General features: G+C 46.4%; 1 long non-coding RNA gene across 1 annotated transcript; it reads left to right on the top strand.

The window, feature by feature from the left end:
* Positions 1-651: 651 nt before the first annotated feature.
* On the top strand, positions 652-42,567 carry LOC144165273 (uncharacterized). The gene is made up of 3 exons (XR_013321431.1): positions 652-974; positions 19,215-19,269; positions 42,354-42,567. It is a non-coding gene; the product is annotated as an uncharacterized LOC144165273 (long non-coding RNA).
* Positions 42,568-72,089: the final 29,522 nt, after the last annotated feature.

Below are 72,089 nucleotides of genomic sequence, written 5' to 3' on the forward strand. Positions count from 1 at the left end.
AACACCGCACACGCACACACACGCAGCACACACACCTACAATTACACGCACACACAAACGCGCGCACACACACAGACACACACACTCACACGCGCACACACACACGCACACGCACACACACTCTCTCTCTTACACACGCACGCCCACACACGCACACGCACAAGCGCACACACACGCACGCACACGCGCACGCGCACGCGCACGCGCACGCACGCACACACGCGCGCGCACACACACAGACACACACACGCACGCGCGCACAGACACACCCACACGCACACACACTCTCTCTCTCTCACACACACGCACACGCGCACGCGCACACACGCACACGCACACGCTTGTGCGGGCGCAGGCAAAACTGCAATGGTATATTCCTGGGTAACAAATTAGAAGGTGTTTTAAAATGCCCTCCTATAGGCTGTCATAGAGCCGACTCGTTGAAGCCATGCTAGGAAGGATAATAAAAACTTTTTTAACACTAAAATGCACTTGCGACCATTTGACAACCGCCGCTTTCTATGCTTTGAAAGGATGACCAATCGTGCTGCGAACTGAATTGTTGGCAAAGGGCAGAATGTTTTATACCACCCAAAAAGCAGTATAAAGAGGTTTTCGACACTTCATCTTCCTTCCCTTCTGAAAGTTATTACAATAGACTGGGTTATACAAATGTGGCTCTACAAAGCATTCGCAGGTGGAATGCTTTTAGGATACAGCGGATTTAACCTTTGATTCTGAATACGACTAGTATCTGTGCCCATCATTTTATTTCTAGAGTTGTCTGGCACGGACGTACGCTCTTGTATTAGGTCACTCATACTGCCCATCAGTTTGTCCTCGGTACGTCCCCATATAATCTAACAGGGTCTTGTAGCGTGCAACATACAGCCAGTGCCACTGCTTTCACTTGCTTGCCCTGTGATGAACGGCCTAATCGTGGTTCTAATTATCGGTATGATCGGTGTCGTTAGGTGAGTAATTTTTGTTGTTCTAAATCGTGTGATCTGTTTTATACGGTTTTATTTTATGGTGGACCCCAGGTGTTACGGAATATTTTTTTAGTGGCATTTACCATGTGTCGGAAAAAAAAACGTCACAGCTGTTATACACGTATGGACCGCGAAATGGCGACGCGAAAGTTTTAGAACACCGCTTACAGAGCAATTTAGAACGAATTTGCTTTATTTGCGATTTGCGGTTTCTAAGCAATGAAATTCAATGAATACAGCAAGACTAGCCGAAGCTGTTTTAATTCGACACGGCACACGATGCTATCTATGCTTAGGGGCTTAGACGCGTCCTCGAAAGGCCTCGCTGTTGAGAACTTGTTTTTTTTTAAAGAAGAAAATGTAGTATCAGGTGTTTGTCCTCAATTAGGTCGGCAGGACCAAACGTTTTCGGGTTTTTTGCTGAAAGAGGTATCATACAGATTAATTTTGACCCGTTTATTGTAATGACGGCGATAGTTTAAAGCAAATCTACTTTGTGTACTTTTACAGAACCTTTGTGGTTCTGGTCTCAGTTGGGACTTTGATTCGCAGACAGATTAAACTTAGACGGATTCGACTCGTTGAGAGAGGAGCTCGACTGCAATGGGGCTATGTACTTTTCATTGTAGGAGATTTGACTTGCCCCTTCACTATTGGACTCCGCAAACAGTGCGCTCCGCGTTCAGCTGTAGTCGTCGTTACATGAAGGGGGAATTATTGTTCTGCATGATATACCACGTCCATTCACCGCTTTCCAAATTCAAAGTTTGTTCACCTTTCGACATCTCGGAATTGTAAGACGTCGGCTGCATAACAAAAAAGACCCAGGGTGGATTGAGACCTCGGCAAGCGATTTGTTTTGCCTTCTACCACTATCATCGTCATTCAGATTGTTGGCTTTCCAGGAGTGTGTTTTCCACTGTACAAGAACTTGTCCTTGTCTACTGTGTCCCTGTTTTTTTCTGCGCTTAAGATGAACGTTATCGAAGCGCTCGTGCTTTGCGCCGGGAGCTTTGGGTTTGTTTGTTTCCGCAGAGTTATTTTCCCCAACTTCTTCTGTTGAACCTCCCGTTCAATCTATGTTGCCGGGCATCCGTTTCTCAATTGAATGTGCCGGCGTCCGTGCTAAAGTGCCTGGTTATTCGCTACCCCGTCCACTGAAGCAGAGGAGGTACGGCGGAGTTGTGCTCTCGATAAAAAACCTTTAACTCTACGATGTCGACTCTGCCAGTGCTACCGCAGCAACAAGAAATATGGCACTAAATCTGCACGCGTCTATCACCACTTGCTGGGACAGCTCTACCACAAAATGTAAGTCTCTGTCCGCTCTTTCGTTTGCAACCAGCTGTTCATGAGATTACTGCCTTGGCACTTATCACTTATGTCTTCCTGTTATCTTGTCCTGCGCCTCAGGACTTGCTTTTTCCAGCCTGTGCCGCGCCAGGCAGTCTTCTTTAATAGGGCAGGGGTGTCACAACGTCTTCACTATCCTAGAGTGTTGTTCGCTGATCATGAATGTTCTCCGTATATTTCGTATTTCGTTAAATACTGGAAGGAAGAACGTTCCGAGTTAAATGCATGCTTCGGCTTTGTGTGCTACAGGAAACAGTAAATTCCTTGAACGCGCTGGGGCCTCTGGTAACACCCGTCATTTTTTCTACTTCTTGCTTCGTAAACCCGTGTCCATAATGACGAGACAAAAAGGCCTGTAATTACCCGTTTCGTCCCCAAAATAGCCGTCCATAGTCCGCACTGCGGATTTCTATATTAACGGGGCAGAATAGCAAGGTGAGAGGCGTGTCGCCGATAATTTCGTCCTTATTGCGGGGTGTCCATATTATGGAGTTCATATTAACGAGACATGACTATATATGCTATACCAATCCGAATCTAGTCGCTACCACTACAACACATCGTGGAGAGGCGGGCGGATAGGGCCCCTCCCGCGCGCAGTATGCGCTCAAGTAACGAAATGATGCTGCATGTTTTTGATGACAATGCAAGTACATGTAAAGGCCTGCATTGAGGGAGATCGTGAGAAAAATTGCTAAGGTCTTTTTTCATATTCCCTCCGTAAATTTGCTGTTAAGTCGTTTCTTCCAACTTGCGTGCTTGCTGCATCTTAACCCTATAATATCGAATTATATAATTCGGTGTGTTTGTGTAGAACTATAAGACGCATACGTGAGTAAAATGAACTTAGGTACTTTTTGTGATAATTATCCACGAAGGTTGATCAAAGGTGCACATTGACCCGAATTTGACATTTTCTTGCAAAAACGTATTTTTTGACAACATCAAACTTTTTAGAATAAATATACACTTGGCGGAAATTGTGCATTACATTTCCGAATTTCCCCTTGTAAACAATTTCTTAGCTAAACGTTGCTAAATTTGCCTCTGGCGCACAAGCATGTAGCAGCGGGGGTCCAACTTGTCGCATGCAAAAAACGTTGACTGATAGACCAAAATTTTTTCATAAAAAATGTTGCCGAATCCTGATATTGGAATAATTAGAAAATGATACGAAACATTTTCGGGGAAAGTTAAGGGGAAGACCAGCCATACTTTGTTCGATCTCATCTAAAATCACACCATTCTTTGTTTCTGCAAAGCCAAATTCCCTTCTGCGGCGACATGATCAACAAATGTACTAAGAGTACTCAAGAGGTTGTATTTGATTACAGGTGTAATACACGACTAACGTTTCTATGTACTGTTGGACAAGCGGCCCTCCCCCCTTCAGCTCTATTGATTTGATTCTTCATCCTTAAAAGTGTACAGCATTTGCTTATACTATTAGCTACACTATAGATAAAAACCAGTTCGCTTCAGCTTAGAAACAAACAGCCACAAGTGATGCCTTTCGCTACCCGTATTTACGTCTAAACAAAAAAAGCGTAAAAAACCGCGTCACGTTTTCGCGCTCTATGTTTATGTTCTGAGGTATACACCGCATCGGAATGTTAGTTCGTATGACCATTGTGAGTAGAACCTAATCTGAACCGTGTCGCAATTTATAGTCGCATGTCGGCTGGCATCCACGCGATGAATAAGAATATTGCAAGCAGTTTCTGGCTGTTGTCAAACAACATAGCGTTCCAAGCTGTGATCATTATACGAACCATAGAGAATCTAACAGATAGTTCTTATGGAAACGCTTAGAATCGATGCGTCACCCATAAAAACGGAAATTTTTTTCAATAAAAGCCCAAGTTTCATTTTCAGAGTAAATTAGCGGATGAAATTCGTCATACGTATACAGTAGGGCCCCGCTGATACGTTCCCTGTTCATACTACTTTGCGGTTACTACGCTCTCAATTGTGAACAGTAAAAATTCCCCATAGCGTTAGGGCGTTTTTTTCCTGGCTACTACGTTCCTGGATAGTACGATGACCCTGTAAGCACGTTGAAAATTTTAAGATTTTAGTGAACTACGACGGGATGATACAGTTAACGGTGAGAAAAAAAACGTGTTGACGTGTGTGCGGACCGAGCCTCAACGGGAGCGGCATCATAAGCCGGCACCGAGCGACGGTCGCTCCGCCTGGTTCAGACTGTAGGCTTTGTTTCAGTGCCAGGCTTGCCACAATTACTTGGTAACGCGCTGCACTGAGCCGACTTCCCCTGCCTAACGACGTCCCAACGCACGAAACCCTCACCTTGGGGTAAATAGTTGCGGAATCACGCCATAAAGAAGCGTCAGGGTTGAACAAAGCCTCCGAGAAAGATTGCGGCGAAGACGGAGAGGGAGAGATGGCGTCTCCGGCGGGCACAAATGCTCAGGCCGTAGTCGGCTCGGAAGCGGTGCGGAGTTACTTTCGCGCGAAGGACAATCCAAGAGCGTTCAAAAGTCTGAAATGTTTAGAAATAGCTCTTGCTCTCAAAGGGCCGCACCATTTGCCAGCAGATGTTTAAAGACATGTACAAAAAAATACCAATAAATGCTCATGCTCCTCTGTCGATTTCTTTTTGGAGCGCTCTCTACACTAGGCGACCTCGAGCAGGCTTCGCGGGGTGCACAGCTTTCGCCTTGAGCGTTAGAGGTCGAACCACACCCCCTTCCGCAAGCGCCGGCACGAAGCAGCGGCCACATGCCGGAGACACATAGTCGGCCGGGGAGAGATAGGCGAAGAAGGAAAGAAGACGTGCAAGAAATCCTTGCGGGGGACGTGGCGGAGGAAGTCGAGGAGGCCACCGTCACAGCGATAAGCGCGTGCCGCGAAGGAAGACCACGAGGCCACGTGCAGCGCAGAACCGTCTGCGGTAGTGGAAGACGAATATCCAGCTGCTCCCTCCTACAGCGGCGAGTCTTAGACAATGCCATGAGGCAAAAAAAGAGAGAAAACGCCCGTACTGTTGCATGCAACTTCGCTGCTTTCAAGTCTTTCGATTTTTTTGAGCTTCCTTTATTTTTTAAAATACGGAGCCTTTTTTAGTCTCGTGATGTCACTCGTCGAAGTAGTCGGCGCCGTCCACACGCTCACTGCGCATGCGCGTCGCGTCGAGGCGCAGGTGCGCGTCTCTCCTCCGTACTCGCTCTCAACAACAGGTGCGGCGGTGCGGAAGGAGCGCGTCTGTGCGCGCATGCGTCGTAGCTACCCGTGCGCTGCCTCGTGCTCAACAGTAACAGCGGCAGGGCGTGTACACGTTATAACGGCGTGGTGGGTGCTTGGAAAGTTCGCACGCTTCTGTACGGAAGTTTGCGCATGCGCGTCTCTCCCCCGTACTCCTCTCTCTCGAACGCGGGCGGAGTGTATATAAGCGGCGGAGCGCGCGTTCGGAATTCAGTCAAGGGCGTCTTTGCTTGGCTTTCGGTTGACTTGACGCTTTGCTTGACGGCACAAAGCAATAAAGACCGACTTAAACTTTACACTCCTTGCCTTCGCTTCTCCTTCATTCAATAAATAAGAATAATAAAGACGAAATAACAATTAAGCATTCCTAAACCATACCCAATTACGCAACATTCACGCGATACCCCCACCACTCTCCGACGCATTTACTCGAGTTCCCTCCGTGGGAACATGCGGGCGGGTTGTTTTTTTTTAGTCTGGCGGATCATACGTTTTCCCGGATAGTAGGTGTCCCTTTCGCGTTTTTAAACGTATCAACGAGGTTTTACTGTCCTCTATTATTGGCAAGTAAACTAATCGTTCACATAGGCTTAGTCATGCTCGTGTTCAGTGGAGTGTTAGATGGTTTTATCTGTACGTTCATCATCATCATCATCATCATCATCATCATCATCATCACCATCATCATCATCAGCCTATCTACGCCCACTGCAGGACGAAGGCCTCTCGCATTATTCTCCAATTACCTCGGTCCTGGGGCAACTGTGACAAATTTATCCCCAAGAACTTTTTAATCGCATCTGCCCATTAAACTTTCGGCCGCCATTAGCAACGCTTGCCTTCTCTAGGGATCCAGTCTGTTACCCTTAATGACCAGCGGTTATCTTGCCTTCGCATTACATGCCCTGCCCACGTCCATTTCTTCTTCTTAATTTCTACTAATATGTCCTTAACACGTGTTTTTTTCCCTGACCCACTCCGCTCTCTGCTTGTCCCTTAATGTTGCACCTATCATTTTACGCTCCATTGCCCGCTCAGTCGTTCTCAATTTAAGTTGAACCCTCTTAGTGAGCCTCCAAGTTTCTGCATCGTAGGTGAGTACTGGTAATGTGCAGCTGTCATACACCTTCTTCTTCATCGATAATGGTAGGCTGCTATTCATTATCTGAGAATGCCTGCGATATGCACCCCACCCCATTCTGATCCTTCGAATTATCTCTGCCTCATGGTTGGGATCTGGGGTCACAACTTGGCCTAAGTAGATATATTCGCTAACCACTTCCACTGCCTTGCCACCTATCTCAAACTGCTGTGCTGTCCCGAGGTTATTGATCATAACTTAAGTTTTCTGCATAATAATTTTCAGGCCCACGGTTCTACTCTGTCCGCCCAGTGCGGAAAGCATGCTTTGCAATTCGTCCCCCGAGTAATTTAGCAAGGCAATGTCATCCGCAAATCTGAGGTTACTGAGGTATTCACCAGTAACCCTTACTCCCACATGTTCCCGATCCAACGTTCTGAATACTTCTTGTAAACATGCTGTGAATAACATTGGAGAGATTGTGTCTCCTTGTCTGACACCCTTTTTTATAAGTATTTTACTGCTCTTCTCATGGAGGATGATGGTAGCTGTAGACCCATTGTAGATATCCTCTAGTATTCTTACATAATGCTTATCTACCCCCTGGTTCCGTAATGCCTGAATGACTGCTAGGGTTTCGACCGAGTCAAATGCTTTCTCATAATCTATGAAGGCTATATACAGGGGTTCAGTATACTCAGCGCACTTCTCTATCACCTGATTGATCGTGTGAATATGGTTCATTGTTGAATAACCTTTACGGAACCCTGCGTGTTCTTTAGGTTGACTGTTAACGATTACCTTGGTAAGTACCTTCTAGACGACTGACTGTAAGCTGATCGGCCTGTAATTTTTCAAGTGCTTCATGTCGCCTTTCTTATGGATTAAGATGATGTTCGCGTTCTTCCAAGATTCCGGTACCATTTCGGTGATTCGGCATTGTGTATAAAGGTTTGCCAGTTTTTCAAGTAAAATTTCTCTGCCATCCTTCAAGAGGTCTGCTGTTATCTGATCCTCACCAGGTGCTTTGCCCCCTTTCATTTCCTTCAAAGCCTTCCTTACTTCTTCGGTCGTTACTGGTCGGATGTCTCTCTCCTCTGAGTTACTGTCTCGTTCGGCATTATCCTGGATGTCCCGGCTACTGTAGAGATCCCTGTAGAACTCCTCGGCCACTGTAACTCTTTTATCCGTATTTGTGATGACATTGCCTTGCTTATCTTTAGGTGCATACATCTGATTTTTCCCCAGGCCAAGACACCTCTTCACAGCTTTCAGGCTACCTCCGTTCTTTACAGCGTATTAGATCCTCTCCATAATTTACTTCCGTATGTCAGCTGTCTTACGCCTATTGATCAACTTCGAAAGCTTTGCTAGTTCTATTCTGTTAGCTGCGGTAGAGATTGCGATGGTTTCCCGTTTCCTAATTAAATCTTTCATCTCCTGGGAAAGTTTGCCAGTATCCTGTCTAGCTGGAGTGCCCCCGACTTCTACTACCCACTCCGTGATAATACGAGTAATATTGTCGCTGGCTTCCTGTGTCGTAAGCACGGCTTCCTCGTTAAGAGCTGAATATCGGTTCTGCAGCGCAATCCTGAATTCTTCTACTTTACGTCTTACTGTTAGCTCGTTTGTCGGCTTCTTTCGTACTAGATTGTGGCGGTCCCTCCTCAAATCTAGCCTAATTCGAGATCTTACCATACGGTGGTCACTGCACCTTACCCTTCCTAAAACTTCCACACAGTGAACGACGGCAGGGTTATCGCATAATATGAAGTCTATTTAATTTTTATGCTCCCCATTCGGGCTCCTCCAGGTCCACTTCCGACTCTCCCATTTACAGAAGGTATTCATAATGCGTTGGTTATTCCGTTCGGCAAACTCAACTAGTAGGTCCCCCCTGCTATTTCTACAGCCCAGACCATAGTTTCCAACTGCCTTGTCTCCAGCCTGATTCTTGCCTAATTTAGCATTGAAGTCCCCCATAACTACGGTATACTGTGTTTTTACTTTAGCCATTGCTGAGTCCACATCTTCATAGAAGCATTCCACTACTTGGTCGTCGTGGCTGGATGTGGGCGCGTAGACCTGCATCACCTTGAGCTTGTACCTCTCATTGAGCCTTATTACAATACCTGCTGCCCTTTCGTTAATGCCATGGTATTCTTCTTCTACATAAGTGGGGGGGGAGAGGAAGATCAGTAAGGAGGTTCGCAAAACATGGTTATAAAACAACCGATTGACACACAAAGCAAAAAAGGCACATTGTCTACATTTTAGGCGATATTGGACATAAAACACACGTGATTGACACACAGAAATACAAAAGGCACAAAAGGCACAAAAGACACGTAAACGTACAAAGGACCTGTTTTCGCTTGTTAAGCGGTAATTGCTATACAAAGAAAGTTTGAAGATAAGCATTGCAGTGAATTAGGTACATAGTGTTGGTTCTATAAGCGATTGCACAACGAAGAAAAGAGAATAAGTCTGATTAAGTGCGGAAATTGATTGCGGAAAGTGATTGTCCCTAAGATAGCGTTTATGGTTTTTTCTTTGGTGTGGGTAAGTTAGTGTTACGGCTAACTGTGCGGTATCCGGCCTATAATCAGTGTCTGCTAGTGTCCAACGCTCCTTTTGCGCATTGGGGATATTCCCCTTTACGCGTTTTGTAATGTCCCTGTTGGTTGGAGATGATCTCTACTCGGCCATAGCGAGAAAGGATCTCCCGCTTTTAAGTGTGGTCATGAGAAGGGTTCTTGCATAAGCATTCTTTTAAATGGCAGCGTCACCTATTTTAACGTGTTTTTAACTTAATCGCGTGGCGCCACGGTGGTAATAGAGCCTCAAAAAATCCGAAAAGTTTTTAAATTTTTTTTAAAGAACGCTTTATACTGGTTTTATATCATCGTAAACAATTGTGTAGTTCTTTTCTGCTAACATTCTATTCCTATTTTGCTTTTACAGACACACGCAATATTTTTCGTTTCTTTTTTCTTGAGGTTAAGCAATGTTGATACAGCCAACAGTTCCTGTAAGTGAGCCGCTTTAGTATAATGGTGTAAATTGCGAGAAGGGTTGCGACTGTCTGCCGGGAATTATAAAGCCGACGGAGCGGGCAAATACCTCTTTCTCGAAGGCTTAGCGAATGCTGGATTCTCGTATCTCTGACACAGGAGCGACGGTGCGATTATTTTCCTAGTCTACACTTAACTTGCTGCTGCGGGTATGTCAATACGAGGTGAGCTGTCGCATGCACCTACCGCAGTCGCAGATTGGCTTGGCACCGATGGCGCATTCCCACAGACGCTTTATTAGCTAGGCTTATGAGAGACAAATAGCGGCCATGGTAGAACCTAAAACACGCCCACTAACGCTACTGTCTAAAAATGTGGCCGAGAATGGTTCAAAGTGTCGGTTAGCGATTTGCTCGTTTCAACACAGGGGGATAATCTTTTTCAAAGTGGGCCCTCTTTGAGGAGGTGAAGAAGATGAGACAGAGCTAAGGGATTTTCCTGGTGCAATAATAATCGTTGTATCTGCATTCGTCCACTGTGCGGGAATGTGCGGGTCCTACAAGAGTCGCGTAAAATGCAGTAGCTTCTTCATTCCGTGGCGTCCACCTCTTTATCAGTATTTGGTATATACCTGTCGCCGCCCGTGCCACTTCGCTTGAGAATACAGACCGCGAATTTTATTTTATGGGCATATCCTGGTGGGGCTACAGGCATTTTTTTAATTGCGACCGTATGCCCTTTGGCATACGGTCCTACAGGCTGTTTGCCCCTGTTTGCCCCTGTTTCTCAGAGGCAGTCCAGAAGACAGCGATGGTGCGGCCACCACAGCCATTGCTGAAGATCGGGGGGTCTCTCCGGATGCAGGCCTGTGCCGTGAAGGTGTCGGGATCTCGCTGCACTCAGGGAAGGACATGTCCATAGCAAATGGTTGGTGTCGGCGTTTTCGGCAGAAGCCATACAGAAAGGGCAGGTCGTGGAAAACGGGGCATAATATAGCGGTGGCCACGCCCCAGTTACCGCCGAGAGAGGGCCATGCCAACTCGTAGTCTACGCAGCAGGACATCCTCCCAGCGAGTGAGCCCACTGGGAAGGTCTGTTCCACACGGTGGGATGAGAGCACGTGTGACGGGACGCAAATCATTCGTTATTTGGAGAAATTGGTCATGTGGGTCAGTTGTCAGCCAAAGCAGGGGCCGTGGAATCGACGTAACGTTACAGGAACTATCCGCCGAAATATGAGTGGTAATAGTATAACGCCGTATCCTCGACAGTCGAAGCGTGCAGGGGCACGTGTCCAGCGGGTCATGAATGTCTCTTGAGACAGACGAGTTGGAAGGCTACACGTCAAAAATCACGTATGCCCGCCGCTGAGTCCGTGTAAATTTGTGCCGTAAAACTTCCAGGAGCTTGAAGAACTGCTGATAGTAGAGCTTGCAGTCCGTCCCGGATGGTAAGCTCAGCCAGCATAGAAGGCCAGGTGCGGAGTGTTTCATAAGCACAGTTTTGGTTTGCTTCTGAATTAGAAGGGCAGATGATCGCTGTAGTTAAAACGCCGTCTTTGGCCCCAGCGTCCACAAATGCCTCTGCAACCAGGGGCAGATTTGCAGTCGCTAGTATTGGCACGCCCGCGGATTGGTCGTCTGCGTTTCCCATCGACCGACTGTGGAGTCGAAGGAGAGGCCGGTTGTCGGTCACTTGATGGTACACTTTGGGCGGCGTAGCTACAGGGTGGGCTGGTAAGGTGGGCAGCGAACGGCCCATGTTGATCGCCAATCCCGCTGCCTCCGAAACAAAGTTTAGTTTGTTCTGGCGTGCGGAGCGGCGTTCGAGCTCATCTAGTGTGCTAAGTTGAGCTTCGGCCTGAAGAGTTGGTATAGGCGTTATTTGAGGTAGGCAGGTGATCGTTCGCATTGCAGCTCTACTAATTGCTTCAAGTCGGGCCCACCCCGCTTGGGTCACCTGCAGGAATGGAGCCTGATATACAAATCGAAGCTGAAGTATTGACTGACGAAACTGAAGTCGGGCCATTTTGAAGCAGGAGCCTCCAGACTATTAAGAAATGCGTCGGATAAGGTGTAGCATTTGACCTGCTTGTTGGTGGGCAGATCGTAGCCACAAGGCAGCTGACCCTGATGATGTGGAAGAGAGGTGGCAGTGCGCACAGGCTGGCCGGAGAGTTGTAGCGAGATCGTTGACATCTCCAGTCTACGCCGACCCCAAGCATTGGCCACGGACAGAATGGCTGTCGTTTCGACTGAAAGCAAGAGACCACCGTATTCCCACCATTTCTGTGTGTGCGTTAAAGCTTGTTGCACGCTGGCGGCTTGCCGAGACAGGTCTGGGTCGACAGTCCATACCGTAATATCGTCCGCGTACACCAAAAGTTGCAGGTCTGATATGGAGCCATTATGCCAGGTAAGCGGCAGCATAACTACATTAAAGAGGAAGGGTAAAATCACCGACCGCTGAGGCGCTCTACGGACGGCCGTAAAATGGTCATAACTAGTTCCACCAATCCCTACGGAAAACGATCTTTGAGTGAAGAAGGTCTGGATAAAAAAGCGGACGTTTTCCGGAACAAGTAGGCTTTGGAGAACTTCCAGGATAGCGCTGTAGCTGACGTTGTCATATGCCTTTTCAATGTCCATCAACCTCCGAGTAGCATCCTTGATGATAATTGCTCAAGTCCATCCTCCGTCCCCAGACGAGGTCTGAACTCAATCTGTGCCGGGTGGTACCAATGGTAAGTGCCCATCTACCCCTGAAATCGCGTAGCCAGCATTTGCTTCAACAATTTCCACAAGGTGCACATTAATTTGATTGGGCGCAAATTGCGAGGTTGCTCGGGTGGTTTGCCTGGATTGGTATAGGGACGATATCTGCCCGGAGCCGTGACACTGGTATTTGGCCCGAGAGCCAGACCACATTGATGGAGTCGTCGAGGAGATGGCACAGGGCCGGGTCGTCGAGGTTTTAAATGCAGAGCATTTAAGGAACTCACGATGTCACCCGCGTTGGCGTCCGTAGTCCGCGTCCGCATCGCTCCCCCTACACTATATAAAATAAATAAAGTCTTATCTCTCTCAGGTGAGGGCCAGACGTAACCTAACGTGGCCTAACGTAACGAATCCTAACCAAACCGAGCTTCCCGAATCTAACGTAACCTAACCTATCAGTAAGATTTGGTTAGTTTGTTGAAGTTGGTGGTGTCGTCGTGGAGGGGGTGAAGGACCCGAGGACGAGACGAGGTAAGTAGATGATGAAGAAAAAAACATCCCCCTCGCGAGGGGCACGATCAAATGCAGAGCATTTCTGCTGGGGGGGCGCGCCTGCAAGTCGTATGGATGACGTATTGGTTGTTTTTGTTGTAATTGTTGTCTTCCAGCGTAGACATTGTCGATGAAGTCGATGGTGAAACGTGCCGTGAACCCCCTGTCGCGGATATGACGCAACGTGGTACGGCTATGACGCAACACAATCCAACACAATCCACTTTAATCCAATCCAATCCCAATCCAAGCCAATCCAAGCCAATCCAATCGCATCCAATCTAATGCCCCTCGCGAGAGAGTGTTATAGCGCCTAAATAGCCACCACGCGAACGCGTGATTCTGACGTCACGGGCACGCCACAGATGTTAGCGACCGAAGCGCGCTTAAACGACATATGTGGTTTAAGCGCGAACCGACCGCGGCGAGAGAGCGCGATGCGAGCGCCCCACCTGTTCTTGCGCGAGAACCTAACGCGGCGAGAGAGGGTGTTGCGCACGTCTCCACCTGTTGTGCGCCCGAACCGAACGCGGCGAGAGAGGGCGTTGCGAGCGGAGAGAAGGCGAGGAGGACGCGGGGGAAAGGGCGCACCTCTGGCCGACGGTTGAATGAGTCGAGGATATACGGCACGTTCGTAACCTTCCGTTCTGTGTCGGCTTTGTGGCTCAGTTGGTAGGGTACCGTGCACCTTGCGTTCCGCCCGCAGAGTCGAGGATCGAAACCTGGCGCCGGCAAGTATTTATATAGTGTAGGGGGAGCGATGCGGACGCGCACTATGGACGCCAACGCGGGTGACATCGTGAGTTACTGAAATGCTCTGCATTTAAAAGTAATACTTGCCGGCGCCAGGTTTCGATCCTACGACTCTGCAGGCGGAACGCAAGGTGCACGGTACTCTACCAACTGAGCCACAAAGCCGACACAGAACGGAATGTTACTAACGCGCCTTATATCCTTGACTCATTCAACCTTCGGCCAGAGGTGCGCCCTCTCCCCCGCGTCCTCCTCGCCTTCTCTCCGCTCGCAACACACTCTCTCGCCGCGTTTGGTTCGGGCGCACAACAGGTGGGGACGTGCGCAACACCCTCTCTCGCCGCGTTACGTTCGCGCGCAAGAACAGGTGGGGCGCTCGCATCGCGCTCTCTCGCCGCGGTCGGTTCGCGCTTAAACCACATATGTCGTTTAAGCGCGCTGCGGTCGCTAACATCTGTGGCGTGATCATGACGTCAGCATCACGCGTTCGCGTGGTGGCGATTTCGGCGCTATAACACTCTCTCGCGAGGGGCATTGGATTGAATTCGATTGGATTGGCTTGGATTGGCTTGGATTTGGGTTGGATTGGACTAAAGTGGATTGTGTTGGATTGTGTTGCGTCATAGCCGCGCCACGTTGCGTCATAGCCGCTCCACGTTGCGTCATAGCCGCGGCAGGGGGTTCACGGCACGTTTCACCAACGACTTCATCGACAATGTCTACGCTGGAAGACAACAATTTCAACAACAACAACCAATACGTAATCCATACGACTTGCCGGCGCGCCCCCCCGCAGAAATGCTCTGCATTTGATCGTGCCCCTCGCAAGGGGGATGTTTCTTGTGTCCCTTGCGATGACCGGATTTTTTTATAAACCTCGTACGTAACGCCGTCTGGGCTGGGAGATGACCGAAGTTTCCATACTTCGGTCATCGCAGCCAGGACCTCTGGTCTATCGCCTGGGCTATCGCAGCCAGGAACTCTGCCATGGTGAAAGCTGATTGTATTCCGTGGACTGCATCATCACACGGAGAGGCAGCGACGTGGCGCGGTAAAGGAAACGGGCACGGGCTGCTAGCCGGCCGAATGTCAAATGCAGAGTACAAGGCGCGAACCACATCGAAGCACATTTGTCCGGGTTCTTGTCTGATGCCAGGCACGCACTGGCTGCTGCATCCAGATTGCGGCCGCCTGATTCCATTGACCGAAAAGTGCGCCAAATAGACGACGTGGTGGACGAAGGGCCGAGTGACTCGCACCAGTTAACCCATCGTTGCCGTGAAAGACGCTTCACATGTCGTCTGGCCACAGTGGTCAAGCGTTGCAAACGCATTCGAGCCGGCGCACACGAGGGATCGGGCGAGGCAGCCACTTCAGCCTGTTAGCGCTGGGCCCACAGCTGCAAACGTCAGAGGTCAGGCTTTGGCCGCAATTCCTCTACCCACGGTCTCCTAATGGCACTGCTCAGAGCTTCCTAAATCACAGTGGTGGGGTCTATGCTGTGGGCCGTCATGATTGCATTGATGTTGCACCGGAACTTATCCCAGTTTACTAGAGTGCAGCTTCGCCGAAGCCGACGCGTCGAGTTCGGGGCAATCCCAACCCTGATAAGGTGATGGACACTACCCCAGCAGTCTGCCTCTCGCTGACAACATACCACTGCACTCCCAAGTCACCAGTTTAAGTCGGGTGAGTAGGGCGGCATCCGGGGTTGAGTTCATCGACGCGTAGGACATGCTATATCATTTAGCATTGCGAATTGAGCATCGCTGAAGTGTTCAAGTAACATGCATCCGCGTTCACTTCAAGTTGGCTATCCCAAAATGCAATAGGGCGCATTTAAGTCGCCAGTTACAAGTATGGGACAGCCAGCGTTCGAACGGCGCAGAGATGTTAGCCAGCCCAATCGTAGTCAGGGTGCACGTCCGCTGTGAGGCCGCACATAACACGATACAAGAATTACTGCGCACCTGGCAGTTGCACCTTTATCGCATCCACTTCTTGCTAAGCCGTGCACCATGCTTCTAGTGGAATCTAAGTTTGTGGATACGCCATGGGCACATAAATTGCGGCTTTGCCCGGTGTGGACGTGGTTGAGCCACAACCCCTATCAGGTATGGAAGGCGTAGCATAGGCTCTAAAATTGGGGAGGCGAGGTAAACCATTCTTCTCTTGGAGCAGGAACGCCCAAGCTCAAAGTTTGCCTAGGCGAAGACATTCACGAAGCTCACCAACCTTTGTTATGAGCACCCGGCAGTTCCACTGTACCATATATTGCCGGTCAGGCATAGTAAAAGTGGGTCTAGCAAAGGTGGGCTGCTAACACAGACACCAAGTTCTGTAGCTGCTGCACCAAAAACTGTAGGAGCTCTTGGTGTGTGTGGATTGAAGGGCCTGGGTTTTACTGGTGCAGGCTCGGTGGTGAGAGACGGAGCTGAATGGAATACCTTGGTTGTTCTGGTGGCTGACGTTGTTACCGACAAATTAGCCGAGCCCGACGCTCGCTGAGCTTGGTGACCTCGGCTTGCACCACAGCCAACTGTTGGTCCACCTCCACTAGCTCGTCCGTAACTGGAGATGCCGTCCCAGTTTTGTTGTGCTTATTCTGTCGGTGGCTGGAGCGATGGAGCACACCACGGTACGAGGGCTGTGTGTAATCAGCAGGTTATGAAGTTACTTCCTCCATAGCGACTTTGTTATCCTCCGCCAAACTGTCGAAGCGGTTGGACGTATGAATTCCTTTGGGCTCAGAGCAGCGTCGCCACGCTGGTCGTTTAGGAAGCGCAGCTTTGCATTTCGTAGGACATTTCTTGTCTTTGATGTCATGGTCATCGCTACGACACAGACCGCATCAAAACGTGACGTTTGGCTGTGCGGCCGACGGGGTAGCTTGAGGTTCCGATTCAGAGAGACGAAAGCATCGGTAACCGTGCACCACGCCAGCCTTGAACAGGCGGGGCCGAAGTGCGCAGCCATTGTAAAAAAGTCGTTCCGGTGGCTCTAGCGGACCACGCTGAGTAACAAGGCACGTGCGTCCAGAGCACACGTAGCGGGCAAGAAGCACCTGGTGAGTGGCACACCGTAGGCTGGCACGGAGGACTTCGGGATCCTCTCCCGGGTCTACCCCAGAAACGACATATCGCCGGATGTCCATTCCCGACAGCAGGTACATTTGTGCAGGAAGCTGCTTTTCAGCCGCGAGAGGAATACAGTGTAGGGAGCATAGCCGCTGGACAGCATCTAGAGAAGGCACCCACACCGATATATTGTTGCTGCAACTGTGGTAGGCGTAGCCAGTAAAGCAAGATGTTTCCAGGCAGCTGTGGAGAGTCTGTTCTAGTAACTTCGTTGGAAGAAACAGGATGTAAAGCGCTCTTGAGCTTTGATGGCGACCTTGTACGTCGAGGAGCTGGCTGCCACTGTAAAGCTCTGTGGAGCGGCGGTCACTGCACGGGGTGGAGCCGCTGCTGGTGGTGCACTGCGCTCATCCGACAGCTGAAGTGGCTGGTCTGTGTCCGAGGAACACGCCTGCTTGGCCGCAGGCGAATTTGAGTCGCCAGTAGTGACTTGGGGTACCCCCTGTTCACATGGACGCTTCGATAAACTGGAGGGCTCAGCCGGAGGTAGCGGGAACGGTGGGGTTACCTCCATTGGTGGAAAATCCTCTAGCGTCGTGTGCGTAGTCGCATCTGTAGCAGCGAGGGTCGCCGCCAGTTGCGCTGACATGTGTGACATAGCTGAGCGGTGCCGTACCCGCCCATTGGACTGCGATTGAGGCGCTAGGCCTAGCAGCCGGTGAGCGGGATCCGACGCAGAAGACGTCCCCGAGGGGTCATCCTGTTGCTTGTCGACTATCCGTGGAAGGGCCAGAGGGTTTGTAGCGTGGATCAAAGGTACTGGAAGGGATGAACCAGCTGATAATTACGAATATATCTGAAAACAACCAGCATGAAGGAACGCTAAGAATACGCTCCTTCTTCTTCGTGGTCGTCAGCCTACAGGCATTTGTATGCAGGCCAGGGCAACACAGCAGACAAAAGTAGTCTTTCTGTAGTTTATTTTATGGTCTTGTGGAGGTGTTTGATGTTTCAGTGAGGTTAAATGTCTTCAACTTTGTCCTGAATGAGAGCCAATGCTTGATGATTGATCTTTTTGGGGGCGCCGAAATTCTGGTTATAATAATATAATTTCAATGTTTTGCTTATAGGTTGATATTTGGTGTTTTAAATCGTATAATTACATCTGTGTGTGTTTATTGATTTTCCTATACTGTACTGTTTTTCCTACAGCGTAGCCCTAAAACAAGAGTTGTTTCTTGCACCATAAATAAGGATTGACAGATAAACTTGTCAATACTAATAATAAAACAATTTTTAAATTTTTTTTTCCAGCAGCAATATTTTAAGGGCAAGATAGTGTCGTGTAATGATACACTATCATGATGTATCAAGGGTAACTCAGGTGAACAAATGCACCTTGTACGAGAAATAAAAAAATAACGTTTAGAGTTGTACTCCGCTCTTAACCCTGCAAGTATCGCGCCATGCTGGTACCTGGAGAGATATAATTTACCTGTGATATTTGTCTGCATATGCGGCCTTTTCGCAGGGTATACCAGCCACATTGGGTTTACCGAACCGAAACTGAGCTTACTGCACTTCCGGGCAAGGTGTGATGGATACTGGGTCTGTTTTGCTGCACGAAACACAATGCTGACTTGTTTATTTCAGGTGCAGGCTTCTTTCGTTCGCATCCCTTTCCTAAGTGGATTATATCTATACCGCGCCTAACTGCTCCTAACTGTGTCTAGCGAACCTGTCTAGACGTAGTTTCGAAACAGAAGGCAGCAACAACTGCTGCGACATCACTGCGACAGGAATTATACCACCGATAGTGGTTTGACGCATCAACGCCGGTGTAGCGACCGCTAGTATAAATATACCCATGTACGCAGCATAGGCTATCTTCCCCCAATGTTTCGTGCAGGGACGCCCATACAGTTCACCACATTCAACAGTCGTTGCCCCAGTTATCACACGACGATCTTCAATGTGCTTTAGTCGATCACAAAAGTGATTGTGCATTATTTGTCGGCGAAAACATGTAGAAAACAGCTTACTGTACATGTTTTACGCTTGGCAACGCCGCTGACTGTGTGCAACTCTTTAAAATGAGCAATGCGTCGTACACTTTTTGTCACTGTGAACGAGAGGACATTTTAACGAGTTGAGAACCTGAGACCTTAGCGAAACTTCATTGCGTGATTGTGAATGAGTCCAGGAAGCAAGAAACATAAGCACAAGGCGCAAAGCCTTTCATCAATTTATTCTCATGCGAAAAAAAACGATTTGATACTCCCTAAGTGCCTATTCAATAATTTTTGTTGTCGCGCCTCTGAGGGACAATGCTTGTACTCAATTTACCAAACTTCTATTTCCTGGAATGCAGATTTTATAATGTGCTCCGCTCACTTACAAGATTTTATTATATTGATGTTTACTTTCAATTTATAAATTTTCTTCTACAGGTCAGTCGTCTGGCTAGATCCAACCACACCTCCTCCACTTGAATGCGGAGATCCAGTAAGTGATTGAAAAAAGGAATCAGGTTTTTTATAGCTAGCAAATGCTTACGCTGATTCAACCATTTCGGCCCTGACGGTGTCAGTTGACGTCATCACGTAAAAGCTCCTCTGGTAGATGAACAACAAAACACAAACTGCTATTTTTCTAAAGTATTCCGAGGAATTTTTCTTCAATGCCGCACGCTGCGATGGACATCACTGTCGTTTTGTTTTAGCAGAGATGTACGCGAGAAAAAAGAAGCTGCGGTGACGAAAAAATTCTGGCCAAATTGCTAAAAAAGGTTCTAGTTTCATTTCATTTCATTTTATTTATTGTACCTTCAAGGCCAGAAGGCTCTACAGAATGGAGTGGAGTTAATACATAATGCCAACAGAGGAAAGGGTACGAAAAACAGAACAAATCGAGAAGAAACAAACAAAACAAAAACGGGGATTAACGAAAGTGTTTTTCTGTAGCATTTTTAAATGCAGACATATCGGTTATGCTAGCAATTGTGCCACGGGGGTGGTTCTATGCAGTGGTGGTTTTTGGAATAAATGAGTAGAAAAATAAATTCGAGTGGCACTGCGGAAAGAACAATTTATTGTGGTGATGAGTACGAGACGATATATATGAAGGTTCAGAGAAACAAAATTACGGATTGTAATAGTAAATTTTCTGCAGTAGAATTATTCGTGCTAGTTTCCTACGGTGTGAGAGGAGAGGAAGGTTTAAGGTAGTCTTCATAGATGTTACACTTGCTGTCCGAGAATACGTAGCAAGAATGAAACGTACAATGCGATTTTAGGCAGATACAATTGCATTTGTTAGATATTCTACACCAGGGTCCCAGACACAAGAGGCATATTCAAGCTTGGGGCATATTAGTGTTTTGTAGAAAAGTAGCTTTACGTTAACCGGGGGCATTGAGAAATTGCAACAGAGGTAACCAAGCTTGCGGTTGGCATTGTTAGTGATATTGTTAAAGTGAGTGTACCAGGAAAGGTTCCAGGAAAGGTACCAGGAGTGTACCAGGAAAGGTACCATGTATGTTATGTAGACGCCTAAGTATTTATTCGAGGTGACCCCTTCCAGTGCAGATTCCATAATGGGGATAATTGTGTAAGTTAGGCGGAGCAGTACTGTGGGAAATTCGCATTAGTTTGCACTTTTGGCTGTTAAGATGAATCCTTCAAGCATCACACCAGGTAGGAATCTTATCTAGGTCAGAGTGCAATTTTCGTGCCAGAATTTGATGATATTACACGGTAAATGACACAGTCATCAGCGAATAACCTTACTGAGGCTGTTACGGAGTTATGCAAGTTATTAATATAGATGAGAAAAAAATTACACCATCTTCCCCTGGGGAACCCTGATGAGTATGCGAAGCATCGTGGCAGTTCCGTGTGGTTCCATTGTGTTGCCGTTATGTTGAGTGATCTGGTTTTTACTTCGCCAGAGGGAATTCCGCGTCCGGGTCCACACCGGTGGCAAAGGCACGGAAGTGCTGTTGTGTTACGGTGAGTAGGCGGTGGTTCTGGAGGCGCCGAAACTCGTCCATCATGTTCTTGTCGATGTTGTCTCTGTGGTAGAATCGGTAGTCTCCGTCAGCTTTGGTGAGGTAAAGGTTGTTGACATTGGTGCACCGGGGTGGTGGTGGTGGTGATTTATTAACAAAGGAGGGAAGAGAAAAGGCCTGGGGATATTGTTGAACTCAACGGGGAGTTCACCCTCATACGACCCAGTCCAGGGAAGGGGATTGGGGCTTCAAAGGATAGGAAGAGAGAAGGGGGAAGAGGAGAGCGTTAGGAGAGTGGGAGATAGTCTATATCGCGTTCGTTTAGTCCATGACTCGATGGCTACAAACGCAGTGCTAGTCCTGTTGAGAGCAATGTACACACCCTCCTCTTCGCAGCTTTGTCTTCCCGTTCTTCTTCTTCTTCGGTGGTTCCCCTACGGGAAGATGACGACGGTGATTGAACGCGAACCTATCTCGTGATGGATTCTTTGGTTGGCCAATCCCTAGGGGCATCCTGCCACAATCAGCATCAGAGGCACTGCGGACGGGGCTGGTTGAGTTGCAAGGCGCGTGGCGCTTCCCGCCACAGCTTTCCCACGGGAAATTCAGCATCCCCCTCTAAATTTTTCAGTTCGTCGTTTCCGTTGACGTTCAGCTTCGCGTGCCTTCGTTGTATCAGTAGCTTCTTGACGTAGTTTGAATGAGTCAAGGACATAAGGCGCGTTCGTAGCACTTGCTCCTGTCCCGGGAGTGTGGCACGGGAACTGGTGCTCAACCCCCCCCCCCCCCGTTTTTGAATGTTTACAATGGACCACGGCACCAACAAAATATCTAGTGGTGCCTCTAGAGCATTATAGGGATAGCCGAGACTACTTGACTAACGAGACCGAAAAGTTGAGAGTCAAAACGAGAAACTGGCAAGGGCGCATTTTTTCAATGTTTGCCCGTGCCACTATCTGCAACCTTTTTTTTGTTAGCCAAAGTGTGGTACGAGCCGCAAGTGTTGTGTATGTCACGTGCTAATGTCCATAAAATCCACAGAGTATTTGCGGTCTTTATTTGGTCTTCCAGCTGGGAAAGAACCAGTCGCTCTAACATTTTTCGCCCAGTCAAAAAGGGGGGTCTTCGTCTTTGTCATTTATTTTTACCACAAGTTGTCGCAAGGTTTTGTTTTGTGCGGGATCAAAAAGACGCCTTCTTGCGCACTGTAATTCAAGTGCGGTTGAAAAATGTGCTGCCTGACTTTGTTGTGTGTTTAAGTGATATTGTGTGCAGGGGGATGAAAGGATATTTGCGTGAAGTGGCTCTGTGTGTTGAATTTCCGAAGGTACGATTTTCTTTCGACAACCTGTGTAGTGTTTCCAGGAAGCGCCTGTACAAAGATTTAGTTGATGTTTGTTTACCTGTGCCACTTTATACGTCGTTATACGGTGAGGGCACAGGGCTTGATGTTTTAAGGAGGGTTAAAAGTATGCCTCTGAAGCCTGCAATGAAGTCCTTTTTTTGAAACTACACAGTGAAAACCTTCCCGTAGATACTTGGTTAGCAGAAAGAGGTATTTTTGTGCCGTGGACAACCGACTGCAGACTGTCCAAAAAGCCAGAACTATTAATCACGTCTTCATCGACTGTTGTTACCCAGTGTTCCACTGGGACGTCCTCCAAGGTACGTAAAGAAAGACTTACCCATAACGCCGCGTGGAAATCGATTCGTACCTGAAAAAAATGAGGGCGGTGTGCCGTACGATTTGATCATGCTCCTGAGCCTTCATAGTATATGGAGGACGAGAATGGCGGTGAGGAATGCGGATATAAATGCTCGGCCTGTCAGGGAAAATTTCCTTGAAAGCGTACAGTATATACGGGAAGTGTTTCGTACTGAGAATGATCCCCCTGAGTGGTTGCCTGTGCTTGAAGATTTAGTGTGTCTTAGAAAGTTTTAAAGCCAAGTAGTCAGTCAAGTAGGGTTGACAGATCATTACATGACAGGTTGTGTGATGTGCTGTACAAATGTCAAAGCAGGCAATAAAAAAAAAGATTTGTAGCGTAGTGGGAAGAGCACCGCGTACCTCCCGTTGCGGCCAGAGAGTCGTGGGATCGAAACGGGGCGCCGCTAATTATTTCTTTTTTATATAGTGTAGTATCGCGGAGCTGTGGGTGTAAGGAGCAGAGTTGCGCATGCGCAGTGGGCGTGTGGACGGCGCCGCCATCAACGACGCAGGACAAGGCGAGCCTAAGAAATTCTCCGCATTTAAAAGCAAAGGTCCGAGAACAGAACCTTGCGGAACTCCGGAGGTGAAATGGCGAAGCGCAGAATCAAACTTTTTAGCAGAGACAAATTGAGTGCGGTTGGAGAAAACGTTTTCATTAAACAAGATAATAGTACTGTCAATGTTGCGGGCACTTCATTTATGACAAAGTAATTTGTTGGAAACAAGATGAAATGGTTTAGAAAGGTCTAACAAAATGGTGTCAACATGAAATTCATTATTTAACGCGGCATAAATGTCATGTGTAATTGATATAAACTGGGTATCACAAGAAAATGATTTCCGGAATCCGTGCTTACTGGATGACAAGAATGAATTTGTTTCTTGAAAGATAATAAGCACGGAGAATAATATATGCTCTAGAATCTTGCATGGAACACTTGTTATAGAAATAGGGCGGTATTTTAGAGGTGAACGCATGTCGCCTGATTTAAACGAATGGAACCACCTTGCCGACTTTAAAATCTTTCGGCAGAGAAGACGACAAAAGAGACTGCGAAAAAATTTTGCCCAAAATTATAGATGAGCATACTTCAGTATTTTTCCAGAACTTTGAATTGATGCAATCTATTCCTGAAGAAGAGGAAACTTTTAAATTACGGATCATGGTCGCGACACCATCATAACCAATAATCGAGGGATCCATTGCCGAGACGTTCGTCTTAACAAGTTCAGGTAAAGAAGTGAAAGGGAACAGGTTATTCAAAAATGATTTAGAAAACACGTCATTAAGTCCAGAACAGCACTTTTCAGGTGGAACAACAGCACCCAGCGCTTGTCCTGTGTACTCCTTTCTGCGTCCTGTTACGTTTGCGCCTGGTTTCATTCAGCACCATCTACATCATTTAACGATACAGTGTTATATTCAGAGCCCTTGAGGACTTTTCTAGAATTTTTTATTAATATCAGACAAAAGAGATAGCAGAGTGGTGTAGAAGTTAACGCGCTTAGCTTCTGTGATGGAGTTTGTGAACAGTGCGGCAATCTCAAGGTATGCACGCCAGCTGTCACTCGTGTTGCGTTTCTTAGCTTGCCGGAACAGCCGCTTCTTCTTGTTCAAGATGCGTTTTAGAGACACATTAAACCATGGTGACCGATGGTTACAGCGAACGATTCGAGAGGTATGTAAATTTGTACTAGCTCATTAAATTGTTTTTAAAAAGTGACCAGTTCTCTTCTACGCTTCGAACGTAGAAGTCCGGCTTATACTCATCTATAAAGGCTTGTAGCTGTGTGTTTATTGTTGCGTAATCGGCTTTCCTGTAGTTTCGGAGGCGTTATTGTTTATGGTTGGAACGAAAAATTTTTAAGCTTGAAATGAATAAAACAATGATCACTAAGATCTGGCAAACAACTCAAAGATTTAAGAAGGTCGGGAGCGGTCGTTGAAACTAAGTCGAGGACGTTAGCGCTATGTGAAATAATACGAGTAGGCGGAGTAACGAGCTGAGTAAGATGGAAATTGAAACACACGTCTAGGAATGCCTCGCTATCAAGGGAAGAGTCAGATACAGTTGGCACAGTACCAGACCAGTTTATGTTAGGGTAATTGAAATCCCCTAACAAAAACATAGGTGAGTGTGGAAACCTTGTTAATGAGTGTGGAAAGAAGTCGTGAAGCTGTGAGAAAAACGTTGATGAGGAACTCGAGGGCCTATAACAGGCGCAAAAAATGGCATCTCGGTGGTGTATTCTAAGACCTGCGCATACTGCTTCTAACCCGCTGGAAAATGGAACGTGAAAGGAATGGAGCCTATCGGCCACTGCGATAAGCACACCGCCACCTAATCTAGTACCGCGGTCGCAACGATACATGCGGTAGTATTGCTTGCATTCAAATACTTCTTGGTAACAGATTTTTGACGACAGGTAGGTTTCAGTTAACATCACTATGTCGACATTGTACGTATCGATAAGGGCAGATATGTCATCGTTTATTTACAACGCTACGTACTTTGCAAAAGAGCAGGTTGATATCAGTTGTATGGCGATAAGAGTCGGAATGTAGCTATGCGGGCCTGTGGCGGGAACAGAAGATGAAACGGTGGCTTTGGAAGGGTGCAACGATGATTATTTAGCGTCGATCTCGGACTCTATCTCACAGACAGTGTCAGTAGATGGGTAGTACATATAGGCCTTTGTTTTGATCATCAGTTTATTGTAGCGCACACAAAATTGTTCACCGCTAGCTTTCCCAAATTCAATAAGTTTCATGCGCGCAGTGCGGGTAGAAATGCAGAAATCTTCACCTACAGTGATACCAGCCATTTTCAGTTGAGCTTTCCAGGAAAAAAAAATCACTTTTTGTATTAAAGCTAGCGAACTTCGCCATTATCGCACGGCATTGGTTTGGTGAAAACTTTCCAAGTCTGTGCATACGAGATATGGCTTCTTCCGACAATTCTATCTCCAGGGCTGAGCCGATTATGTCCCGGACCTTTATTCCAGATTTATCCCACGTTTACGTCTGGTCAACAGCAAAACTATAAGAGATCAAGTTGTCGCGCCTTGACCGGTCCTGGAATTCATCTAAGCGGCTATGAATGCTGGTGGTTTTCTTAGTAAAAATGTATTTCCTCTCAGTAATGTAAATACATAAAGACTGCCACTACGAACGACGTTTTTTTTGTTTGTATGCTCATGCGGTCATATAGTTTATGAAAACATGCAAAAAGATGTTTCTGCCACAACAAAATTTTTAATTGCTAGAAGGCCTAAAATAATTGGTTGCTTCATTTTAATGCATGCGCTCCAGCTCTATCTATTGTTTGTGGGATAATCGGACCATAAAGTTGAAGACAAAACACACAACACCTTGTTTTGCAACATATAATAAAATCAGGCCTGAAAAGGTTAGTCAACAAAAACATACTTTGTACCCTTTTGAAATCGTGGCCTGAGTTTCAAACTTGATCCATAATAAGTCGGTGAGCGAATAAAGTTAATCATATAGCTTTTCATTTGTCGCTGAGACCTTCTAGAAGACGGGTGAAGCTGCATCACTCTTATCTTGGTTTGTTAGGAACGACACGCCAGGCCACTTCTTGGTATAACTATGATGCCGCCTTTGAATTCGTCTAGACTTCAAGCTACGGAAGTGGGAGTTATTGTACCTTGGCGACTAGGACCTCATTGCGACTAGAACGGTAATCCGCATAGACTTGTGTTCGCTCTTTGAGGAATATTCTTAGCCTGTATTTGTTCGAGTATATATATGTCGTCATGATTCAAAACTCCCAGTGTGCTTCATACCCAACAACATACCCAACAAGCTACACCAACAAGTCGCGGTGAGTTTACAAATCCTGAGATGCTATCTACGACATCAAGGTTTATGTTCTAACAGCCTAGCCGAAACTCTCACCATGCCATAAACAGAGTTCGGCATTGCTTTAAACCCGCAGAGTTGTCGGAATAGCTCATCATCAAAAGGCTGTTTGTGTCAACAGCTGAAAGAAATCCTCTTCCCGAAATTTCCAGCTGAACTTCAGCGTGAAGTGCCACAACTTTTACGAGAACATTGTAGAGCAAGAGCAGTTGGTGCTAGCAGCATGTCGGCATGTTAAGTATCACTTCAAGAGGCCGGAACAATAAAAAAACAATAGGTTTGCTGGAATATACCGCAATAAAAAAACTGACTTATTTACCTCCCTATGTTGGGGTACGCTAACCCCTTATCTCAACTGCCTTCATTGACGATTTGGTAACCCTAGTTAGAACCCGCAAGCGGTGGCCGCTCCTCTGATGGAGGCGAAAAGCAAAAACGCCCGTGTGTACAAGATTTCGGCGCACTCTGAACATCCCCAGGTGGTCAGAATTATACCGGAATCCTCCACTAAGGCCCGCCTCATCGCCTTCGTTGCATCGGCGCGTTAAAACCTACAACCAATCAATCAGACACTAACCAACTTGTTTGCCTCATTTTTAGTTAAATGTTGTCTACGGGAATTTGATTTTTAGTACAGACTGCAATTTTGTTATATTTATATGTTCGGCTTCATCGTAGCTTGACCCCATACCAAATATACTTTTTTGTTCACGTAGCTTTATGAGACCACTTGTTATCCTGTATATTTTTCTTCGGCATGGACCCATTTGTTTTGAACCAGCGTCTTCAGAGAGAAAGCCAGCTGACGGTTTAGCATTACGGAAAATTGACGCAATGCGGGCTTCCTGTATTCCTTCTGCATTTATGTTATTTTAATTGGCCTCATACCAGGTGTAATACGCTAGATATAAACTTCCCAATTTTTATATTGAATCATATATTACCTATTTTAAGATACACCCTATCGCTAAGTGATAAGTAGAGCTGTTAGTTTCTTTGTGTTTTTTCGCGGTGTTACCTAACGTTCCTAGTACAATTGTCGGAGCGGGTGTTGTGATTTTTTACTTTACGCACGCATAATACAATGTGACTTGCAATCCTCAGGTGGCTCGAGTGCTCTCTATGGCAGCCCTAATTTTATGCATGATAGTCGTTCTTGGGCGGCTTGAAGAAGGAGGTGTTGGTCTTTGGGTATGTCTGTTTTTCTGTCTGTCAGCCGCGCGAACAAATTTACGACAGATGTCGCACAAGACGTTCAAGTAAGCAAAACCGTTTTTAAACATCTAAATCTGCTGGTACTGTTCATATTTTCCAACTATGTTGAACAAAAAGAAAACATTATATAACTTGCAGAAGATCAACACATAAGAAATAGTTGCAGTGTTCGTTTATTACAAATACATGAATGTTCGATTTTTCCGATGAAAAAGGAAATAACCGACACTGTATCATTGCTAACCACGGAGCGCACCACCGTTATACGGTGGCACCACCTGGCAGTGTGCAGGGGAGCGCAGGTCCCTGTGTTTCCCAGAGCCACTGTGAGGCGACGAAACCAGAACTTACAGAAGTATCTCCGGCATGGATAAATTCTATGTCTATAAAACTCCATGCATTAGCTCTTCGGCTTGAGCATGCTAAACTAAAGAAAAGTGCCCAGAGCATCTTTTGCAGCGACTCTCGACCACATCTCCCAAAGCGGCTAAATAACGTTGAGGAACTCATGTACGCCTCATACTTCTGCATTCACAGACTCATATTCTCTTTGGTTGACAATGCATAATACGACAACGAATGTGAAGGTCACACTCAGGGTGACAGTCGTGTCATTGCGACTGTAGAGCGCCATCGTTCCTGACACCCTAGGGTCAACAAAGGCGGCAAGGCGAGTACTTGGGCAAGTCACAAGTATGCTCGAAGCGAGTGGCCATTGAACGAAATAAAATACATTTTTCTCGAACGCACTATTTCTCCATTGAAATGTATAGCGTCACAGTAACACACACGAGGCAAGCGTTGCGATGCCCTTGAGGTAAAAACACATTGCACGCCAGCAGTGCGAACGCCGCAAAATTAAATATTCTTAAACAGACTTTCGTTGCAATATTCATGCTAGAACGGAAATGGTAGGAGGACAGTATCATAGGTGGGCCGGGGGAAGCGAGGACTTAATTAGGCTGGCGTCAGAAGACTAGAGTATCAGTTTTCCGCAACATCTCGAGCAATGCAAGCAGATGCGCGGCCACGTTTTTTCCATTTAACTGCCATGATACTGGTTTAAGAAAGCTCTAAGAATTTTAACCATACTCTCTCCCCTGTTTAGATACCCCTTCTTTACTTAACACTTGTTTTCGCTTTATAAAAAGTATTATTCCGCAAAGTCCTCGTAAATATTTTAAAATAGCACTATGTCGGATTGCCCATTCTATCGCCCCGTATCATGTTGTGAAATGCACTCCGGCGCATTATGTCGCGCTGCTTTTTTCTAAAGTATAAATGTTATAAATAAGGGATGTTATATTGGGTTTATTTTTCATGTTATGCCTAAAGCCATGAGTAAGGTGTGTAGTTCAAAGCCTTAGTTTAAACCCAACTGTTCTTTCTATATGTAACCGTTTTGGCTCTCGCTTATGCGCGTTACTGCAACATTTGTAAGCAACAGCTGTAATTTCAATGCAGGCTTTATTAAACCAAATGTAACCCAAACGAGAACAACGTCATGACACATACTCTCAGTTGTGTAAGGGTCAGCTCGTAACCGCAAGGTTTTTCTTTGCCCAAGTCCCAATACTTGCTTTGTTGAATATGCACATAGGAGCTCATGGGAGCTGAGATGAACGCTGATTTTTAAGTATTTCATTAAGGGCACCCGACTACCACTGTACACATACTCATACACGCAGCAACATATACACCCGTGTCTGGGCGAACGCATTTCTTAGGATTTTTAAGGCTAAGGTCTTGTTAATGGGAACGAAGGCGTCCTGTCAAAAAATTGGCCGCGTATCTGCTCCTTTCGTTGCAAATGCCGTTAAAAGACGATAGTCTTTATCGGCTTTTGTGAAGTAAATGCCTCCCTTCGCTTTCCCGCTCACCTCTCATGTTGTTCCTCTTGCGTCGCGCTCCTCCCAAGGTAAAGACGCCTAATGTTTGCTTAAATCATTTTAAATTTCCCGCGTTGCACTGCTCCAAACCGGGTGTCTCGATGCGAACGCTGCCGTACGGCGAAGACGCGCGTTAATCGAGGCGCCCTACTTCAACGTTTACAGAACCGCGTTTCCCTCTTCCACGTGCGTTGCAAGCAGAACGTGGAACCTATCTAGTGGAATCTGGCGTAACTGTGGCCGGTTGATTTTTTAAAATGGCGCCAGAAGCTATAGTGGCGCTGGCGACAGCAGGCGACGGCGGAGTGAATTCTTTTTCTGCAATTGATGATGAATTTAATTTCGCAAAATCAAGTATGTTTGATTTTTTTATAAAGAAACACTGCAAATATCAACTCTGTATTGATTTGTTGTCTCATATTTGCGTAATGTCTTGTTCTTCTTCAACAATGTTGACAAGTATGAACATTACACCGGACATAGACGGGTATATTTAGCTGTGACTATATAAGACTATTGCGCAGGCATTGTTTTGCTTTGGCCGGGTGGCTGAATCGAGTCACAGACAAAGGTAAAGGGCTATAGAATAAAATAAAAGCCCAACCCGCACCCGAGTCACAGACAGACAGACATACAGACAGACCAAAATTTCTGGGTTTAAGTAGCCCAAGAAAAACTATCGTCTTTAAAAATGACCGCCACCCCGCCGGGTGAAAGTGGATTTCCAGCGAATGTGTCCTAAACCACTACACATTCTGAGAAGGGGGGGGGGGGCGGGCGAGGCGATGAAATCTTCCTCGATGTCTCAGCGGACTTGTCACTTGCATTCGGTTGGGCCCTGCCTTGGCTGATGCATAAGCTCGTCCTCAAATAACGTTAACCATAACAGCTGTAAACTTATTCTTTTCCAGGAACACATGCGGGGTGGGAGAACTATCGTCCACAGCGCCTCGTCATCCTTCATGCGATTTCAACGCCTCTTTTCTGTTTTTACACGAATTCTGAGCTCTATCCTGAACGCCTGATTAACCTGACGCATGCGCTTGGCGTCTTTGGCCAGAACTGCTGGGTGATGCCTCAGTTTTTTGTTTAGCACACGACATTTTCAAACATGACATTTACGGACCGACATTTTCAGCTTCTGTGTAAGAATAATGCTCTCCCTATGGATCGGTTAGCATAAAAGAAAGCTCTGATAAGAGCTCTGGACAGATGGTGCCTGCATGAAAACGGGCTCGCATTGTGTCAAGACGGCTGCTTGCAAATCATGAAACGAAAGTGTTCTAGATGAAGCAACACACGCGTTGTTCAGGAAGAAGGAATAAAATCTAAACCATTATCTGAAAGGCAACATATCGATTATAACTTTGTTGAGCGCAGTAGAGAGAACACAAGACGAGGGATACAAGGACGAGCGCTACTTACAACCTAGTTTTAATACCCAGGGGACATGTAAATAGAAAAGAGTCACAACACGCTCAAATGACTATGAAGTTTACCACATCACTGCACATCTCCCCAGGCATTCGTCAGGCACGCACGTGTGATAAATACCCGCCGCGGTGGCTCATTGGCTGAGGCGTTGCGCTGCTGAGCATGCGGTCGCGGGTTCGATTCGCGGCCGCGGCGGCCGCTTTTCTGGTGGAGGGGAAAAGCAAAAACGCCTGCGTGTATGAGATTTTGGCGCACGTTAAAGATCCCTAGGTGGTCAAAATTAATCCGGAGCCCTCCACTGCACCGCGCCTCATCGCCTGAGTTGCGTAGGTGCGTTAAACCCAACAATCAGCACGTGTGATAAATGTTTATCCAAGAAGGCCAGCTCTTTTGAACTCAAAGATATGGACGTCGAACTGAGGCAGTCACCTATCAGCTGCACTTCCACGGCCTCAACAATCTCTCGCGTGCGCTGATCCGCGTCTCGAAAAATGGCGGAGCACGAATCGTTCATAGGCTCGGACTTGTCGCACTTTTGGCAATGTATACCCAAATTGCTCTATTTGCCTTACCATACCTTGTTGCAATGTTCCCGTAGGTGAGTGTTGAGGCACCGTCCAGTCTGCCCAAGGTATGCTTTTTTGCAAGTAAACGGCTACTTGCAGACCACCCCTTCCGTGCAGCACCAGTACTGGGTTTGGTGATTAACGAGGCATCTGATTTTTTCCTTCCTGACAGGGCACGTTTGGCTGCAGAGCCTAGAAAAGTTATCAGCGGTCGACATGACAGTTCTCACGCCAGCCCTTCCATCGATCGTTTTAAGATTGTGCGATAAATGTGCGAAACATTTATCACACGTGCGTGCCTGACGAATGCGTGGGGGGATTTCCAGTGGTGAGATAAACTTCATAGTCATTTGGGCCTGTTGTGAGTATTTTCTATTCATAAATTCTGTGGTTGCTATTAAAATTCGGTTGTAGATTGGTTGTAGGGTTTAACGCGCCGACGCAACGCAGGCGATGAGGCGCGCCGTAGTGGAGGGCTCCGGATTAATTTTGACCACCTGGGGATCTTTAACGTGCGCCAAAATCTCGTACACACGGGCGTTTTTGCTTTTCGCCTCCATCAGAAAAGGGGCCGCCGCGGCCAGGAATCGAACCCGCGACCTCGTGCTCAGCAGTGCAACGCCTTAGCCACTGAGCCACCGCGGCGGGTTCAAAATTCGGTTGTAAGTAGCGCTCGTCCTTGTATCACTCGTCTTGTGTTCTCTTTACTACGCTAAACAAAGTTATAATGGATTACCAATTTGCTCCTACCCAGACGTTGTTAAGCCACATATCAGTATACATTTAATATCATTCGTAAGTGCGCTTACTTTGTGAGAGAACAATCGCCTCATGGGTTCGTTATTGATTTGCGATTGTGGTCTATGAAGGGCTTACGAACGATTGTACCTACTTTGTGCAAAAGGTGTCTTCTTTGAACAATATTTAGGATGGGATGGTATTTTTTGTTTCGCCATGTAATGCCGCATTGTAACGAAAGTCTGCCGGTGAAATTAGGTTGCAATTGCATTGTAGCGGCCACTTCGCCATCCACTACAAGCGCGCACCATCACCATTATCGGTCGCTGACCCCATCTTCAGCGGCGCGTGGCCTCGAGAGGCACGACGAGCCACGCGGGACAGAACATCATGGCTTCCGCGCAGTTCGGCCGCACTCCACGGGTGCTCTCCGATTCTTGGGCCCATGTTGTCCCCGCGCAACTGTGAATAAATGTGGGATAGGCCTCACCACTTCATTCGGCCGCCTACATAATTGGTGACCCGGCCGCTTTCACGGAAGGTTGTAAATGCGGTTGCCTAAAACTCCACCCCGGTGGCTCAGCAGGGCGTGGAGGCAGAGCAGCTGCGGTAGTGGACAGACTGCTGCAGGGGGGGGGGGGGGGGCAGTCTGCTCTACATGCTACTGCATCACTGTGGACCGTGAGGCATGATGGGGACATCGTTGTTACGGCATCGTTGCTGCACGGCAACGCTGTCGCTGTGAGTGGGCTGGTAACGGTTGCAGGTTGTGTTGAGATCGTCGTCTGCCGGGTTTTCATGCCGTAGTGGTTGAGGACAGGGTCCTTTAGGTCATCATACACACTGGAGCCTGGAGTCGGCCGCTGGATCTGCTGAATGAGGTGAGAAGGTAGCTTTTTAATGTTACTAGGTACCTGATTTCCGGGGACCAGATGTCATTCACCTAAATATTGTTCTCCAGGATGACGAACCATGCAGCGTGGTTTGTGGTGGAGTCAAATGGAATCAGTAAGGGAAGGTCTGGGAGGGCGGGGAACGTTCTTTGCGTTGCGTCGTCCGCGTTGTGGCTTGGGAGGCAGCGTTGTGAAGCCATTGCGAAGCCGCTTGCCCAGGTCACCCAATTGTAGGCGAAGTGGGGCTCTATGCTGCCGACGTCCGGGTCACCAATTATGTAGGTGGCCGAATGAAGTAGTAAGGCCTAGCTCACATTTATTCACTGTTGCATAGAGACAGAAAATCATGGCTTTCGCTCTTCTCGGCCACACTCCTAGGGCGCTCTCTGATTCTCGGGCCCATGTTGTCGTCCCCATGCAACTGTGAATATCTGTGGGTTAGGCCTCACCACTTTATTCGGCCGCCTACAGTATAGTGCCGCATCCAGATACCAATGCCAATCATTGTGTGGATGGCTGCCGTATAAACAACAGCGAAGCACTGCTTGTATTCGCACAACACATCTCCTTCGAAATATCTAGAACACATCCATTTCTTCATGCGCACTGTAGTGTTTGCGGACGGCAGGGATTGCCCCCCTTACCGGTTTAACGTACAGTAACGGTATTTCTTTATTTTTTAGCTCCCATCTTCGGCTTGCGCCATTGTAATTCCTGTATCCCGTGGCTAGGGCCCGCTTCTTGCCAGCTCCCCGTCATCAGCTGCAATTTTTTTTGCGTCTCAGCAGAAAGCACACAGCATATATCGCCTGCACAGTATTGCTCTTTAAAGGTCTGAACACGTCTGATCACGGGTCCAGTCCGTGTTTTCTACCGTTCATAGGCTGATGAGCTTTTTGGGGTTCATGTTGTTTTTGTGGCATTTGGTAGTATATTATGTTTGCATAATTTCCTCCTCACCTCTCCTTAGATCTGGTGAGGCTCGGGGCTTGTACCATGAGATAACCTATTGGACAATGGGGCTCAGCCGGTGTGTCTGCACAAAAAAGGCCCCGGACTCTCCGGCGATAAAAGGACCGTTCCAGTCTTCTTTGGCTTTTCATAGACAGCCTTTCCCCCGGCTATATATCTTGAAGAATGGGCGCCCTGGTGCCTTCTGTCAAAGCTTCTCCTTTGCTCGGCTGCTCAGCTCCGCTTACGCGCCTGCAGTACTTGCTTGTGGTCCAGTGCTTGTCGTTCAGGCAACTAGACGCTACCGGTAGAGACATTTGACGACGCCGTCCCGTTAGCAACTCCGTGGGGTTAAAGCGGTTTGGGAGTGGTATAGTTCTGCACGCCTGAAGAGAAACGTAACTGCCACTCGTTTTGGTGAGCTGTTCACAATCCACAGATCTGGCTCAACGAAACTATTGCTTTGCAGAAACTTGAGGTATTATGGTACGTGTTTGAAGCCCAATTCTTCTGTGAAAAGGTGAAATAACAGAACTAACGTGAAATAACAGAAATAACGTTTTTTGATCTAAGATCTTTTATGGCTGAAAAGTGAACAGTGTGCCGTATGAAAGTAGGCTTCACGTGCCTGATAACTTCGCGTAGACATCACACAGACTTCGCTTCCTTGCGCTGCCATATATGTAAACAAGAGGATGTCAAGATAAATTCAATATTAGTGGGTCACAGCAAGTAGTAATTTGCTACACATTAAAACAGATCCGTGGCAACTTTCGAGCATTCTCGATAAGTAAAATTACACGGCATCAACGGCTGAAGTCTCTACTCTTTCCCTAAATGCACTGTTTAAATCGGCGAAAAAGGTCTTAAATTGCTGTCCATACCCCCGCCTGCATACTGACTCTCGGGCTCTTCCTCGGCACATTACAATTCCTTGGTGTTCCTAGTGTATCTTTGGGAGCATTTCGTTTCGCATGGGCAAAAAAAAATTATTCTCTCATCTTTTTTAAGATGGTTATCCTCAACAGCGATCATGATAAAAAAAACAAACAGCGCAAGAAAGACTAGGACGCGGAAGGCTACAAATACAGCGGTGCACTCACAACTGAATTTTTATTGGAAAAGGAAACATATATCCACAAAAACACCGCACTTGTTAAAACAGCCTAATTCCAGGAGAGATCAGTACGCAAGCCTGCAACTCTTCAGGTCAGGAGTTTTATAAATGCTGCGAAAATTAAAGAAAAGCAGCGAAACAGGGATGTTATTCCAGAAGGGCCGCGTTTGAGCGAAACTCGCGCAAGGCGGAGCTGTGGTGATAATAAGAGGCTCATGGTAATATTTCGGTGCCGGGTTAAAATGCTTTAACAATGCGATTCGTGCTATTTGCTTAATACTGAGGTGACGAAATCGGTCCCGGGCAGCGCTCTTCACGGATGCGCGACTAGGGAGTGACACGTCTTTTAGTGCGCTCTCTCGTTCCACTGCTCTTCTGGTGGCACGGGGGGCAAGCAAATCGAACTACTCCAATTAATTTTGGTTTGCGTTATTATTCTGTAGTTTACTACTAAGTTCACTTTATTTTTCTGTTAGGCGTTCAAATGAGCTTCTGGCTTCACATTTTTCTTCCTAAGAATTAATCTCTGGCGTCGGTGGCAGGCAGGGCAGTGCTGGCAAAACATAAAGCGTTATCGAAATCCTCCGCCTTTCGGCAAAAAATTTCCTCGGCCGGGTGCGGTCTGCCTACGTGCTTTTAAAGCAACAGCCTGGCGATACGTATTAGCAAGTTCGCTTCTAATACATTGTGCTAGCGCCTTTCTTCGCTTTCGTTTTTTTGTCTGTTAGCACGGAATAATTTAAACGGCCTTTTTTCTGCTATCACGTGTTGGCGCCAGTTTCTTCTATTTTATTTGTTCGTCTTAGTGTGCAAGCAGACTCGAACACGCAACAGCCTCCGTAGAATCGGGGTTCTGCGAGGGTGGTGTGCACCTGACCTACTCCAGTGATATCATGTTCAAGCTTCACTCTTCAGGCACTTTTCTTCAACTGTTACTTGTCAAATTCACAGTGTTATCAATTTTTGCGAACCGGGCACGTTAGTTCCTCAAAACTCCCAATTGCGGACCAATCCCACTAGTGGCCATGTGTTACAAAGGAAGGAATTGATTGATTTGATTGAATGCGGGGTTTAAAGCGCTGACGCAACGCAGGCGATGAGGCGCGCCGTAGTGGAGGGCTCCGGATTAATTTTTACCACCTGGGGATCTTTAACGTGCGCCGAAATCTCGTACGCACGGGCGTTTTTGCTTTTCGCTTCCATCAGAAAAGCGGCCGCCGCGGCCGGGAATTGAACCCGCGACCTCGTCCTCAGCAGCGCAACGCCTTAGCCACTGAGCCACCGCGGCGGGTTACAAAGGAAGGAATAGCCACGAGGACAACAACTTTTCAGGATTATTGGCTTCATTTTATTCTGCTCGTCACAGCTTTTGTTCAAAGCTCTCCACAGTGGTTTTGTTCATAGAGTTCGATAACGCCCTCATAGAGTTCAATAACGCTCTGTAGCATAACGCTCTCTTTTTTCGCGCCCTTCCCACTCCCGCTTACCGTGCCTCTGGTGTCACGCGGTTACTTTAATTCTTACCTGCCCCGTTTACTCGCTTTCCATGCTCTGCTTCCTGCCATACAACGGGGATGCTGAACAAGACCCGTTGAATTGTGTAAAGATTGCCTCTGCCAATAGGCACGCGCCGCTGATTGAAATGTAACGAGGATAATGAACAGATAAATAGGCAATCAAGCAATGGGGGTGTGCATCGTGCCAGCATCAACCATGTGGAAGAGTAGGGTAGGGATATGCGCTATCCCGACGCGAGGATATGCGCCAAAGACGCGTCAGGGGAAGAAGATGAACCCCATAAGGTGCATGCACGAGAAACGATTTGCGTTATCTCAACGCTCCCACCTCGGTTACTACCGGCTTCACCCCTGCGAATAAACAACCTCAACCGGCTATCGGTGCGTCGACTGTCTCCTTGGCAGTATATTGTTGCGAAACAGGGAAGCGTGGTCGATGTGTACCGAGGTTGGTGCAGTGCCGGGGCAGTCATGATGTCCATGTTGAAGAAGAAGAAAAATTTATATACAAGTAGGTACATCTCGGTATCAGAAAACGGGCAGTGCGCTCCAGCGTGCGAGAAATAAAATAGGCATGTTGGGTCAGTTCCCCTTCACCCATTTTCTCGGCTTACGTCAGAACGCACGAATCACAAAATTTATGGCACTTATAGCAGCGCCCCCTGAGTACACGGATACGACTTCATCGGACAGAGAACCGGCTGTAGCAAAACATTTAGGCACTCGGCAAGGAATGAAGGAACCAATGGGATCACGATAAGTACATATATCAAAGCCCATGTTGAAAACGGGTGATTTACAGGCCACAACGAATTTAGTACTAGAACTAACAATCACAATTGGGGCCTAAAATGAAACAAACAATTAGGCACCTGCCACTTGTGGCTACAAATCGCAATGGTTCGACCCTTCACTCCGGTTTTATAGGATTGAAGCGCTGTCGTCGCTGATGCCGCGACGTTGGTCAGCCTCAAAAAGGCTGAACGGTCACGATCGTTCCCTTCTTCAGTCTTCGATAAGCAGTCATGTGGCAGTCACCACGAGGCGAACCTCGCAATGCTAAAACGGTAGAACGCAACGATTAGGCACCTGCCACTTGTGGCCGCAAATCCAGATGGTTCGACGCTTCAATCGGGTTTTTCAACTTTAATGGCGCTGTCGCTGCTAAGGTCCGGAAGTCTGTCAGCGTCAAGGTGTTGGAAAGGTCACGATTGCTTTGTTCTTAAGTCTGTGATAAGAAGTCCGGCGGCAGCTAGCACCAGGCGTACGTCGCTAGGCTAAAGCGGTTGAACGGAAGGATTAGGCATCTGCCAATTGTGGCCGCAATCAGACTCCGTTTTCGAAATTGGTGATTACCAATTCGGTTGTGCTTTAAAAGGTATTACAAAATGCGAAAGAAGCAACTGATTCTGAGAAATAGCAATTATAAATGTTCTCTCAGCGTTCTCGCAATTCTCTGATGTACTAAACTAATTAGTTTTAATCGGTATAAATGGGACTCACTAAGCTCGCATGCCGAACCGTTTCAATGTTTGCGCTTGTGTCACGTGGTGGTTTAGCCCCAAGCTAAAACATCAGGATGCTAGAACGAAGATGTTCCTCTCAGTTTTTTTTTCTCCTGACTCACGGCTGGGCTACAGCGGTGGCGTCCGCGGCTCCATCCCGGCAGTGGCCGATGCTGCCGCTGCGTTCTGGACGCCGTCTCATCACCCCCCCCCCCCCACCACCAATGCCAGATAACGGCTGGCAGAATCTCTAGTTTCAGTCTTTGTAGAACTACGTGTATGAATTGAAGTGACCTAGCATGGGCAATTTTCGTAGGCGTCGTTTCAAGCTTTCTTTTGAACCACCTTCAGAGTGTGTATTGGAGCCATTTTATTAGTTCCCCGTATCCGGCTTCCAGCTTCCGAATTTCTACGCCCGGCGACCAGGCCAGTATCCGTCGGCTCACCGCAATCAGCGCAGGTTTTTCTTCCAACTTAGCAGTAAAGATAAAGCATAGCTAAGACGTTGTTCCACATACTATTGACTCGGGTTCGACTACCAGCCACGGCGCAAGGTTTCCTAAAGGGGGAAATTGAAAACGACCATGTGCTCCGAATCTCGGCGCATGTTAGATATACTTAACCTCCACTACAGTGCGCCTCATCGCCTATGTAGCGTCGGCGCTTTAAACTTCACAATCAATTATTTAAATCCAAAGCACACATAGCACCTTGCAAGGATGAGGCGAGAATGGGGTATTTCAGTGGTTATAGCCATCGACACAAGAACGGGCTTGTCTATGGTTTTGTTTTGGCGCATTTTAGACTGACATGCTGTAATGATTAACGGTCTCCTTCGAGAGGGATATGTTTAAAACTTACTGGTGTATCTGCTAACTTTGTTGCATGTATCATCGGAAGACGATAGTCTTCTGCCGCCCCAGTCACGAATGCCTCGATTCTTTTTCCCGCTCACCTCTACGCTATTGCTCCACCCACAATAAACAGGCTAGATGTTTTATTAAGTGGGTTTATTTTCACCGCGTTCCAATGCCGCACGCGCTTCCCATTCTCTGCCTACTAAAAGCTGTCATTAGTGTTGCTGTTTGAACTCTTGCAATACCGCCACGAGGGACTAGTGCAGCCGGTGACAGCTACACTATGAAACCTAGAAGCGCAGGCTAAGTAACCAAGGCAATAAAAATGAACCGAATAAATCAGAGACAACGACCGGGAAGCAGAGGATGGACGCGAAGCCGTCCTTAGATATCAGAGAATTTGAGCACTCCGTCTGTTACGTCATATACGTTGTTACCGTGTAAACGGGGACCCGTCTGGACACTTGGGCATTCGTCGTGGTAAGGGAATTAGTTCCGCGGACCTGCCTTCGCCATGTCCGCGCCTCCTCGCCCTTCCGCGCGCGCAGGCGCAGGCGGGTCCCGGTCAACCTAGCTGCAATGTAACCAACGGAACATACGGCCCCTAAAACTATCTATTTACAGAATCAGGAAGCAGGGGATTACGATGCATGCGGTATTGATAATAGCAAGGGCGGTGCATTGTTTTTTGAAGCACCGGCGGGTTGCCTGCGGCCGAAGACGCATATCCGCGAGCCGGTATTGGAAGAACTGGACGCAGGGTGCGGCATGGAGCCAGAAACCATGCGACATATTGTAACGGGCGGCAAAGGTATCCGTGCAGTGCTGGGTGAGGGACACGTCCACCTTACGGAGGCGCTTCACTATAAAGTAACGGAAAAGTAAAATTGGCAGCAGTAGATATTAGTAAAATAAGGTTGCATTGTTAGTGGGGGAAGAGCAGAAAGAATCTGGGAAGACATAAGTAAAAAGAACTCACACTAGCACAAAAATTTCATGAAAGGGTTTTAGTTTTTTCCTGTGGGGGAGGTAGTTGAACAGTGGCTTTACGACTAAGGTCGCTATTGGAAGCTAACACACTACAAAAGAGAAGCCGCTAAGCATCATAATCATCACCATCACCATCATTATCACCACTGCCGGGGCGCATTTATTCAAGCAGCCATGTTTCATCAAGTATTCATGTATTTTTAAAGTAATACCGCCAATATAAGTTACATATTGGTGGTTAGCGTTACATAAGCGCAGTGTTTTTTCCTTAACAATGTTGACAAGTGTGAACATCGCCAACAGATTTAGATGTGGTAATAATGGCAGTTTCTATATAAACATTTCACTGCACATTTACCCTAACTTCGGCTGAGCGGCTGAATGGACGACACAGACAGACAAGCAGACATATAGACAGAGAGACCAAAATCTCTGGTTGGTAAAAACTAAACAGCACCCTCGGTAGCTGTACAAAAACGCGAGTTCGAAGATTGACCACATTCTGTTCTTTCTCTGTGTCGGAATACTGCCAGATTAGGGAATACAAGGACGAGCTGTGCCAAATTTTACACATTTCGAAAGTGTTTCATTGCCAAGAGCTAGCACGAGAAAAACGGCAAATTATTGCTACGGTCGTCATTTGCTGTAGTTAGGACGGTGCTCGCTTGAACTATCAGAAAACCCTGCACTTCACTCGCTGCAATCCTATATTTTCTTACACAATATCTCACTTACAATAGGTTTTCTTGGTTCAAGGAGGCTAGTGACAAGTAAACCTCTTCTATATGAAGTTGCCGTTCGTATCATCAGAGAATGTAGAAATATTTACTTTGCTGTTGCTATCTCGTGCTGTTTCCCACAACCAGAAAATTGCGTCTGCTACTGCAGCGAATAATATTAGTCCGATAATTTTATTTTAGAAAATGTAACAGCGGGAGAGTGGGTAAAATAAATAGACCGAAGCTTGTGGGTGGGGCCCCAAGTAAGCTCTAGATTCACCACCATCGCGCCTTGATCTTTCGACCATGTTTAAGTTGTCCTTAAGGTTGACCTTGCCAGAACTGCCTCCCATGTCGCTAATATGGTTGTAGGATCGGTGTTGGCCATCTGGGACCGTATGGTATCGCAGTCAAAAGGTGCGCGAAAAAGCGCGGAATTTTTCCCACAGCGTTTGGTGTTCAGTTATGCAATTTGAGCTTTCTTTCTGGATCTACAACAAAGAGTTTGCTGAATTTGTCCTGCGTATGCGATGTGGTGCTCCTACACGCCCATGATTTCATGAGGACTACTGCCATTCTTCGCGTCTGGCTGGAGCTTTCGAGAAAAGGGGGAAATCCGCTTCCTCGCACCACACCACGGATGAGCGGTTGAAATAGGCATTCGTTCTTGCCCTCAAAAAGTGGTTGTCGCTACAGCAAGAATGCACACTCCGCCTTGGCCAATCAACCGTCTTTTACGCTCTTTTTTTAAAGTCTTTAAAGCGGCTATCCACCCGTAGGGCTGCGCTGCACACTCAATGGCTGCGCAAGCTGAAACATGCTTTCTACGTCCACCGGAAAATAGAAGAGCGTCCCCGCTCTTCCATACACAGCCGGTTCATAGCGTCCGCTAATGGAGTCACCTACGCTACCCTCTATACGAATGCCCGCTACCGACATTTATGACTTGAAGCAACATTTGAAGCTTTCATACTAGTCCCCACAGAGTAAATGTGGACAATTTCACTGGCCTTCTATATGCCTATTAGCATGCTATAAAACTTTGTATTCTGTACATCGTTTTGCTTGATTTTCATTCTGCGCTAATGAAGGTGTCCTCGCTACTTGAAACATGGTCCCCTTTCTTCACCTTGCGAAGTCTCGCACTCATCAGATAGGTTACATCAGTCGGAGCTTTGGGTCACCAGCCAAACTGAAACATGACATTTAGAATACAAACCATGTGTCCTTTACAAATCTTCTCTGGTAGCAGCAGCTACTGAAATTTTAAGCAGCGTCATTATAAGTAGTGATATCAATATTCCTGAGTCTTTTTTCTGAAGGTACCCCACTATTGGCATGTTGAAGGAAAGTGAACCTCCCATATTTTTCATCTTTCGCAAACCGGTGTTTTGCACCACTGAGGTTTCATTGTGACTTACAGCGTCATATCCTTTCACTGCGTAGTGTATTCTCTATAGATATACCACCCTTGTCTTGGTGGATCAGTGAAAATCGTAGGGGTAAGCTTTTTTTGTAACATCTGCAGGTGATTTATTAGGTTGGTCTAGCGATTACATATGCTATTTTTTGTGCATGCTATTCATTTTCAGTGTGACTCTTCCGAGAAGAATGAAGACGACCCATGTCCTCCAGATTGCCCTTGCAGACATGATGGCAATGGACCCCAAAAAGTGTGTCTCAACAAAACTGTTTTTAATAGTGAGCCCAGAATGCTGCGTTGAAGACATTTGAAATTTGGCGCATCATATTTTTTTGCAAATGTTCTACCAAAAATAAATCCAATGAAATATATTTATGGCAATAGTTGCTGGCCGCGCAGTGTTTTGTGAGCGTTTGGAATATCTCCTGCTTTAGGCGAAAGAAATAAAGGCCAAATGATTAAAATAGCTTTAGTCCAGCATTCGCAACTCACTGTTAGCGTATGCAGCACCAAAACCGCTTCTATATTTACCGTCAACCAGGCGAGCAGCGAGAAAGTTACCGCGGGAGAGTATTAGCAAGGCCATCTCGCATTTCCTAATTAAGGTGAAATGTAATTGTTGGCTTCCAGGAACGCTACCAGGTGCAAGTAATTTCGCGTACCAAGAAAGGTACGTTGCATGGCATATTTTTTGTTAGCTATATGTGCACAAGGTTAGACCCCATTTTTATTTCACTGAAGCCCCAATTTCCACAAAGTGTTCCATACTCACAGAAAATGTACACCAGGCTACCTAAGCGGCGAGAAACGCACCAGGAAGACAGGCTTCTGGGGTACTGCTTCAATAGCCATCAGGACCATTTGTGCTGACTACAATTTTTCTCTATTCAGAAGTGTGCTCCAGGCCACGAAAGGTCAAAAACGTTTGCCTCACTTTAGTTTTTCTGCAGGTCTTGCCCCAGTTTGTCACCATAAGGCGGACGAGATCAACCATTTGTGGCCGATGACTTTCACCAACAGGAAATATTCGTACTAACGTACCCTGCGGCCAGGGTACTTCTGGTCAAGGGCCGTCGGTGCCTCGCCATGGATAGACGCTCCCAGAAAATCTGTTTGATGCTCCAGTTAGGGGTCCATAAAATTTACTTTTTTTACCATTTTCAATTGACGACGACGAAGTGATACGTATCGCATCGCTGCTCGGTCGGTCTTCTAATTTTTGGGTTGCTTAGCGTTTACCTCGCCGGGACGCCGCTCCCTTCAAGCGGATATGATGGAAGCGGAGCCTGCGGACACTGCGCCAGGTAACCCGCCGTCGGATAGTGCCATTCCAAGAAAACGAATCTGCCTCTCGAGTGAGGCCGGCTCCGAGGACACCGAGCTGTATTCTACGTCCAGTGATGACAGCACTAATGACGACTTCGAGTTACCTATAGGGAAGATGGCGAAAAGAAGGCTGCGGGCAGCGGCTCCACTGTCGGCTGGAGCGTCCTCTACATCGAGCGCATCGACTGTTACTACCCCGGCAGGGCCCCCTGTTCATACCGTCTTGTTCGTGCCGGAGTCCCCGAAGGACAAACTCAGGATGCTCAACCGGCAAGCGATTTCTGTTTCCTTAGAATTGATTCCACCGGGGAAATCAAGGAGGTCAGAATCAATACCCGAAAAAATATTTTGGCCATAGACGTCGAGCATTCAGCTGTAGTTGAAACGTTGCATCAACTAACCACGTTAGGTGAAATAAAAGTTCGTATCCACATATCTTCAGGCCAGGGCGCTTCCGTAAGCATTGTCTATGATGAAGACGTCTCCATTCCAGATGCCGACTTACCCATTCTCATAAAACCGGCGACGGAAGGCGCGACCATCAAGCAGGTCACTCGTCTGGGAAAATCGCGCTGCGTTCAGCTTGTCTTTCAAGGTGACTGCATCTCGGCACACGTAAGGTTGGCCACTTTCAGCACGCAGTTCGACCTTTTGTGCCGAAACCAATACAGTGCCACAAATTCCTGACGATTGTCCATGTCAAGAGTGTTTGTGGACGCGCCTATGTATGCTCGAAATGTTCTGGTCCTCCCGAAGCCAAAGCTTGCACCGTAGGTGTCTTTGAATGTGCCAACTGCGAAGGTGCACAGGACCCCTCTTCTAAGACCTGCCCTCGGCTAAAAGAAGAACAGAAGTTTCTGAAGGAAGCAGGTGGTAAAAGACCAATCGTCACAAAAAGACGCATCTGCAAAAGTGCGACGAGGCCGACGATCGCGACGGCGTAGGTCATCGAGCGCTGTTGCTACAAAGGGTGGCCACGACCTCTCACGGCAGGATCCCCCAGCGTGGCAGGCACTGCCTCCGCCACCACCCCAGTTGCTACCTCCACCTGCAATGCCGCTACCAGCGGAGTCAACAAGCCGCTTGGCTGCAGCTTCAACTGGGAAAGCCAACAAAACTGGGAAGTCGTCCCCACCGGCCGAGAATAGGCCCAGGCTGCAACCTCTGTCCCCTGCGGAGCCCCGACGGGAGCATGCCAAGTCACACCAGACTTCGAATGCTTCTTCAAACAAAGAAGATCTGCAAGTCATCGCAGTGCTAAGGGCGCTCATGAACGCCACTCGCAAGCTTCTTTATACTCTGAAAATGCCAGCCGCCTCATGCGCTTTGCAAGTCCTAGACGCCGTGGATCCACTACTTGCTAGCCTCGAGTGAAAATATGGCCCAGGTGTCTTCATTAGTACATCAAAAAACACTTGGAGCTTCCATTTTACAGTGGACCCGCCGCGGTGGCTCAGTGGCTAAGGCGTTGCGCTGCTGAGCACAAGGTCGCGGGTTCGATTCCCGGCCGCGGCGGCCGCTTTTCTGATGGAGGCGAAAAGCAAAAACGCCCGTGTGTACGAGATTTCGGCGCACGATAAAGATCCCCAGGTGGTCAAAATTAATCCGGAGCCCTCCACTACGGCGCGCCTCATCGCCTGCGTTGCGTCGGCGCGTTAAACCCCACAATCAATCAAATCATTTTACAGTGGAATGACAGAACCCTCCTCATTAAACCAAAACTTCTCATTAAAATAAATACAGGAATGGTGTTGAACGTGGGAAATGACAATACATTTTGAGAAAATGGTTGCAATCACTGTAACTCGCAAACATATCCGCTCATATTCCAATACGATTCCAATAATCGATGTATAAAGGCAGTAACTAAAGACAAATACTTAGGCGTAGCATTTACTTCTGACTTCCGGTGGAACGACCACATACCTCACATTGTTTATAGGGCAATGAAAAAACTTGGACACCTTAGAAGAACCCTCGGAAAATTAAAGCGCGAAATTAAGCTATTAGCATAGAAAACATATATCAGACCTGTGTTAGAATTTGCAGCAGCAGTTTGGGATCCCTACACAAAATCTAATATTTTAAGATAGAAAATGTGCAGAGGAAGTCTGTTAGGTTTATTTTTAACTCTTACAGCTGGCACACATCTCCATCAAGCCTATTACAGTCAGCAAACTTGGACAAATTGCAGGCCCGACGTTACCGAGATAGGTCAAAACTATTCTATCTCATATATTATGATAAACTCGGCATACCAAAAACTGAGTACATTGAACTGATCCAACCACACTCGACCCGGTCATACCACTCAAAAAAGGTCAAGGAAATAGAAAATATCCAGTGCAAGGAAGACGAGGACGAGGAAGGTAACAGACACAGCGCGGCCTCGTCCTCGTCCTTATCCTCGACCTCGTCTTCCTTGCGCTGGCTATTTTCTATCACCATGAACGAATACCAACTCACCCAGCTTGCCATTAAGGCCAAGGAATTTTCATGTCGTACAGATGCCTTCAAACAGTCCTTTTTCTTCCGCATAGCATCTGATTGGAATACTTTCCAACACGGTTGACTCCAACCTTGTACCTGCGTTCCTAAACGAACTGCCATAACTGGTTTTACAGTTTGTATTACGGTAAAAATTTTCCAGTGTGTTTCTCTGTTGTTTTAGTTTCCAACAAGTACGTTGTAATCTTACCTATTACATTGCTTCCATAAGTTTGTCATAACCATGGCTTGTAACTAGCTCTTCCGCGCAAACAAGTGTGTATGTGGGTGAGTGTAAAACTATGTCGACATTGTATAGTATTGTTTTTTGTATAATCACGCGACCTGTCTTCCTTACTGTTATTTTGGTGAATATTCTTGTACCACTTTCCCCCCTCCTGCTTAAAGCCTGAAAATCAGGCTAGCAGTATATCAATAAATAAATAAATAAATAAATAGGCCTAAAACCTCGAATTTCTGATTTTTTCCAGTTTGTGATTACAAATCTCTTCCCCATTATTGTGATATGTGAATCAAACCTACCCACTTCCATTAAACTATCCGGCTATCAAAGCATCGAATCCTCTACCTGTGATAAACGCAGCAAAGTAATGGTATTCATCCGCTGAGAACTTGCCTATACCGTGCATTCATTACGGCCGCACGACACCAACCTACATGTGTGCGTCAGTGTAAATACCCACAAGCTCTCCTTCACACTTCTCAGTGCGTTCGTTTCTCGATCAGCTAATATTGACGTCCAGAGATTTGAGTATGTCTTTAGAACAGCACCCGGCCCACCGATCATCACCGGAGATTTCAATGCCCACCACCCACTCTACAGAAGCTCCAAGAAGAACCACAGGGGCCGAAGACTCGCATCGTTGGCATCTCAATATGGCCTCTGCGTGCTGAATGATGGCAGCCCTACGTTTCGCTGTGGGACATCATATGGGAGCTCCCTGGATCTTTCCTTCAAATCAACTCGTTTGGCTGCCCGTCTACGCTGGTTCACTGCTATTGAAGCTCACAGCAGCGACCACATTCTCACATAAGTCAAGATTATAGGATTCAACTTTGTCGCCTACTGCAACCGCTATATAGACTGGCCTAAATTCCACACCATGATGAAGGACGCCTGCTGAGATGGACTTTCATAAAGCCTCGAGGTTCCTATCAGTAATGCAACCCAATCATCCAGGAGATATACCTGGTTACCTGCAAAAGTAACTGATTTTGATATTGAACTCGAACGCCTGCCAGCAATTCGACGGCGCGTCGAGCGATGGTACAGGCGTGCAAAATTCGTGCCCAACTTAAGGGTTGCCAGACGCACGCAGAAGAAAATACAGCGACGCATCGTACAGGTCCAGGCACGCAGGTGGAAATAATTTTGTGAGTCCCTCGGCCCTCGGAATTCTCTGACCTCTATATGGAGAACAGTGCGTGGACTGGCAACGCCTGTGCAGCAGCTATGCCCGTTGAAGGCATTGGCACTGCATGAAAACCGTCGGGAGTTGGAAGTTGCGGAGGATTTCTGTGTGAGGGTTGCTACAAAAACCGATAACATTGGATCTGCGAGGAACAGGCAAGCTCGTCTTTCGCGCGATGAACGTATGGACGTTCCCTTTTCATTGGAAGAATTAGGGGCAGCCCTGGCATCCTGCAGGTGTCGTTCTTAATTGGGGCATGATGGGGTAATGTACTCCACCTTATGCCACCTTGGCCGTGGAGCTCAACAAGCGCTTCTGAACCTATTTAACCAGACATGGACAGATGGTGTCGTACCCCTACAGTGGAAAACAAGCCATCTCGTTTGATTGCTAAAGACTGGTAAAATTCCCTTTGACCTGGCATCGTACCTTCCTATTGCCCTTGCAAGCTGCCTTGGCAAGGTCATGGAAAGATTGATCCTCACGTGGCCACAGTGGTACCTCGAGTACTACAACGCAAATCTGGAGGATATGGCCGATTTTTGACGAGGGCGTTCTTCTATTGACTGTGTGGTCGAATTAAGCAAGTTTATACAGCACGAAAAAACCGCAGACGGCTCTCACCAGCCCTCTTTCTCGACGGGAAGGGGGTTTATGATAACGTGCTTCACGAGTCAGTACTAGATGCCCTTCAGCACTTTCGACTCGGTGGCAGAACTTACAAATAGTACGCAGATTCTTCTCCGGAAGTTCATTTCGTAATGACAGAAAATGGCCCAACATCTAAGCACATCATTTAGGCTGGGTTCCTCAAGCTGGCGTGCTAAGCCAGACACTCTTAAACCTAACAATAATCGGGCTTGTCCACGCTCTACAGAAGACTGTCTGTGTATCCATTTGCGCCGATGACATCTGCCTCTGGGCTTCGGGTGTTAATCTTCCCCAGCTGTGAGCACGGCTTCAAAAAGCGGCCAATGAGTCGAGGGCATACCTCCTAAAGCAAGGATGTAGCATTTTTAGTGAAAAGTGCGGGTTGGTTGCATTTAACCGCAAAATCATGTCCCTATATCCCATACCCATCAGGGAAAGTCGATAGCTTAATCCAGAAATCAAAAATGTTTTGGCGTGGTCACCTACAGGGACCTGTCATGGAGCGCAGATGTGCCTTTCAAAACAAAAAAAAACTCACCGCCATCGCACACATTTTCAAATTTCTCGCTGGAAAGACGTGGGGCTCATCAGTCAGAATAATGCTGCAGCTGTACCAGGCACTTTTTCTGGGTGTTTTGCGCTACAGCTTTCCCCAGCGCTATGCGGTACAAGCTCCACTAAACTTCGGCCGATCCAGATCATCCAAGCGCAGGCTCTCTGAACGTGTCTTGGTTTGCCGCAATGTGCGTCAACAGTGGGCACCATATTCATTTCGCAAGACTATCCTACAGTAACTTGTGTCACCACTCAGACGCTACGCCTACGCTTGAGGATCCTCACGAGGCTACCATGTCACCACCTTGCGCAGATTCCTCAGAGTCGACCGCGCTCTTCATTTGCAGCCATTGTCGCAGCGCACAGCGCTGAGGTACCATCAGATTACATGCCTGCGGCAACATCGTTCTCCCTGTTGTGGTGCCTGGCAACACCAAAGATTCGCCTCCGTGTTCTGGGCATTAGAAAGAAGGCTGGCTTGCCACCACTGCTCTGAGACAGTTTTCCATGCAGGTACTGCATGACCAACGCAATGACCGGTGGCCTATATACACAGATGGTTCTGTGACGTCCTCGAGACCAGCAGGTGCGGTGGTTATGCCATCAGAATCAACCGAAATTCGATACCGTGTTTCCCTTGCCACGAGCTCGACGACTACTGAACTTGCAGCCATCAGTGAAGCTCTGCAATACATTATGGCAGCTCTTCCCCAAAAATGGTCCATTTTTACTGAATCCAAAGTCGGCCTGCAAAGTTTCCGAGCTGCCTTCCGCAGCGGTCTGTTCCACCAACTCGTGACAGAAATTCAAGAAATATTTCACCAGGCCGTCTTAAAAGGGCATAATATTTTATTTCACTGGTTGCCAAGCCACTGTGGAATACCTGGCAATGTTTTGGATGCTGCCGATGCACGGACAGGTCATGACTCTGAAAGGACCATTTTCCTTCTGATTTCAATAAGTGATGCCGCTACGCTGCTTCGTTAGTTCACGCGCAGGACCTTCATTGCTCCGTGGAATACACCGGACATTGTGCATCCGTGCCTCCACAACCAGGAGCATCTACTCCAGCGTCGTCTTCTGTGTGGGCTGTCTCGATAACAGTCTACTTCGTAGGCAGTGATTGGGAGTGGCCTTCACGAAAGCCTACTCCTGCTCATCGGGATGGCCAGTAGTGCCCAGTGCGACGCCTGCGATGTTGAAGAGACCATAGAACATGTGCTTTATTGTTGCCCCCAGTATTCATCGGAAAGACGCTCTTTGGAAGCCGAGCCAAGCCGATTGGACAAACAACAGTTCAAATTAGAGGCTATTTTAGGACCACGACCCCTACAATAAACTTAGCGGGAGTAAACAGAAGTCCTTCTGCGTTTGATGAATGACAAACACTAGGACGAAATACTATAGTACCCACGAAGGAACTGAAGTGTGTGCGAGACCCCGCTCCTATCCCCTCTTTTTCACCTTCCCTCTCTTTTACCTCCTCTCTTTTATCCCCTGAACACCCCTCCCCCGGTGCCGAGTACCAATCCGGGCTCTACGCCTGGATAACCTCTCGGCCTTTCCTTTCGCTTCTCTCCTCCTTACTGTGACGAAGTTACAAAAGCCGCTGCGCCTTACCGCAGAGTCACGGAAGTCAGGCGGGATCAGAGGCGTGTGCTGGGCTTCTTTGCCAGCTTATGGCGGCGCGACACCTCCCCAGACGACTTGTTTCTGGCGCCACCGCAGATGACAATTCTCCGCTGTTACGTGTCACCGGCGAGCAGGCCCTGGTCATGGCGCCTTGGCGCCCACACCCCTCTGTTCCTGCTATCATCGTAGCAGCCACACTCAACGCGAGTGTTTTGTTCCAAACTTTGCTCTCTTCCATCGCTTCGGCCGAGGTGAATTTAATGCTGGCAGACGTACCGAGCGTCGGCTTTCCGCCAGGAACAAGACGGCGCAGGCCGTCATGGGCCCCAACGGAGAGGAGGCCGCAAAGGGCAACAAAGAGCCGACTTATAGGTGCCGCCACCAGAGCCAGCTCCCGTCCTAGTACCGGAGAGCAGGCCACCTGCCATCATCATCATCTTCACCAACATACGTGCGCCCACTGCTGGCCAAAGGCATCTCCCATGGCTGTCCAAATATGCCAGTCCTGTGCTAACTTCGACCAATTACTCCAGGCAAATATCTTGATGTGATGTGCCTTCTTTCTGCAGCCGCTGCCACGATTTTCTTCTCTAGGCATTCACTGTTATTTTAATGACCAAGTGTTTTCTCGCCTTCCCATTACATGCCCTACCCACACCCATTTCATAAAATTGAACAGCGCAGGGACAGGACCAAGAGTAGAGGCGACAAACACCTATTTCTTCTTCATAATTTCTACTAGTACGTCCTTAACCTGCGTTTGTTCCTTGTCCCACTACGCTCTCTTCTTGTCCCTTATGTTACACCTATCATCTTCCGTTCCATAGCTCGCACAGTCGTCCTCAACTTAAGTGAAACTTTTTTAGTGAGCCACCAAGTTTTGCCCCATAGGGGATTACCAGTAAGATGCAGCTGTCATACACCGTCTTTTTCAGGGACACTAGCAAGCTGCCATTCACTATCTGAGAATGCTTGCCGGATTCATTCTACCCATTCTTATCCTTCTATTTATCTTTGCCTCATGGTTGTCATCTGGGGTCACTACTTGCCCTAAGTACCTACCTTCGCTTAACACTTCCAATGCCTCGCAACTTATCTCAAACCGCTGTGCTCCCCCGAGATTATTAAGCATTACTTTATTTTTTTGCATACTTAGTTTCAGGCCACATGTAGAGCCATCTTAAATGTAAGAAACACCAATTGAATAGGTGTTAGAGGCGGATAACCCCTCTGTCGGCGCGCCAAACCTACCTGACGTGTTACTTGGATGTGTATGACGAAGACACGACATCTGGCAGGACCGCGTTTTCAGTGAAGCTCGCCACGGAGAACGCGTGAGTTAAGAAAACGCTGAAGCCGACAGATCTTGAAAAACCACCGATAAAGACGCAACGCAGTCACGACCACTTTAGCAAAAAGTGAAGTTGAACATGCCCCCCGACAGACCAAAGGGGAAGTCACCGTACTCTTGATAAGGCCCTATAAACTAAATAGGGGTTTTCGAGTTTTAAAGGTGGACTTTCAATAGATAGATCCGTGAGGCCGGAACCACGTCGGCTAACTTTGTAGAGCGTTGAACCACCAGCCTCTTTCGCCGCTTCGCAGTCATGAGTTCCTTTTCTCTGTTTTGTTGTAGTGGTTTATTGTTCAGTTATATCTTTACTTGCGCTTTGATCATATTGTTCACCGTGGTTTCTAAATGTAATAAGACTTCAATTACTTCAAGCAGGAGAAGGCAGGCTGGCGTAAAGGCTAAAAATCCTGACAGCAGCAACAGCCCCCTTGCTCCAATGTCTGAGTTGCAATGACCTGATTTAGAACGGTTAGCAGTTTTAAAAAAACTCTGTACGGTTGATGTTTAATTTTTTCTTTCAGCCGTTGCACGGCAGGTTCGATTTACATACCCGTGACGAACACATGGGCTTGACGAAGGGAATGCCAATAAGAATGTTGAAAAATGTTGAATAAGTAAATTTGTGAGTGTAACCAGTCTGAATGTGCAGTTTTCAATACTAGACAAGGCATTTTTTTCGTTTTTTGTGGTTGATTTCTTTTATTTAGGTACTGTTATCTATACCGCATTCTCGATTTCTTTGTCGCAACCATCGTTGCACAACGAGCTAGTTGGCCGACTGCGTGCAGAGATGCGCTGACTCGGCGGGGATTTCACAATGGTGTGGTGTTGACCCTACCACCGAAAGCTTGCAACACCGGAGAAATCAGGGACCTGTCTCCCTCGTGGGAGCACGCCTCTTACGACTGTAGGAGGAGCTTGGCAATCTCCGAAAGAGGGGGAGAAGGAATTCGCAGGTGAGGACTTCTGTTGAGGCGGAGGGCTTGCAAAAACAACGTATGGCTCGGCTATTAATAAATACCATGCTTAGGGGTGCTACCAGGCTTGTCTAACCTATTTTTAGGCCTATAGCTTAGCCATAAGTGGCAAACTAGAATCTAGAATGGCAGCATGTTCCTGCAAGGGATCAAAAGCGAAAATGATCAAAAAAGACGACTACACGCCGACGCAAATTTTAGTTGACAACAGTCCTGGAGTTGTTTCATCCAAACCAAAGTAAAGTTGGCCCGCATTCGTGCCTATGGAATAAATTTCAAAACGTTCACACTATCCAAATGAGTCCACGTCAGATTGCGACACTGCTGTACTTATTCTGCCGCCGAAAATGTAGCAGAATATCATTTATTTTTCAGGCTTCAGACACACTGCTTTAGCCACCGGATAAACAAAGATTAGTGTGCTTGTTTATGTGGCCTGTGCGACACAAACACGAACAGTTGTTTGAGAATTTTATTTCAGCGTCACTTAGAGAAGCAATGGTTTCTGGACGCAAAATAGGAAAACGGCTGCTTCGGTAGTGTTCCTATGGCCTCCGGCCAAGTACACTGTGTATGTTTAAGGACGATAGTGTAGTGGGAAGGCGAGAACACAAATAAATGTGTGAGCTGAAACCAGCCACCGCTGCTATCTCGACGCAGCCACGTACTCACGAGCTGAGGACAATAAACGCCATTGTCTTTAATAACATGTTTGCTCCTTTGTCAGAACCACACCACACAACAGGAGCATACTTCCAAGAGTTCTTCCCTAGGTGTTCCCTAGCGCAAGCCTGTTCCTGGCAGTCGCAAGATTTCACCACCTCGTTACATAAAAACAGACTCCAAGTCTGCGCCACCTGCCGCGATGTGGGGCAGCGGTCGTCGGCCTGCCCTCAGCCCAACAATCAAGGGTGTCACAACTGAATTTCAAGAATGTCTTTACTGGCACTTTTTTCTTTCCACAAAACTTGCTGACGTGGTGACGTAGAACCAAACCCCTGGCTAACCGAAAAATAAATGCTAACCGAACTCCTGCAGGGCCAAACTGAATTGACCTTATCCATTAAAATTATCCTAACGAAGCAGGGTGAGATAGAATAGAATGTTCTCTTCATAACAAAAAGGCTTGAAGGTTTGGAACTGCAGTTGACCACCATGAATGCGCTAAAGACACAGGTCGATCATAGGAAAACCGTCGTTGAACGTCTCGACAAGAATATGTCCTATATACTGAACAAGGTCGACGACTTAGAAAGCAGGAGGAGCAACTTTATTGTCTACGGCCTCAACGAACAAACCTCACAACAATTTGGAAACTAGCTGACAAAATACGAAACGATATGTTTAAAGAAAAGCTCGGGATTAAAATTACGAGCATACAGCGGTGCCATGATTGGGCAACCCCTGACACGTCAGCCGCCCTGCAATCATTAAGTTGCGGGACTATACTGAGAAGGACTGATTTTTGGTGCGTGCATAAAATTGAAGGAAACGAGTTCGTCGACACCGCATGATTTTTCAGAGAATGTACCAGAGATAAAAAAAAATATGGCAAAGCTCGTCTAAGGAAAGAGAAGCTGGCGCAGAAGTCAAACTGATTTTTCATACACAGTGTTAAAGTACCGTCGCACGGCCATCTAGCTGATAGCTGTAGGCATGGCTAGATTGCCGTGTGACGACATTCGAATATTTAGGAGTAGGCTATCACCCACCGAAGCGTCTGTAGTTGAAGTGTATGGGATCCGTCATAGCTTCTTGATCCCAAGGACGGTAGTTCGGGGCTTGATCTTGGCTAAAAAATTGAAACAATATTTTAAATGCAATGCACTTCTTAAGCGACGCTGAACCTGCGTCCACCGGCGATGTCCGCGTCACATACCCACGTGGGGGATTGGCCAGGAATCTCCTCGTCTTCCTTGGCAACGGGGGGATATGGGCGCGCGCTGCCTGGCCGCTGACATGGCACATACCCACTTGGGGGATTGGCCAGGAATCGGGCGTGAGAAGGTCTAATGCAGCCGCCTAAATGCATCTTTCTTTCTTTGTAGTTGTGTGTGTGTGTGATCTCTCTTTCGCGAACATTACCGAACCGCGCAAATTCAACTCGTGCATTCGAACTTTCAGATTCTTCCCCTCGGGGAAATGCGGGGAATTTTTTTCACGGCTTAGGCTAGTTTTGGTTTTTAGATGATTTATTTGTGTGCGTAGGTCATGTAATGTTATATTTAGGTTAGGTAGCCTAGCTTTGCGTTATCTACTGGGATGTAGTACGAGACGCGGCAATTTTGTTACAAAACGCCGGTGGACGTCGATATATTGGAGTGCTTATAATACCGCCGGACGGCACTCTAGACTTCACCTTTTTGATAAGCTTAGTGTCAACGGAAGAACATATGCGTGGGATGACGTGACGAACAGAAGGTATAATGAAAACAAGCCGAGAAATGACTTCAAAAAGATTGAAGGCGGGCTTTCGTGACCTTGAACGTTAATTATAGTAGCATTGTAAATAAAACAGCTCCGCTGGAGGCTTTGTTTTTTGAAGACGACTCAGACAAAGCTGTACTTACCGAAACCTGCTTAAAGAGAGGCATTTACGACACTGAATTTCTACCAAAGAATTATCACGTGCTTCGGAAAGAGCGTGACAAGAGATTGGCGGAGGAGCGATCGTTTTTAGAGATTCGCCCTAATTTTTGAAAATACCAAATTTTCCCGTGGGAGAAATTTTATTTTATCACCTATATGCTGAAAATTTTGATGCGTCCTAGGAGCTGTCTACCGTCTGTCTACTGTCTACTTTTTGAAAGGATTTGAAGCATATTTACATAGCTATGTTAATGCAGAAGACAAACTATTATAGCTGGTGATTTCACTTTACATAATATTGACTGGTGCAATTGTTTTCCGCAATTATCGTTAAACGTTAACGATGACTTGAAATTGTATTGACATTGACATTGCTTGACAGTGACATTGCTTGACAGTGACATTGCTTTACATTGCCTTCAAGTTCGATTTACTCTTAGTCGCAGACGATTACACTCGAATCCAGAATGAATCTCGGGCAACTCTAGTTTTTCTAAGCGGAACCATCAAAAACAAAGTTTCTTTTAAGGTTACAGCTTGCACATCTAATGAATTAGCTGCAGTATTAACTGTACTGAACGTTCAACCTACCTGTTCAGACAGGGTGCAGTTTTACACAAATTTTTCAAGGGCCGATTACTATGCAATTCTGGATGGCTTGGATCTTTACTATTATACATTCCACAGCAGCCCGCGTGTTATGAATAATTTGTGGTTCATGTTGAAAGGTGCTGGCTTTGATTGTATACAACGTTTTGTCCTAAAATCGCCGACCAATCGAACAGTTACAACACCTGGATTACTCGGGAGGCGTTACAGTTGCTGCGTAAGCTTAAGCGCCTATAGAAAAATTTGAAAAGATGAAGCACTACTCTAATCAAAGAAAAAATTAATGAAGCGTTGCGGCAATTAAAATTAAAAAAAAATTCCCCGCATCTCCCCGAGGGGAAGAATGTGAAAGTGCGAATGCACGAGTTGAATTTGCGCGGTTCGGCAATGTTCGCGAAAGAGAGATCACACACACACACACAACTACAAAGAAAGAAAGATGCATTTAAGCGGGTGCCTTAGCCCTTCTCACGCGCGATTCCTGGCCAATCCCCCACGTGGGTATGTGCCATTTCAGCGGCCAGGCAGCGCGCGCCCATCTCCCCCCGTTGCCAAGGAAGACGAGGACATTCCTGGCCAATCCCCCACGTGGGTATGTGATGCGGACATCGCCGATGGACGCAGGTTCAGGGTCGCTTAAGAAGTGCATTGCACTTAAAAATTGTGGCTCATAAAGGCAGCTATTATGGTACAACTCATCCAAGTTTGTTCACAACGTCACCCCGGCGATTTTGACGGTTAGTAACACCCACCTAATGCTCAAACAATACATTTAGAATACAGAATGAATGCATTAGGGACAACTCTGGGCTATGTTCTGAGTTCAAAGATTATTTATTGTCTGTATTCACAAAGGATGACGTCAAAGTGCCTGTATTCGCTGCGGCTTCTCCAAGTATTCCCGACATAGCTGTTTACGAACATCGTATTTTAAATTTACTCTTGAAGCTCAAAATTGACAAGTCCTTGGGCCACATGACATCCCCAATATTTTGCAGGCGTTATGCAGAATGATGCACTAAGTACTTATGTAAAACTCCACAAATTGGGGTCTTTGAGGTATCTGTAAATACATTTGTTTTGTTGTCTAGGTATCTGAGTAAATCTGCGTTACCGGATGACTGGACAACAGCCAGAATCAAGCTGATACACAAAAAAGGAGACAAGTCATGCATTCCAAATTATCGCCCACTTTCAATTCTATCCAGTTAATGCGAAACGTTACAACATATAATAAATGAGTACTTTTCTATTCTTCTGGAACAGCATGACGTCCTCACAAAATTTCAACATGGCTTTTGGCGCTGTCATTGTACGCAGTTGGTTGAGGCTGTTCACGACTTTGCTTGTGCAATTATTGATGGAATTCAAACTGACATCGTTTTGACGGATTTTGAAAAAGCTTTTGATACAGTTTCTCAAAAACTATTTATGCACAAATTATACAGCTCAATTAAAAACGATAGCCTAGTTGCATGGATTGCCGCATACCTGTCTAACAGCCGACAAATTGTTTCTTTCAATCGTGCATCATCCAGTTATGTTCGAGTGTAATCTGGCGTTTCACAGCGACCCTTACTTTTCTTGATTTTTATAAATTACAATGTCACGCCGACGATTGTATATTGTACAACAGAATTGTTTGGGCTGAGGATCAAACTTGTTTAAATCGTGACTTTAAAAAAGTTCTGGATTGGTAGAGGCAGTGTCAAATCAGCAATTATTTTGACAAAAGTGTTTTCATGAAAATAACGCACAAGAAAGCCCCTCTTTCATACACGTATACTACTCGTAACATTATACTGGCAAAAGTGCCAATGTAAGTACATGGCCTTGTGGATTCCTAATGATCTTAGCTGTACAAAGCTTATCGGTACTGGCTCGGATAATGCTCTTCGAAAACGCTTCTTTGTAAAACGGGCACTCAAGTTTTTATCCCCTTTTTTACGCTTCCTTGTTTACAACACATTTATTTGTCCCCTGTTAGAGTATGCGGTAATCATTTGGGATCCATACAGTCAAACAATATTTAAAAAAAAATAGAACATTCAAAAGAAGGCGGTGAGTTCATCTACAATTATTACGGGCGCACATCGTTAACTAGTTCTCCATAAGAGCAACCTGCCGAATCAATCGTATCCCACGTAATAATTTTTCTATTAATTGGTTACTGGACAGTATAGTACTTCCACCTCCAACATCTTCAAATTTTCAACACTTTACGATAAAAGACGCTGACATGCACTATCAATCACACCGCTTATCAACGCAACAAGTGCTTCCTATATTTGTACTTCACAAGAACCACTGTCGACTGGAACAATATCTCTAACAAAGCGGCAACCGAAAAATCACTATCTGCTTTCGAGTTGCACTTGCTCACATGATGCATTTTTTGTTGTCCTATATTTTGTGTATGTTTGCCTGTGTTTTGCCGCAAAGGTTACGTATATAAATTATCTTTCTCCTAACCTGCTACGATCTCGAGCAACGATCGCAGTACAAATATTAAATAAATAAATAAATAAATAAATGCATATATATGCTTAATAAAACAAAACCATAAATAAATAAAAATAATTAAACTTCGGCGTCCTTGGCATTCCTGTAATTTGGAAGTGGTTGTATCCGAACCCATTACCCAGACCGGTATTTTTGGCGGTCGTGGGTTTGGATCCCACCCGGCGGGCATTTTTTCAGCAATTACTTTCTGACGCAAAAAATTCTTCACCTGTTTCTATGACCCCCACAACCTCCCCTTTGCTTTCCGAGGTTTTCTTTACGGCCAACTCTTATTTTCTGTCTTATATATATATATATATATATATATATATATTGTAAAGAATATTGGGCCGGGCCGCATAGAAAGTCACGAGACTTGACTACAGTGTTCTCGCACACGCACACACAACATTATATTAGCTGGATAATGGAGAAAGCCGGAACAGACACTGAAGCACACGAGCGAACTAGATGCGGGAACACTCAAGTGCGGAAGACAGTAAACAAAGTCATGAAGAAAGTCACGCGCTCACAGACGCCGATCGCGCGACGAGACGATCGCTGATGCGACGACGCGGAGACGTACTTTTCTGGATGGCGACGGGGCCGACTAGTGAAGTCGATGAGGAGTTACCCTCTTGCTGGCAGGGACTTGACGGTGGCCGATGGCTAGCGGCGGGACGGAAGTGCTTAGGCCTGCGCCATGGCGAGGCCTCGCTGCCCGCGCTCCATGCCACCGGAACACCGCTCACGCTGACTGGCGCAACACCTTCTTGTGGTCCCGTCGGCCGTCGTCTGGTTGACAGCCCGGGCGGTGGCTCAGACGGGAGAGCCGGCGACGGTCCTCGGGCCTACACCGCGAGGGTGGCCGTCTTGCTGCCTCCGAAACGAACAGCTTCCGACGTCCTTCTTCCTCTTCCCTGCTTCCTGGATGCTGCTTTCTCTGGCGCGCACGTTACGCCACCGGTACCGGCAGATTGGCCCCCACTCTGCACGGCCCCTTCACTACACTACCCCCCTCTTCAGAAAGTTCTTAGAACTATTCTGGAGACGCTGATGAGGGTGGAGTGCAGTCCTTATCGAAGAGGCGGTCAAAAAAACTAATCCATCTAGCAAAGACATATAGCACAGTAACCGTGTCCGAGCTCGTAGAAAATAAACAGTTCACACACCAAAATTCAAGCACGGCAGCAGAAAGAGAAAAGTCTACGCCGTCGTCTCCTTAAGTGCCCCACAAGAACAAGAAGACGGGCACAAAGCTATGTACAGCCGGAAACTGTCATTGAGAGTCATTTCCAGATCCATGCATGCGTCTACACCAGAAGAGCCTACGGTTGCCTATACCACTCGGCCCCTCTTCCGCGTCGGGCAGCACGACCCTCTGCTATGGAACACACCGTGATTCCCTTTCCTGCGCCTCTTAGTAGAGTGTGTATGTATAGTTAATCCGGTAGGAACAGGGCTGTATTGCCATGTGGTGAGCATGTCACGTTTCTTGCGGAATCGTGGCTTTTTCCTCCGCTTGCGTCTGATCTTAATCCGTTTGTGCGGATGCTTGAGTGAAGTTGTTCTACCCTGCGTACGGCTTCGCGGAGGTATCCCGACAGCGGCGGTTGATCCTGTGTAAAGGTTGCACATCCTTACACTCCTACGAAATAATGAGCCGATTGAAAATCTCTCAGCGTGGCGCATGACATGGCATTTGCTTTTGCGACTCTGCAGCTTAGGAAAACGTCGAGTCTTGCAATGCTTAAAACGCCCTTGACAATCTTGCTTTTGGGATACGCGGCTATGCGGAGTACAGACGAATGTTTTAGATTCTTTCGTGGCTGAGTTCATCGCAGTCTTCTTGCGGCTCTTTCGTTTCCGCGGTAGCCTTTGTGAGCTCGAAAACATCTGGCTGCCACCTTGGCGTTCTTTTGGAATAATGTCTTCCGGGCCGTTATTTGAACATGCTTCCGGACGAAGTGAACCCTGTGGCTCATCTGTCTCAGGACCTTCTGCGTTAACGTCATTGGTGTCAGGTGCTTGTAAGTCAAGTTCTGGTTGAACTGGCACTGGGCTACAAGCTGGGGGGCTATGTTCGGAGCCTGGCACATGTACGGGGGGAAGAGATAGGTTGTTAGGACGAACGAGGCATGCTCGCGATTCCAGAGCGGCGATCTGCTTCTTGAGGGCGGCTATCCTTCGTTCATCCTCTTCCTTCCTCTTCTCATACTCCCTCAGTGCATCCCTTTCCTCTTCATCCTCCTTTTGCTCATATTGCCTCACGACCTCTTCTTTGGGCAAACCACTTTGTCTTAATACAGCAACATCGACGCCAAGTCGCCTGGCCTCTCTGTTCAGAGCTAACTCCACTTTAAGTTTCTCGCGCTCGCTGTCGAAGTAGTTCCGAAGCTCTTCGCCGGTCAAGCCTAGCCCCTGTCCGGCTTTCATTATTTTTTCCAGTCCGGCTATATACATTTTGATGTGCCGGCGAAATGCGAAAAACAGTAGTGGGGCTCCTCTCTAACTGCGGATCCTGGCAGGCTCGCCACTTTTGTAAAGAATATTGGGCCGGGCCGCATAGAAAGTCACGAGACTTGACTACAGTGTTCTCGCACACGCACACACAACATTATATTAGCTGGATAATGGAGAAAGCCGGAACAGACACTGAAGCACACGAGCGAACTAGATGCGGGAACACTCAAGTGCGGAAGACAGTAAACAAAGTCATGAAGAAAGTCACGCGCTCACAGACGCCGATCGCGCGACGAGACGATCGCTGATGCGACGACGCGGAGACGTACTTTTCTGGATGGCGACGGGGCCGACTAGTGAAGTCGATGAGGAGTTACCCTCTTGCTGGCAGGGACTTGACGGTGGCCGATGGCTAGCGGCGGGACGGAAGTGCTTAGGCCTGCGCCATGGCGAGGCCTCGCTGCCCGCGCTCCATGCCACCGGAACACCGCTCACGCTGACTGGCGCAACACCTTCTTGTGGTCCCGTCGGCCGTCGTCTCGTTGACAGCCCGGGCGGTGGCTCAGACGGGAGAGCCGGCGACGGTCCTCGGGCCTACACCGCGAGGGTGGCCGTCTTGCTGCCTCCGAAACGAACAGCTTCCGACGTCCTTCTTCCTCTTCCCTGCTTCCTGGATGCTGCTTTCTCTGGCGCGCACGTTACGCCACCGGTACCGGCAGATTGGCCCCCACTCTGCATGGCCCCTTCACTACATATATATATATATATATATATATATATATATATATATATATATATATATATATATATATATATATATATATATATATATATATATATATATATATATATATATATATATATATATATATATATATATATATATATATATATATATATATATATATATATATATATATATATTGTCCGCGCATAATGAATGCCGGCCATGGCTGAAACCGCGGTGCCTTGTCTGCAAGGCAATGCAACAGACAAGCACTGCTCAAAGCTCCAACTCAGAGTACTCTTTCAAAATTCGCGGGAACATGACGTGCGACACTTCCAATGTGATTTATTTGATTGAATGCAATGTGTGTCGAATGCAATATATAGGGCAAACAGGGACCTCTTTCAGGCTCCGGTTCAATAATCACAAAGCGCACGCCAAAACGCGCCCGACCCTGCCCCTCTCCAGACACCTCAGCCTTCCAGATCATTCTTTCGATAAACTAAGCGTCACGCTCTTAGAGACGGGGTCCAGGTCAAACCGGGAACGAGAACAACGTGAATCATACCTCATATACCGATTCAATACAATCAAAACAGTTATAAATGAGGACCCAGGCACACTTGCAGCGATTAAAACATTGTCATCTACCTAACCGTATCAGTGGCGCTGTGGGTGTAGCCGGAACCGGACTCTCGAAATCACATGCACGTGAGCGTTTGTTCAGTAGATTTTTCCCACATTGCTGATGTCTTTCCGTTTTTGTTTTCATTTTTATTCCTTCTCTCCTTTGCCGCTCTTCGTGTTCACTCCTATCCTTTTTTTTCAATTCTCCTTTTTATAATCTTTTGTTATAACTTTGGAAACCTTTTCTAAATCTCCGTCACAATCTTACAATTAAGTAATGTTGCTTAGTATCGGTGCTGTTTCAGCAATAACTTCTGTTTACCTTCTCCCCAAAACACGTGTGCGAAAATTGGTTGGGGGATTTAAACGTTTGGATATGGCGCATAACCCGGAAGATAAGCAATACAATTCTGGGGTCTGCGTTAATTCTCGAGCGCACATATCTTTGCCGTTGTTATCACTATTCGCCCCCGCGGACTGGTTACATTTTTGACTGCTTGCAAATCTATTTTTCCCTCCCTTGCACCTACAGTCGTCTTCTAAGCCCGGCTACCGAACCATCGGGGTTTATTTTCTCCGTCCCCCCCCCCATTCCGTTGAGCAGCTTGCGTTCTGGTTTGGCTGTTTCCCCCCCCCCCATCCCCCACTCAGCGGAGGGGAGACACCGACTACGCACGGGTGGTCGCTGAACTGCAAAGTGGCAGCTCTTAACAAAGACCTGAAAACTCGGCCTAGCGCCCCATTCTCGGAAGGCGTCCGTCCGGCGAGGGAACAGTGGAATAGTGGTGGACCGTTTCCTTCTGCACGACCACAAAACGTCCTTTAATTGTCTCAGCTTCGGGGACGGGCCCATAAACGGGCTGTAAAATGTCTTGTTCGCACTTTCCGAACATATGGTGGGACACTCGCTTTCAATCAACGGAAACGCGATCCCTCGGAGTGTCTGGGCGTTAGCATAGTGACGGCTAGCGGCGGAAGATATATTGCCTTCTCTCCTTTGTTCTACAACACCTTGTTTCGGACGCTGTTAAGCTTTTGCGTTTCCGCCACCACTCGAATTCCTGTTCAGTGCTCTTTCATCTCCCTTTCTTCCTTTTTTTTTCTCCAACTATCTTGGCGTCTCTCTCTTCGTTGTTCAGTTTTTGTTCATTCTTCCAATAAGGAAGATTGCCGCTTCGTGTTTGTGTTGTTCACGTATGTTTATGTGTGGTATCGCTGGCCATTCGTAAACCCGCTTTCCACTTTCGACATATATGCTCTCTTCCGAAACGGCCGAAGCCATCATTCCTGTAGAAGACTTGTCTCGAAGACGAAACGTCGAAATAAACCCTCCGCTGTTGCTGTTACCAAGGTTTCTTACTTTGTGTTCACCACGCCTTCGGCCCCATCACCAGCATGCCATATATATATATATATATATATATGGTTAGGAAATGAGGGGCTCGTTAGGAAAATACAGAAAGAAATGCGGGCAGTCTACAACGCCAAAGAAGGCATAGGGGAATGGTTGGACTATATTTTTTTTACCGTTAGTGAAATTATATACATATTTTTTTCATATCAATTGAAGGGAGAAAGAAAGAAAGAAAGAAAGAAAGAAAGAAAGAAAAACACGCGTGTTTTTCTTTCTTTCTTTCTTTCTTTCTTTCTCCCTTCAATTGATATGAAAAAAATATGTATATAATTTCACTAACGGTAAAAAAAATATAGTCCAACCATTCCCCTATGCCTTCTTTGGCGTTGTAGACTGCCCGCATTTCTTTCTATATATATATATATATATATATATATATATATATATATATATATATATCGTACAGCTAACCTCAAGGTTCCTGGCTATGAGGTTAGCTGTACGATAGAGAAGTCAAACTGAAAAACATAACATTTATTCTAACGTTTCGACCGGGGGCCGGTCTTTTTCAAAGATACAAATAGTGCAGATCAGTTGGGTTTAAATACATTTCAGTTGTGGGCGGGGCAAGAAAAACGTAGGCTCTATGCGACACAAAAAGCCGCAGGACATAAAAAGTAGGAAAAAAATAGATGGGCTGTTGGAGTGCTGCCGGGGAACAGAGGGGAAAGGGGCCTAATGAAGGCAGGCGAAGCTATAGGATGAGAGGAAAGCATTGCAAGGTACTGAAGTCACGACGGGAAAGCAAGAAGGTGAGAACTAAGGAGGGGCTCGTTTTAGCTCGTTTGTTGACCTGTTTCTGGCGGCAGGTGCCGGGTAGGGCAACCTGCAGGGTGTGAGAGTTTCAAAAATACAGAAAATATGCAAAGAACCAGAGGAAATTGACTGGTGAGGAGAAAAGGGTGGGAGAGCCCAGACGTAATTACGGATGCCTAGTGCAAGCGTTGACACACATAAACAAAGGGAAAAAAGAAAAAAGAAAACGAGGGAAGGAAGAGGGGGATTGGGATTAGCGGGAGGGACGCGGAAACCGCAGAGGGAGGAGGGTGCGGGGATGAAAGAGGTTCGAAGAAAAGACCAAGCGACCATGCGGGGATGAAAGAGGTTCGAAGAAAAGACCAAGCGACACGTGGTTTCACATGGCGTGAAATCGCGGAAACGTTTTCTTGCGAAAAACGTGGCAGCCGGCAACGAAGCGTCCACGAGGTCATGCAATGCAAGGACAATACAATGCAAAGTAACGCTAATTTAAGGTTGATCACATAAATACCGAAAATAAATGGACATAAGGCAAAAAACACATAAAAAAGGAGATATACAGTGCCACATGAAGTTTTTGAAGAGCATTCACGCAAGATCATATTTCTTTACATACCCTCATACAGACACATAGAAAAAACTATAAACAGAATATCACCACAAAAAAGACAAGCGGTTTTATCTACCCGATAGCAATTTTTCAGTGCAAAAGGACACAAAATAATAATCATACAAATAAAGAAAAAAATATAAAGCAAGGGGTACTATGGTGAAATCTATGTACGTGTGGTATGGCAACTACACACAAGCAATACACTGACACAGTACAAAGTACGATAGGTACACAAATTAAAAAAAACAAGAACGTTTTCTCTTTCAGAACAAAGTTTCTCAGTTGCTCGCTGCATCGGCCTTCTCCGGTGCCTGATTGGGCAGGCAAGACAATCGGCCTGTGTTTTTATTTATGCCGCTCAAGACAGTGTTAAACTTGTAAATAAGGTACGATTCACGGGCTTCACGATCATAATGCGTTTTGAAATTGGACTGAAGCACTGTGGCTGTGAATGCGTGGAAAGGGTGGCCTAGATTATTTACATGTTTAGATAGGGGAAGGTGTGGTAGGGACTTTATGTGTGCTCGGTGGTTGTTGATTCTCATTCTAAACGGATTTTCAGTTTGACCAACGTACTGGGCGTGGCATATGGTGCATTCAAGAAGGTAGACAATGTTTGCGCTGTCACAGTCAAAGTTTCCTCTTATCTGGAAAGAGAATGAAGACGTGGTGCTGGTGGCGACAGAGCCTTTAGTCATCATGGGGCATAGTTTGCACCAAGGCTTATTGCAGGGTCCGCTGCCTGTGAAGCTGGGGGTGTTGACCTTAGATGACGTTACAATATCCCTGATGTTTCTCGCACGTCGGTACACGAAGCGGGGAGGCTCAGGGAAAACACTTCGCAACTTTTCGCTTTGAAGTAGAACGTTGTGGTGCTTTCTGAGTATGCAGTTTACGCTGGAGGACGAAGCGGCATATGTTAGAATAAGAATGCACCGTATGCCACCATATGCCACGCCCAGTACGTTGGTCAAACTGAGAATCCGTTTAGAATGAGAATCAACAACCACCGAGCGCACATAAAGTCCCTACCACACCTTCCCCTATCTAAACATGTAAATAATCTAGGCCACCCTTTCCACGCATTCACAGCCACAGTGCTTCAGTCCAATTTCAAAACGAATTATGATCGTGAAGCCCGTGAATCGTACCTTATTTACAAGTTTAACACTGTCTTGAGCGGCATAAATGAAAACACAGGCCGATTGCCTTGCCTGCCCAATCAGGCACCGGAGAAGGCCGATGCAGCGAGCAACTGAGAAACTTTGCTCTGAAATAGAAAACGTTCTTGTTTTTTTTTAAATTTGTGTACATATCGTACTTTGTACTGTGTCAGTGTATTGCTTGTGTGTAGTTGCCATACCACATGTACATAGATTTCACCATAGTACCCCTTCCTTTATATTTTTTTCTTTATTTGTATGATTATTATTTTGTGTCCTTTTGCACTGAACAATTGCTATCGGGTAGATCAAACCGCTTGTCTTTTCTGTGGTGATATTCTGTTTATAGTTTTTTCTGTGTGTCTGTATGAGGGTATGTAAAGAAATATGATCTTGCATGAATGCTCTTCAAAAACTTCATGTGGCACTGTATATCTCCTTTTTTTATGTGTTTTTGCCTTATGTCCATTTATTTTCGGTATTTATGTGATCCAGCTTAAATTAGCGTTACTTTGCATTGTATTGTCCTTGCATTGCATGACCTCGTGGACGCCTCGTGGCCGGCTGCCACGTTTTTCGCAAGAAAACGTTTCCGCGATTTCACGCCATGTGAAACCACGTGTTTTCTTCGAACCTCTTTCATCCCCGCATGGTCGCTTGGTCTTTTCTTCGAACCTCTTTCATCCCCGCACCCCCCTCCCTCTGCGGTTTCCGCGCCCCTCCCGCTAATCCCAATCCCCCTCTTCCTTCCCTCGTTTTCTTTTTTCTTTTTTCCCTTTGTTTATGTGTGTCAACGCTTGCACTAGGCATCCGTAATTACCTCTGGGCTCTCCCACCCTTTTCTCCTCACCAGTCAATTTCCTCTGGTTCTTTGCATATTTTCTGTATTTTTGAAACTCTCACACCCTGCAGGTTGCCCTACCTGGCACCTGCCGCCAGAAACAGGTCAACAAACGAGCTAAAACGAGCCCCTCCTTAGTTCTCACCTTCTTGCTTTCCCGTCGTGACTTCAGTACCTTGCAATGCTTTCCTCTCATCCTATAGCTTCGCCTGCCTTCATTAGGCCCCTTTCCCCTCTGTTCCCCGGCAGCACTCCAACAGCCCTCTACCCCCCCCCTTTTTTTTCCTACTTTTTATGTCCGGCGGCTTTTTTGTGTCGCGTAGAGCCTACGTTTTTCTTGCCCCGCCCACAACTGAAATGTATTTAAACCCAACTGATCTGCACTATTTGTATCTTTGAAAAAGACCGGCCCCCGGTCGAAACGTTACAATAAATGTTCTTATGTTTTTCAGTTTGACTTCTCTATCGTATATATATATATATATATATATATATATATATATATTTAGAAAGATAGGCCGGCAGTCTGAAATGCCACAGGAAGCATAAGGGTGTTGTTAGGATCTTTTTTTACTAGGATTAATGACGTTAACATTTTTTTAATATACGATTGATAGACAGAAAGAAAAACTCCCACTCAGAGTGGGGACCGAACCCACGCCTTTCGATTAGATCTCGAATGCCTTACGAATTCGGTAAGGCATTCGAGAATTCAGTAAGCCGAATTGGTAAGGCATTCGACATCTAATCGAAAGGCATGGGTTCGGTCCCCCCTCTAGGCGGGTGTTTTTCTTTCTCACTTTTATTCCTATATTTAAAAAAAATGTTAACGTCATTAACCGTAGTAAAAAAAGAGCCTAACAACACCCCTATTCGTCCTGTGGCGTTTCAGACTGCCGACCTATCTTTCTATATTTCCCAAGTGAGCCCCTCATTTCCTATCTATATTATTCTGCGAAAGCCTAGCGAGGTACTCGGTTCTGGCAGCCTTGATGCCTAGGTAGCATACGAGGGCTTCCCGCCTTGTTACCCGCTCATGACAGGCTGTAGACGTTCGAGTCACTCCGCGGGGGTTGAAAAGAAGGTCCCCTTCTCCCCGTGCAGTCAGAGTGGCGCTGGCTACCACCCTGACGTTTCAGATACAGTTCTGGTAAATATAAATACCACAGAAAGTGACGGAGAACACAGTCGCCCAAATTGCCGAATTGGTAAGGCATTCGAGATCTAATCGAAAGGCGTGGGTTGGGCCCCCACTCAGGGCGGGTGTTTTTCTTTCTTTCTTTCATTCGCATATTTAAAAAATAATGTTAACGTCATTAACCGTAGTAAATAAAGAGCCCAACAACACCCCTATGCCTCCTGTGGCGTTTCAGGCTGCCGACCTATCTTCCTACACCTCCCAAGCGAGCCCCTTATTTCCTATCGATCTATCTACCTATATATATATATATATATATATATAGTTCGGATCCCACCTGGCGGGCATTTTTTCTTCGCTTTCTTTCTTTCTTTCCAAATTCTTTATCTGTTTCAATAAGCTAACACAACCTCCCCTTTGCTTTCCGAGGTGTTCTTGACTGCCAACCCTTATTTCTGTGTTATTTCTACGAGTCCCTCATTTCCTATTGTGATTCGCTACATGCATAGCGAGGGCCTCTGTTCTGGCAGTCTTGGTGCCATAGGGAGCTTAAGAGGGTTCAACGCTGGTTGACAACTCTCGACATGTCGTAGACACTCGAGTCACGGCGCGGGGATTAAAAAGAATGTCCCCTTCACCCCGAGAAGTCAGAGTGGCGCTGGCTACCACCCCCAAGCACAGGAACAAAAATTACATCGACATAAATACCCCAGAAAGCGGGGGAGAAAATCGCCCCGCCGGTAGCGTAGTGGTTATCGCACCAGACCGGTTTTCTGGAGGTCGTGGGTTCGGATCCCACTTGGCGGGCATTTTTTCTTCGTTTTCTTTCTTTCTTTCCAAATTCTTTATCTGTTTCAATGAGCTAACACAACCTCCCCTTTGCTTTCCGAGGTGTTCTTGACTGCCATGCCTTATTTATATATATATATATATATATATATATTTAAACATATATATTGTAATATAAAACATGTATCACGTATCCGACCTGTTAAGAGGACGCTTCCATTGTCGCGTTTCCACACACTCACACCAACATCACTACATTTCAGAAAACCTTGAGAAAATTAGCGAGATTTATTTCCAATTTATACAGCTGGGTACGTCCCCGTCAAGTCTTTTAAAAGCTGCACAACCAGATTCTTGCAACAAGGCGTTGTCGGAACCGAATCAAATTTTTCTAGGTATTCTACAATGGTCAAACAGGAATAGATAAAACTTTATACACTCTACCGGCTAGCCTGCGCTGCACGCACTCTTATCACAATAAAAGGTTAAAGATTTTTCATGCAGGACTAACGCGTTTAAAAATTCTTCCTACCTACGCACGGTTTCTGAATGCAACGCACTGTCCACCCCCATTGTCTATTGGCCGCTGCCAGGCTGTTTCATCATTTCTTTCTGCACTTTGGAATAAATCATAGCTTTCATCTGCCATCTTTCCCCGTAAAATTGTGTCACGAAAAAATATTTCGTGCTGATTTTTGCGCAGTTTCTTGTTCGTTGTCTGCCTTCTTGTTTAATTTTTGTTTCTTTCTGAAGCGGCAAGGATAAACAATTCTTTGTGCTGAATATTGTGCATTTTCTTGTTGTTGATCTGTGCTTGTACCGAATGCCCACTCCCGCCTAGGGCCTCGTAAGAAGGCTGGCAGTACATGTAAAATAAAATACATAATATATATAAATATATATATATATATATATATATATATATATATATATATATATATATATATATATATATATATATATATATATATATATATGTATTTATATATATTTATATATGATTAGGAAATGAGGGGCTCGTTAGGAAATACAGAAAGAAATGCGGGCAGTCTACAACGCCAAAGAAGGCATAGGGGAATGGTTGGACTATATTTTTTTTACAGTTAGTGAAATTATATATATATATATTTTTTTTTCATATTAATTGAAGCGAGAAAGAAAGAAAGAAAGAAAAACACGCGCCTAGAGTGGGGACCGAACCCACGCCTGGGTTCAATATGGCAATATTTCTGTGCTGTTTAAATCGTGCAAAAAATCAATTCTGGAATTACAGGACAGTTTCAGTGTTCACTGTCATTTCAAAAGGGTTGGAGAAAATTATATTGAAAAGGATCACTTTGTTTTGCGGAAAACACTCCATTATATCTAAGCATCAATTTTGTTCCGAAAAAAAATGTCGACGGAGTCTGCTTTACTGTAGCAAGAGAAGTTCATTATAAGTGGTATCGAAAAAAAGTTAACAGTACGCGTTTTTATGGACTATTTTAAAACCTTCGATTGGATCAACCGTTTTCATTACTTGATAAATTACGACATTATAGCTTTCTCGGCATCCTTTTAGCAATTTTACAATCATATCTTAGACCTATAAACCTGTGCGTTCCAATTAAACACCATCAATCAACACTCCAAGGAACAATGCAAGGTGTTCCGCAAGGAAGCATTCTTCCGCCAACTTTGAACCAACTCCGTAAACACAAATGACAACGTCCAAACACATTTCAGTCCCCAATTACGGCCTACCTTTCAAATTCGGCAACTTATTGTCTGGGTAGTTTACTAATGGAAGTAAAATACCTCTCGGGAAATAAACACTTCAAAACACAACCTATCTTATTTGCTCCACGCAGAAAGAAATTGATAGGGACGTAATGCTTAAGCTTGGTAAAATCAGTATAGAGATCGTAAAGACGGTAAAGACTTTTGGGATAGTTTTTATGAGCATCTACTTTGGGATGACCACATGGATGGTGTTTCAACATATTTGGACAGGCTATGTGGCATAGTTTGCAAATTTAGATAAGTTTCACCTCCAAAAGTTAAGCTTTCAAATACAAAAGTCCTTGTGCGCCTCATAAAAATTACTGCCACCTCGTATGGCAACCACTACCTAAACGAACCTTGTTAAATTAAAGGTTCTACCGAAAAAAGCCGTTCGGAATATTACGAATGCGCCTTATGATGCCAGTACAAGTGACCTATTCTCTCTCTTAATGTCATTCCTGCACAAAACTGGTACAAAATAAACGTTGTCCTTAAACATAAAAAAGTGTTTTAAACAGCAACGCAGTATTGCTAGATATATGCAAACTAACCATTCCCTATGATTTACCATAGAATATGAGGCACCGGTATGCTTGGTTGCTCCTATTTTCAAGCGCAAATTACGTACCCTCTGGATTACAATATCGAATACGGAAATTAGGAAACTCCTTGCAAAACGCAGAGATATACCTAAATTTAATCTCTAAGCAAATGCTGACACCTCAAATTTATAAATATTGTGGACTTGCTTGGAACCGGTGACTTCAGTCGTTCTGTAACTTGAATGGCATGAAACGTATTTCCGCATTTTCGCCTCTTTAACTTGATAATCATTTGTACCGAACCTGTCAATCTACTGACTGGCATTACGGGTTGTATAAAATGTTAGCGTGAGGTATTAATTTCTGATAATATTGCAAAATCACATCATACATATTGTAAGGGGGATTATAGCTGGGGACCGGCAAGATGCTTGGAAAGAGGCAGAGACCAGAGACGGGTAAGGCAGCGCAGACCGATGTCTCGGTGCGTTCTCTTAGAGCGAGCCACGCGATGCTGACCGTGTCTCTTCTGCTCTCGCGCAGCACCTTGCGCCTGCCATCATCATGCGGCCCATAGTAGTCCTTCCTCTGGTACATACGCCGTCGGTTTTACAGGGGAGATTGGCGCACACTAACCGCAAGGCTTGTCGTCGTGTCGGAGACTACTATCTGCAGTACAATCACCCTCCGCCGAAAAGAGGAGCCATCCTGGCGACTTAAGGGGACGAAACCACGAGGGGATCGTAATAGGGCTTCAAACGTTCAGTGTGCACTATTTCCCGACCTCGACGACGAAGGTCTGAGGTGGGAGTCACGGGCTCGATGAGGTAGTTCACGGGCGATGTTTGTTCGAGAATCCTATATGGGCCGTGGTATTTAGCAAGGAATTTCGCCGAAAGACCAGGATTGGGGCATTGCAATATATGTAAAATATTCCTGTCTCGTGGTGT

The sequence above is a fragment of the Haemaphysalis longicornis genome, unplaced genomic scaffold, assembly GCF_048455015.1.
Source record: "Haemaphysalis longicornis isolate Haplotype H1 unplaced genomic scaffold, Haemaphysalis longicornis Haplotype H1 scaffold_14, whole genome shotgun sequence".
NCBI classification, from domain to species: domain Eukaryota; kingdom Metazoa; phylum Arthropoda; class Arachnida; order Ixodida; family Ixodidae; genus Haemaphysalis; species Haemaphysalis longicornis.